This window comes from Pezoporus wallicus, unplaced genomic scaffold (assembly GCF_028554395.1).
Source record: "Pezoporus wallicus isolate ANWC-B61680 ecotype Strahan unplaced genomic scaffold, APGP_CSIRO_Pwel_v1 contig_13458, whole genome shotgun sequence".
In the NCBI taxonomy this organism is placed as follows: Eukaryota; Metazoa; Chordata; class Aves; order Psittaciformes; family Psittacidae; genus Pezoporus; species Pezoporus wallicus.
Window position 1 is genome coordinate 18,139 of NW_026635549.1, and position 69,287 is coordinate 87,425.

Consider the following 69,287-nt stretch of genomic DNA (forward strand, 5'->3'; position numbering starts at 1 on the left):
TTACAACCAAAGTAGGGTGTTTTATCCCCAAGAACCGTGGCTGGTGGCATGTGTATGCAGCTATGAAGCTTTGGGAATCCTCTGTAGAGGGATGCTGACAGGGCATTCCAGCTTGGAAGTCCTGAAGGGCAGCATAAAAGCTGCATAATCATGTCCTTCTGCTTGCTCTGGTTCTGTATGAGATGAAGCTATTTGTGATATACCTGACATGAAATGGAGTAAACCGGTCACTTGGTCTCTCTTTAATCTTCTTACAAGATACAAAATAAGCTTAAGTCAAAAACTGTTCCTTACTACAAAGGGTTGAGGGGGGTGGTTGCTCACTTGGCTGAGCAGGTTTGTGCCTCCTTAATATCCATAAGGATCTCTGGGAGACAATTACAATCATAGCAGGAGGAAGAGTGAGGCTGCAGTTAAACCATCCAGCCCACCCAGAGCAACAGGAAAATCCTGTTTGAGGAATCAGGGAAGAGGCTGTTCTGGATGGCAAGAGGTGATGTGCTGATAGTGCTGCAGTGCCCCCACTCTCTGTACAGTTACTCAGTGTGTGTGGCCTCAGAGTCCAGCCAAATGTGGTTTGATATTTACATTATCTTATACAGGAGGGCTGTGCAGGGTGGAATGGGGAGAGATGTGTTGGGAGGGAGATGCTGAGCAGTGCAACCATCTCCCTCATGGCAGTGGGAAAAGAGAGGGGCTCTGCTTTGCCTCTACTCAGAGTCCCATGAGTGTTAACGTTGCTGGAACACAGTGGTGTTAAGCATTAAAACACCATCCTCAGACCAGATTTGCCCTTCTCCAGGGAAATGCTGGAAACCTTTAGCAATCCAGTACATGCACAAAGACTTTTCACCACAATATGAGGCTCTCAAGCTTGTAAGCTGAACCCCCACAATTAACAGTTCCAGGAAAGTGAAAAAGACTTTTAGCCAATAATCACAACATTTCATCCCAGAAAATGCCTTGAGGGAAAGCATCACATTCAATTAATGGAGCTTCCCTCTAACCTAACTGAAGAGCCAGAAAGAAAGAACACCACCCACCTTATCTGCTGGCTTCAGGGAAAACCACCTTGCATCTCATCCATACAATCACAGAGTGGATGGGGTTGGAAGGGACCTTAAAGCTCATCCAGTTCCAACCCCTGCCATGGGCAGGGACACCTTCCACTAGAGCAGGTTGCTCCAAGCCCCGGTGTCCAACCTGGCCTTGAACACTGCCAGGGATGGGGCAGCCACAGCTTCTCTGGGCACCCTGTGCCAGCGCCTCAGCACACCCACAGGGAAGAGCTTCTGCCTAAGAGCTCATCTCAGTCTCCCCTCTGGCAGGTTAAAGCCATTCACTTTGGCCTGTCCCTACATGCCCTTGTTAAACCGTTTTTTGGTGGATCGCGTTCTTGTGCGGGTAAGAAGATACTTGGAAAGAAAAAAAGCACTCACAATGTCCCCTTTGGCAGGGCTTTTGCCTCCCATAACAGTCCCATAAGCAAAGCAGCTGAAACTTCTACAGGGCTGATGCAAAACTGGTTGTGTAACTGTACTCAGAGAATACTTATCAGTGATTCAGTGGCAGAACAGAACAATGCACCTGCAGGGAGAGCTTCCTCTCAAGCTGCTTCCATAAAGATGTGAAGGAACAGCTTCTCCTTTCCAGAGCAATGTGTTCCCCTTGCCAGTTTGTTTTCCAGTGTTAGAGCAAGGATCAGATGCCTCTCTGCCAATCAGATCCTGGATCACTGTCAGAAATTGTGCAGGGTGAAAACCCCTTATGTACATCACTTCCAGCATCTCTAGTGGGTTAATGTAAGGTGGTTGACTTTAATACCATCAGTAAGAAGTAGCATCTGATGGGTTTGGTCTTTAGAACTAACAAATTAAAGGCCAGCCACTGTCAGATCCTTCAATCTGCAGCAGATAAAAAGTTATTTGTAAGCATTAGGAAAATAACAAGGATAGGAGCAGATCCATCAGGTAGAAACAGCAATCAGAGTTTTTCCTGTGATAGGCTAACAACTCATCAATAAGCAAAAGCTGTAGGTATCAGATCCCTGCACTCACAAAAATCAGTGTAATTTGTGTCTCATGGTGCAGTCTCATTGACAAAGGAGCTGAAATTCCCACAGGATCAGCACAAATCTTGTTTCATAGATTTTCAACCCAGAAGGGTGGCTACATGGGTCTGTCCTCGTTTGTTCAATGCTTTCACTAACAACGCGGATGATGGGATAGAAAATACATGGATGAAATGTGCTGAGCCAGCAAAACTGTGAAGGTCACAGTTACAATAGAATCACAGAATGGTTTGGATTGGAAACGACCTTAAGATCACTCAGTTCCAACCCACCTGCTATGGGCAGGGATGCCCCAAACCAGACCTGCAGGCTGAGATGAGGCAGGGGAGGCAGGAGGGACTGTAATGCATGTGGCAGCTCCCAGCACAGAAATCTGGCACCTCCAGCAGGTGCAGCTGAAGACCAAAGAAGATAAATGACATGAAGGTGCTGAAGGACTTCTTTATTTTTACATGGGTTACATACCTACAGTGTGCTTCTTACCAATCTGCCCTGTAACATAGCAGAAAGGTCAGTCCATGACTTGAGCAGAGGCCAGGATAGCTGCAGTCACATTAAACACAACCTAAATACCATTTAACTACATGGAATTTACTCACAAAGTTCTTGGGTAATGAACTTGCTAAAGGTGGATGAGATCTTGGCTCACCCAAACGCTCCTGTGGACTCTCTTCCATTCCATATTCATTGATGTCTATCCCATATTTATCGACATCCATCCCATATTCATTGAAAATACTTGCAAAAGGGGATGTTGTTCTTGCAGAAGGAAGAGTTGAACTCCCAGATCTGAACAGCAAAAGGGCAGCTGAGAGTGGGATAGACTAAATACTGGACTGATAGTTTAAACAGACAGGAAAAGTCAAGAGTGAGAAGGGGTTACAACATGTACAGAGGGAATCCTCTTGAATTTGTATGTAGAATCACAGAATCCCAGACTGGTTTGGGTTGGAAGGGACCTTAAAGCTCATCCAGTTCCAACCCCCTGCCACAGGCAGGACACCTTCCACTAGAGCAGGTTGCTCCAAGCCCCTGTGTCCAACCTGGCCTTGAACACTGCCAGGGATGTAGCATTTGCCACTTCTTTGGGCAGCCTGTGCCAGGGCTTCACCACCCTCACAGTAAAGAAGTATTTTAGTAGTCACACAGTTTAACATGAAGTTAACAACAGTTTAAGCACCATGCATAAACAGAGCCTAAATGTTGTGAGTCCTTCACTTACAGTTACTCAGTGACCTGTGCCAACATCTGCTGCTGCCCAGAGGTAGGGACAGCCAGGCAAATCCAAAGCACCAGGGGATGTTTTCCAGGTTAACTCCATGGTGCTACGTGACGGCGTGCTTTATCAGTCAGAAAGCCAGCTGCCTCCTTGGTGGTGCACTGCAGCGAGGGACAAGTGGTGGAGTGTGATGTGATGTGATGTGATGTGATAGGAGTGGATTTAGCTCAGTGAAGACTCTGTTATCTTTGTTAAAAGCAGTTGTCAGAGAAGCTGCTGGTGTTGTCCCTCTCAAAAAGAACAGGGTTCTGAAACAAAACATGTTGAAAACACAATCTACCTCAGTAAACCCACCTTTAACTCTCTAGGTAAGAGTTGCAGCTCATCACGGCTGCTTTCCTTTGAGCTGCCAGCCTGCTAGTAGGAAAGGCACAGAGAGCAGGCCAGCAGGACTGTGAATTATTTATGCTCCTGCTGAGAGCATGAGTCTTGTCACTATACCCTGGCTGGACATGGAGCTGCTGGAGCAAGTCCAGAGGAGGCCATGAGGATGATCAGGGGACTGGAGCACCTCCCGTATGAAGACAGGTTGAGAAAGTTGGGGCTGTTGAGCCTGGAGAAGAGAAGGCTGCGTGGAGACCTCAGAGCAGCCTTCCAGTATCTGAAGGGGGCCTATAAAGAAGCTGGGGAGGGACTCTTCATTAGAGACTGTAGGGATAGGACAATGGGCAAAGGGTTAAAACTGAAACAGCGGAAGTTTAGATTGGATATAAGGAGGAAGTTCTTCCCTGTGAGGGTGCTGAGGCGCTGGCACAGGGTGCCCAGAGAAGCTGTGGCTGCCCCATCCCTGGCAGTGTTCAAGGCCAGGCTGGACACAGGGGCTTGGAGCAATCTGCTCTAGTGGAAGGTGTCCCTGCGTGTGGCAGGGGGTTGGAACTGGATGAGCTTTAAGGTCCCTTCCAACCCAAGCTATTCAATGAATGCATGATTCTATGATTGAATGGCTCTGCACAGTTTCTGTAGCAACCCAGAACCTTGCCCAGCAAAACATCACCCAGGCACAGGTAACACAGAACAGGAACAGGTACCTGCTGGGGAGCTGAAGATGACACACAAGTGCCAGAGTAAAACATATCTGTGTTTTGAGTCCTCCAGCCTCCAAGGCCCACCAAGATGTTACTTCAGAAGGTGAGCTGGTGGCACATCAGCTCAGGTACCTGTAACAACCTCGCTGTGACAACACAGGGGTTTGAAGGATTACAGAAGCCTTTGTGGGAACTCAGCAAGTCTTTAGCACGAGGAACACCAGCTGCTGCAGTCAGCCCAGCTAGTCACAGTCAGTATAAACAAAGATGTGGTTCCCTACTGTCACATCTTTAGGTGTTGTATCTACAGACCAAATGACTTGATCATGTTGTCCAAAATACTGAAGAGATCTGGTTTTATGCCACAGTATTTGGTGTAGATTGACAAAGACAGGAATATGTGGATTTAACACTTTCTTCCCTATCTATCCTTAGCCTTTGATCCTGGCTCGGCGCTGTCTGTAGTCTGTCTGCCTTCTTGTAAGGATGAAGCCATCACAATTAAAATGCTACACAAATTACAAGCTGTCAGACTGTCTTGAAGGACAATATAGGTTAGTACATTTGTCTAGACACACTCAACATACTTTTCAGTATGTCAGTGTTTGAATTGTTCCCAATTATTAAATGATCTTTTACTAAATATATTCAGCTTAAGAATGTCTGAGGCTGTGAAACCCAAACCATATTGGAGAAGATACAACATGCAGAATTTAGTATGTACAGAAATGTTAGTAGATGGCTTTTTCCTCATGCTTTATTCACCACCAGGCACGGGAAGAGGAAATTGAACTTTTTGTACTTTCCCAAGTCTGTAATTCCAATGTTTCCTACATTGTGACCTGAGGAACAAGACCGGGCTCTCCACATTCAGAGAAACCTGGGTGCTTAGCTCAAAACAGGAGATAATCCAGTTAGGCTTATGCTTATTTGTGCAGAGGTCAGCAAGGTACAGATCTAAATGTGAATAAGAGTGAGGGAAGCTGCATGAGACCTGTGTAACCTGCAAAAGGAGTAAGCTGACCGGTGTCTCGGTTTATACCTAAAAGTTGGCCTGATTTAGCAATACCAGCACTACAACATTCACCATCAATACAACTTTGCTGATGAAACCTGCAGGTGTAGTTTCAACAGCAAAACATCTTTCTCCGTTCTGATATAAGCAATACTTAGTTATTAAAGTGATTTAAATGGGATCCCATCTCTAGGCAGGGGTTACAGCTCTTCTGTAGCTACCTTGGCAAACTTTCTCGTCAGGGCTGTTCTAAATATCAGCTACTGAGGAGTGCGAGGCTGATGACAGCAGAGCTGCTCTGGAGGCTTGACGAGTGTATAAAGCTTTTCATCTTTGGGCAGCCCACAGTGAAACACTGTCTGCTTCCTGAAGTGAATCTCTGCAGGAGAACAAAGGACTTCAGCTCACATACAGAGGGGTAATTTACATCTCATTAAACCAATAGTTAAATATCTACACTGTGATTGTTTCTTTAGTGTCTGTTTTTCTTCTCCAAATGTGTCAAAGAGGATGCATTTTCAATTCATTTTTGATCTTTCCAGAATGAAAAGCAACAAGAACATTTCTGGGTGTGGAGAGATCCTGGTATTTTTTCTATCCTGGCCCAGCTATAAAACAGTTTAAAGGAATATTACTGAACTCCCCAGGAAAATTCAGCTCAAGCATAAACATGAGTATTCTCAAGTACAACTACAAATGCTTTGGAATGTAATTAATTCCTGAAAGACTTCTTATCTCGATGTATCTTCTCATGTAGTACTATAATTTCATAGCCCTTCAGGAAAACTAATGATCAGTTGCTGGTGTTTCTCAAATAGAGTGTGCTCCACATATGTCTGGTCTAGCAGCTTTTTAGTGGGTTTTATCCAGCAAAACCCCTGGCTGCATCTGGAAAGAAAAAAAACCAAGCAACTGAGAGCTATGTTAACTGGGATAAGAAGCAGTGGGACACAGCTGTACCAGATCATCTCTAAGTAATGATTTCAGCCAAGGTATGCTTTTGATAAGAGGTGGTTTCAAGAACACATGTAAGAAGTGGGCTTCTGCAGGCAGAGGTCATAGAATTATAGAATCCTAGACCGGTTTGGGTTGGAAAGGGAACTTAAAGCTTATCCAGTTCCAACCCCCTGCCATGGGCAGGGACACCTTCCACTAGAGCAGCTTGCTCCAAGCCCCTGTGTCCAACCTGGCCTTGAACACTGCCAGGGATGGGGCAGCCACAGCTTCTCTGGGCACCCTGTGCCAGCGCCTCAGCACCCTCACAGGGAAGAGCTTCTGCCTAAGAGCTCATCTCAGTCTCCCCTCTGTCAGGTTAAAGCCGTTCCCCTTGTCCTGTCCCTACAGGCCCTTGTCCAAAGCCCCTCTCCAGGTTTCCTGTAGCCCCTTTAGGCACTGGAGCTGCTCTCAGGTCTCCCCTTCAGGAGCCTTCTCTTCTCCAGGCTGACCCAGCCCAGCTCTCTCAGCCTGGCTCCAGAGCAGAGCTGCTCCAGCCCTTGCAGCATCTCCATGGCCTCCTCTGGACTCATTCCAACGGCTCCATGTCCCTCTTGTGCTGTTGCCCCAGAGCTGGATGCAGAACTGCAGGGAGGGTTGCACGAGATCAGGGGGGAGAATCTTCTCCCTTGACCTGCTGGCCATGCTGCTTATGTTAGGTCCGCAGAGCTGGTAACTCCATCCTCTGCACATATTGCTGTTACAAGTCCTGTAATAATAAAGCAACTTCTCATTAGAGAGCCCAGGGACAGGCCCAACAGTAATTTCTGTGCCACTCCTCACAGAATCATAGAATCATAGAACAGTTAGGGTTGGAAAGGACCTTAAGATCACCTAGCTGAGCTGTTTCAAGCATTGATTAGAGCATGGAGTGCTCCTAAAACTCACCAGCATGGGGGCTACGCAGGCAATGTCTAACAGCCTTTGGACCTTGTCTACATATGAAGGCTAGTGAAGATGAACTAATAACATGCTAAAACACTGGATCTGCTCAGGCATGTAGGATGTGCTCAGTGTCAGGGAGCCGGGTATGTTCTGGAGGGTAGCAAACTGCTTCACCTCGCATCAGGCTCGGTCCTTTGCTGATTAGTAAACAGCATATCTGGTTTTGAGGGTGGCCTTGGACCACATGACATCCTCTCCAGGCAGTTTTGCTCGTATTATTGGTTTTGCTCCTGTAATTAGTATGAACAAGCATTCCAACTTACAAATATAGTCACTGGAGGAGGAGCTACGTTCCCCCACCCTCACATTCTTCCCCTTGGAGCAGAACCATATGTGCTGGTTTTGCCAATTGAACTGCATTTACACGATGGCACATAATATTCCTCCTGGACAGCGTGTCTGCAAATAGCAGGTAGATATTTATACTGAGGAAAAGTCAGTCCCAGCTTCGGCCAGTCCCAGACACAAACCTGGGTTTCATTTGCTTATCTTGTGGTGACACACTGGAAAGGCAACGTGGTGTGTACAAAGTTGAGGCTTGCAGGAACAAACATGAACACAGATTTCAATGGGCAAACAAAAGATGCTGTTGAGTTTCCTGTCCCCTCTCTGCTGGTCTGAACATCACCTGTTTTCAGAAAAAGAATATAAATAGAGACATGGAAACCAACGTTTTTATCCAGATGAAATAGCAAAGAGCAGTTTTCACCAGAAATTTGCTAGGTCTCCATTTTTGCTACATTTCTCCTATATTTGCAGAACGTATATATACAGACATATATCTATATCTATGTATCTGTATCTGTATCTATGTTTACATTTACATTTACACACATAAATACATATTTATATTCATACTTATTATGCATATATACTATACGTATGTATTTTTCATTTTAAATATGTTTTCATAGAATGTGTTTTCCAAAGTGTATCTCAAAGAAGCATTTGCCAATGACCTACTTTCAAATGCCAACACTTCTGCACAGTAAGCAAGTAATACGCAGTGCGGGGAGGGAATGACTATACCGTAAGATGGTTTGCAAGCAAGTTAACTTCATTTGAGCAAATCTGGTGATCAAGGGGAGGTTTTGTTACTTTTGACTGCAGTAGCTCTCTCCTATTATTATTTCCTGGGCTGCATCAAAAGAAGCGTGACCAGCAGGTCGAAGGAGGTGATCCTGCCCCTCTACTCTGCTTCTGTGAGACCTCACCTGGAGTATTGTGTGCAGTCCTCAACATAAAAAGGACATGGAACTGTTGGAACAAGTCCAGAGGAGGCCATGAGGATGATCAGGGGCTGGAGCACCTCCTGTATGAAGACAGGCTGAGGAAGTTGGGGCTGTTCAGCCTGGAGAAGGCTGCGTGGAGACCTCATAGCAGCCTTCCAGTATCTGAAGGGGGCCTATAGGGATGCTGGGGAGGCACTCTTCATTAGGGACTGTAGTGATAGGACAAGGGGTAACGGGTTAAAACTTAAACAGGGGAAGTTTAGATTGGATATAAGGAGGAAGTTCTTTCCTGTGAGGATGGTGAGGCACTGGAATAGGTTGCCCAGGGAAGTTGTGAATGCTCCACCCCTGGCAGTGTTCAAGACCAGGCTGGACAGAGCCTTCGGTAATACGGTTTAGTGTGAGGTGTCCCTGCCCATGGCAGGGGACTTGGAACTTGATGATCTTAAGGTCCTTTCCAACCTTAACTATTCTATGATTCTATGATTCTGTTAGTGAAGTGAAAAGGCTATGCTGAGACCTATGAACAGTGGTGTGATTAATTAAAAGGTTCAAGTGCTGACAGGGTAAGGGGAATGGCTTTCACCTGCCAGAGGGGAGACTGAGCTGAGCTCTTAGGCAGAAGTTCTTCCCTGGGAGGGTGCTGAGACGCTGGCACAGGGTGCCCAGAGAAGCTGTGGCTGCCCCATCCCTGGCAGTGTTCAAGACCAGGTTGGACACCGGGGCTTGGAGCAACCTGCTCTAGTGGAAGGTGTCCCTGCCCGTGGCAGGGGTTGGAACTGGATGAGCTTTAAGGTCCCTTCCAACCCAAACCAGTCTGGGATTCTGTGAAGCCGGGAGCCCACAGACACTTGCTGGGGCAGATAATACCCATCAAGTAGGAACACACCCGCATTAACCGGGCACCCCAGATCACCGCGGGCCCCAGCCCCTGGGGCACCGCCATTCTTCAGGACAAGGCCGCGTCCCGCTGACAGGCCTACGCGAGTGCTGCGGCCTGGCACAGCCCGCTTCGCTGCAGCGAGCGATCCCTCCGGTACGGTACGGAGTTGCCGGCAGCCCCCGCTCTCCGCTTGGGGAAGCGCGGGGAGGGCGGCTTGTCGCTCGGTTGGGTATCGGGTCCTGGTGCGGGCCCCCGGTCGGAGTAAAGCAATGTCGGCCCCGGAGAGCAACGCTGGTAGCAGCGAGGCCCGGGAGGACGCGTGCCGCGATTACCAGTCGTCGCTGGAAGACCTGACGTTCAACAGCAAGCCGCACATCAACATGCTGACCATCCTGGCCGAGGAGAACGTGCCCTTCGCCAAGGACATCGTCTCCCTGATCGAGGCGCAAATCGCCAAGGTTTTTATATTCCACCGACTACTACTCCTACCTATACTGCTGGGGGGATCGGCCGGGGCAGCGGGCTAGGGCGGCCTCGGGGGCTAGGAGGAAAGGGCGTGTGGGGGAGATGAGAGTGAGGAGGGGTGCGGGAGGAGCCGGCAGTGGCGGGCGGATGGGAGAGGCAGGAGGAGAGAGGAGGGAACAGGGTGAGGCAGCGAGGCGAGAGGGCCTGAGGGGCGGGAAGCGGGGCGAGGCAGAGGGGAGGCCGAGGGCCGGATGGGGCGAGGAGGCCAGCGGCGGGGCGGGTATAGACGGGGAGAAGGCGAGGCAGGGGGATCAGGGGGACGTGAGGCAGTGGAGGGGGCGAGCAGAGAGGGCAGGGTTTGGGCTGAGGTGGAGGGATGGGGAGAGGAGCAAGAGGCCGGAGTGGCTGTGGGGAACCAGGCAGCGTGCCTCAGCTGGGGCCAGGGAGCACGGGGTGGAGGGGGGGGCTTCTCCTTTAATCGCTAAGTTTAAGGCTGCTGCTTCTTCTACCCTTCACCCCGTAGGGAGCAGGGAACTCGGGGGAGGGGACCAGCCCCACGCCACCCTGTTGGCAGTAGAAGGGAGGGTTTGGGACTCGCCCCACCGTCAACTGCAAGCTCGCGTTTGAAGCCCCGTGTAAATAGCAGGCACAACATGGCGGCCTGGCAGTGACTGGGCAGCGGCACCTCGCCCTTGGAGCTGGGTTTGCCCCCTACATGGAGCCAGCGTGCAGTTAGGCTGGTGTCTAAACCCTTGAATTTAGTGGTTTCGATACATCGCGATCGGTAGAGAGGGGCCGATGGGGACAGCTTGTGGAAGATCTTCTAATTTTTTACTTTTATTGGGGGGGGGGGGGTAGTTTAAAGAGGTTTAAGTTCATAGCACGCAAATTGTCCACTTCTAAAGGGCTAAATATAATGACTTATAAGCATCAGTTAAGGCGATTTTCCCAGTGAGATACTAATTTTGGTGGGGTGGGCACCCTTATAGAAAAGTTTGAGAGGTGATGATCCGCTCCGGATAGAGAAGTGTGTGGTGGTAAGGGGGGGGGGGGGGGGGAGGTTGTTTTGCTCTGCCTGATTATAGAGAAAACTCTGTGGGTTTGGGGGTAATCTGTTTGGATTTCAGGTGCTCTGTGCCCCAGTTAACGGCAGTGTTTGTGTGCGTGTTTATCTTGGTTAGAGAAGTGTATCGGTTCAGGATGGGGAAGAAGAAATTCTCCCCGACAGTAGAAACTGCAGCAGCCTGTAGGATCCTAACATGGCGTCTGAAAGGCACATGATATAAAAAGAAGGGAAAGAGGAGGCTCCCTCTGCGCCCAACCCAGGCAGTTGCTGACATCAGTCAGCCACAGCACATGGAGGGGGGTTTACAGCACCTTTTTAACAGCAGCTTTTTTGTAAGAAAAGGGTTCTTCTTTCAATTCCTCCTCCCCTACTCGTGCCAGTCACCCCTCCCCTGTGGTTTCCCTTGCACCCTCTGATCTCACGTGTTCAAAGGCTTTTTTCCCTTTGGCTTGAAATCGTGGTTTATAATGGTGAGAATTGTACTATCTAATGATGGGGAGGGAAGGATCTCTTTAAGAAGTTGCTCTTTTTATCAACGCAGGGTGGCTTTTTAGTGTTGCACAGACCTCTTCCAGTCTACTTTTAAATGCTGCCAGTGGCTGAGTTTTGCCATTCCTTGGGGAGGTGACCTAATAATCGAATAGATCTCACCATTATATCTCCTAAAGGGCAGTGGATGTGTATAAAATGATTTGTGATAAATAATCAATGCTGTCAATATTTTTTCCTTCTTCATTTCTGGGTGATTCAGAGCCTGCCCTGAAGTGTGATTTCTATTTTTTTTCCTCTTTTTTTTTCCAAGATGTCTGAACTCCTGTATCAATGGTTAGTTTTGCCTAGTTACTGTTTGTGACTGTGGTTTTATCGAAGGCGAGTTTTTAGTTGTTTCTGGGAAAGTGATCTCCTTTGCTAAGCCACTTTTAAAAAGTGTTGCCTTGGAGACAGTTTGTTTAGTGTAAAACTCCAGTGGTCTGCTTTGCAATGGAATAAATGGTTCTGAAATGTGTGACTGGTATGATACTATTTGTAAATAAAAAGTGTGAAATATGTATTTGTCTTTTTATTTACCACTGTATAGTGCAGAATTTGTTTTCCAAGACCCATTTTGTATACATGGTTCTTTTTTAAAAGCCAGTTTTTGCACAAGTTTGTGACTTGGGGTCCGATTTGGAGCTTGAAATCTTTTAGGAAACTAATAAAAAAGAGCCACACATTTCCAACAATAGCTTTCCGACATTATTTGAAGGAAGAGTGGGAATTCTGTAATGAAGTCTTTAAAGCGGATGAGCTCAGTTAGTGGTGTTCTGTGTTCTGGTGGTGGTGTGGCGCCTTTCGGTTAGCGGGCATCTTTCTTGCTAGGGGGTGTTGTATAGACCACTTGAAAACAAAATCCTTTCCAGTCTGGGGTTCCCTTGAGTGGTTACTGGAGTATGGGCTAGATACCTAATAAACATTTCCAGGAGGGAAGACTTAAATAGTCTGACCATATTTAAGTCGTGGGTCTTAAAATGTGACACCTGAATAGCTTATCTTTGAAGCAGGGTGCGCTGCTAAGATTCTAATCCGTGCCATAGTTTGAAGTAGGCTTCCTTGCGAGGCGACAGTGCTTCCGTGTATGATTACTTCTAACAGTCTGATGCGTAATGAAAGTGACAGTTAAATGTTACATTGCTTTTGCTACTAAATGATTCCCCAGTGTCTCAAACCTTGGCTGCATATAGTGAGTTACTTCCATTCATTGGTGAGGTGGAATGAGTCTAACATACTGTGTTAGTAGCTCTTGGGCATAGGCACTTCTGGGACAGCTCTTTCTTTCTCTAACAGCTGACTTTAAAAGTCAGAAATAGTGCACTCTCATTTTTTTTCTAAAGGCAGACATTCAGAACTTAGTGTTTTTAATGTGTCACTGTGCAGACTGCTTGAAAGAAGAAACCCGTGTTCCACAAGCATTTTAATACTAAGTAGCTGTAGAGCCAGGGAGCTTTGATTTCTGGCACTAGAGAGATGCCTTTATTCTAACGCTTGCATATTAGCTTGTTTACAAATTGAATACATTGTAGTGTAAGATAGGCTTTTAGTGTGCTGCATTTAACTTAATTTGGTTAACTTTACTGCATTTTCCTGTCTTTTTATGGACAAAATACAGCACCTGCCTGTTTTTACTTTTTTCAGTATGCTCAAAGGCACTCCCCCCCCTGTCCCCAACTAACAAGGAATTCTGCCCTCTTCAATGTTAAGTTTCAGGTCATGGTAAATAAATACACATTTAAGGGTGAGGAAACATTTGTGGTTTACCCATCTAAAAGTATTGTTGACCTGGTGCCCTTCTGTGAACCACCTAAAAGGGGAATTAAATCTAAAATTGTAAAGCAAGAACACTTCCACACACCTGTCTGGACAAGGGGCTGCGATGTACGGTGTCCTTAATGAACCCAGTAGCCTGTCCTGTTTAAAATGAGCAGTGAGTGGAGTTACTCTGGTTTTATCCTGATCTCACCGCGTGGTGAATGGGACTTAAAAGTATTGCAAGTGGATGCTCTTCTAAGGGGGTCAAGGTCAACACAGCTTGTGGTGTTGTCTTTCGTGTCCTTTTCCACAAGTCTGTGTATTTGCTGACGTGTTCTGGAACTTTGTTGTGCCTTCTGCTTTGTGAAAGCCAGTGGTGGGCATTAAAATCGCCTCGATGGGGCTGGTAGTGCTTTGTGTACATTGGAAGTCGCTGTAGTGGTCCAGCATCACCACACCTTTGCACAAACTTACTACAAGTTTTGAAACTGGATATAAACCAGACAACCAAACCCAAATAACAAAACCCAAGCCTCCTGTTGTAGCAGCTGTGTCCTTGAAGACTCCCTTCTGTGCAACTCCCTGGTTGCGGTTCCTGAGCTTGTCTGTGCCTTTGCCCGGTTGACCAGATACTTGAGTTCTCTCTGGATTTTGAACCTTGTGACTGTGCGTTTTTGCATGCAGTCTGGAAATTGAACTGTCACTGCCTGCAAGTGCCTGCAGAGAATGGGACTCCCTCCATCTGTGTGGATTATGCTGAGATAACTGTGACCTGTTCTACGTGTGGTTTATTAAATGACTGATACTCAACAGCTACAGAAGTTCCCTGACTGGGGCTATTTGCCAGAAGTCTGATTTGAGTTCTGTGAAACCCAGAAAAAACTGAGCATTCGGGAGGTTTGAATTAGAAACTTTTTTTAGACGTTCCTTGAAGTGCTACTGACTGACTCCTAACTTAAAAACCTGCTTTCTCAAGTGGCTTTTCAGAGGTTCCATCAGTACATAGCAGCAATACTGTCTTGTGGGCTTCTTTTTTTCTTCTTTTTTTTTTTTTTTTTTCTTTTTGCCTTTTCCCAAGCTTTGGTACACAGACAGAATAACCTGAGGTGTTCCTTTTTTTGTGTGATAGACCCACCGTGCTATACTTTGAACTGAGTTACCGATTTTCCAGATTAAGTTTTTGTATAAACAGAAAAATTCCCAAGGCAATTCCCTTGGTGTTTATAGTGGCAACCAAAAAGAGAGGTCTGTATTTCTGGGATTGGTAATCCCTCTATTTAAAAAGCTTAGCATATGTTTTTATTGTACTAAACTTCTCAGTTTCTTCTTATTACTCCAGGCTCCTGCATCAGAGAAGCTTCCTGTTATGTACCTTATGGATTCCATTGTCAAGAATGTCGGAAGAGAGTATCTTACTGCATTTACTAAAAACCTAGTTGCAACATTTATTTGTGTATTTGAAAAGGTATATACACTTTCAGAAAAGTTCTGTATTCTAAGAAAATACATGTTCCTGGTAAAATAAATACTTGCTTTCAGTTTTGGGTTTTCTTGGGTGCTGAACTATACAGATTGGTTGGTTTATGTCAATCTCAGTACTGTGTCTGTACTGTGAAATACCAAGCATGTGAGTTACATGTTAGTAGAGTCTTTCTTAATTTGGTTTATAACCATCTGTAATTTTCCTATATCCAGGCAAGATTTTACTAATAGGATTTTGTTTACCTGGATGGACTTTCTCTCATGTATAGACCAATTAATTATGAACTGTTGGTTTAGTTTTAAGATGGTAAATAGTCTTTATGCAAAGAATAGACTGAGAATCAGTTTCTGGTGGATTTCCTCAGAGCCTCTCTCTGCTGTAGTTAGGTTTGTCTGATTTACTTGATTTGTGATACGCAGAATGAGTGCTTAAAGTGCAAAGAATGAATAGCACTGATAACCAGTTCTTTCCTGGTGGTCTGTGATTTGAAGGAAAAAAAAGTGCTAGGGGAGAAGGATGTTAGAATGTATTGCTCTTTTACATGACAAATATGGTTTAATTTCATTTAACCTTGAGAGCTGTTGCCATATCTTTTATTTTTTGCTCTTGATCTTTAAACCCAGGAAGTAATTCTGTGTATTTCCCAGTAAGAAAGGCAAATCAAAGTCCAGATTTTGGAAGGCTGGACTTGAATGTGTTTAAGTTGGATCAGAAATGAAGAGTTAGCTTCTATGGTTTCCTGTGATTTAAGAGAGTTGCATCTCGTATGAATGAGATGTTTGTGTATTTACCTGTCATTACATATCAGGATCTGAAATCCCGCTATGCTTTGTATATGGTTTTCAGATGTAATACACATAAAGAAATAAGGAATAGATGGTAATAATGATCATAGAACACTTAAGCTCTCATATGAAGATAGGTAGATACTCTATTTTTTCAGTATTGTGAATGTATTTTTTTTACTGAGTTGCATTTAATGTTGCAGCTGAAGCTCTGGATAATAACTGATTTTCAGAGTTTTATAGGTTAACTGTTTGCTAAACTAACTAAAACTGTTTACTTTATGTGTATTAATGAATTGTGTAAAGTAATCACTTCTAATAGCTTAACTACTCGTGTTGAAAGATGCAAGTAGAATTCCAGCACTGACATTATTACAAGTTCTGTTTTATCAGTCAGTGGACACTCGATGAAGGCAGAAACTTCTGCTCAGTCATTTTTTCACCTTCTGCAGTGAACTCCAAGCCCTCTCATTGAAAATTTTACAGGGAACCCCCCCAGTAACTAAGTAGGAATTTCTTTTGTTGAAGTTCCTGCTCCTCCCTGAAAGAACCTCTGACCTTCCCAGACTGTTCTGTGTCTTGCTGTAACATATTAAAGACTAAACTGCAGCAAAACCCACCCACAAAGTCAGTACTTAATGGCTGAATTGGGACATTAACATTAGGACAGCTGCATATATTTGTTCTTAAATATTTTTCATTTATTGTTCATTGAACTTCTCAAGTTACGTGATGAATGGTATTTTGCTTTACTACAAATTTCCAACTTTTACCTGTCATGATGATCCAAACAAATTGTGAAGAGATAAAATGGACAGTGGTCCTACAGGTCCTCTTGATCTGTGGCTCACAGATGGGTCTAAGTTTGCAGCTGAACTGAAATACAGTTAACTTAAAATAGTCCTTTTGTGGCATTTGTTGGGAAAAAAGTCCTTCAGTGGCTGAACAGCTGAGCAAAACACCTTTCCTGTGCACAGTTTGTGGTTTCCTGATCTGTTTGTCATTGTTGTACTCCAGTTAGCACAAAGACTAGACCAATGTGTTGTCTCAGAGGCTGTTGCCTTTCAATATTTTTGTTACTGTATTTTTTCCACAGAAATTGGGCAAGTAAAATGAGAATTTTGGTAATGGAAAAGTTGAAAGAAAATTCTCAGAGAATGGTAATACACAATAAAACCTTCCAGTGGCCTTGAAACAACAATCCCACATTTGAGCTGCTGTTACTGATTCTGTTGGTATAGATATATGATCTGCACTGCTTTAATTCTGTGTTTAAACCAGCAAACTGTTGCTAGTACTAGGAAATGAATGAACTAAGTTCTACAGAAAAGTTTAAGAAATTGTTTTATATTAACTTAACAAGCCATAGAATTGTTTTATTGTTTTAGGTGGATGAGAATACTAGGAAAAGTTTATTTAAGTTACGCTCCACATGGGATGATATTTTTCCCTTGAAGAAACTGTATGCACTTGATGTCAGAGTCAACTCATTAGATCCAGCCTGGCCAATTAAGCCTCTGCCCCCAAATGTGAATACTTCTAGCATCCATGTGAATCCTAAGTTTTTAAATAAATCGGTAAGTGTTTCTGCCTCCTCTATGAACAGATGGTAAAACGTGTCATTTTCGTTGTTTGTATGCTGCTTTTTGACAGTTGATTGTGAATGAAGTAACCTTTGTTGCAAGGTAAGATGCATTTCTGAATTGAGAGTATTTGATGGGTTTGGTTTGTGTATTTCAAAACTATTCTTGATTTTGGAACATGGTGAATTTATAATGATAGGTTTGTCGCAGGAGGAAGTTACAGTGGAACAATAAGTTTTATATAGTTCTAATTACATTTTGCATTAAAAATGCAATTTCTAACTGCTGTACAAACCTAAGTGCCAGTACTAGATCATGGTAGCACTTAAAGGAGATGGAGTTGTTTGATTCCACCAGGATTTTAAATGTAACTTTCATTTATTGTGTTTCTAGCCAGAGGAATCTGCTACGCCTACCTCTGCTATAACTTCTGGTGCCTCTACTCCTCCTGCTGTTCCCGAAATACAAAAGAATTTGACACAGGAGCAACTAATAAGGCAGCAATTGCTTGCAAAGCAAAAGCAGTTGTTAGAACTTCAACAAAAAAAATTAGAGCTGGAGCTGGAACAGACGAAAGCACAGTTGGTGAGTAGGAGAGTTGGTGAAACTTGTGTAGTTGGGTCTCACTTTATCCTGGACAGCGCTTAGGTGTGCCGGTAACTACAGTCTTGTTTTTTCCTTGGGTGAGTAGCTGTTTTAGGACTAGAGCAGTGCAAGTTGATCTGGGGTTCCTGAACAGTTACTTATTTCCTAAAATCCTTAAGAGTTCCACTCAGAGGTTAAAAAAAGGTGAAGTTCTCGGTGTTTTGTGTTTTAACTTCTCTCCAAAATGATGCCTGCCTCTTCTTCCACCTCTTCTTGTGGCTCATACCAAGCAAGGCTTTTTCAAATATATTTCCTCTTGCAGAATGGGGAAGCCTGACTGTTGGAAACAAAGTCACCTTCCTCATTAGGTTAAGATGGTTTGATGCCACCATCTGAAGATGGTGGTTAAGCTCTATTGGTTTACATTCGTAACTAAAAGTCTTGCTGTGGTGGCAGTTGATGATACCAAAATAAAGCATCTTTGAGGCACAGAAACCTGAACATTATTATATCAGCTGCTTGGCAGCTTAGTTGCCTTGAGTGTGTGGAATATATAGAAAGCTAACACTGTAATGAGAACATGTGCCTAAAGTACAGATTTTACAGTATTGACTTTGTAGTACTGGTTTATATTATATTTGAATTTCATCTTTTGTAATGGCACTGTGTTAGTTTAACACTTGCAATTAACAGTGGGTCATTTTCAGTTAAATGGGTGACTCATAACTTCCAAGACATTTCCATTTATAGTTTTGGTTTTGAGGTAAGAACATGAACATCTCGAGGTAGTTTTGTCATGCAGATTAATGCAGGATATTTTCCTGTTTCAGGCTGTATCTCTTAGTGTTCAGCAAGGATCATCATCTGTAGCTTCAGTTCCAGCACCTTCTAAGCAACACATGTCTTCCACACCTCCCATGACAGTTAAAGCACCTCATCAGACTGCTGTGCAATCTGAAAAAAGCAAGCCATCCCCAAGTCCTCCACTTCATGATGTCAAAATAGCAAACAGGGATCCTCGGCTTAATAGGATGAGTCAACATTCTTCTCATGGTAAAGACCAGTCTCATAGGAAAGAGTTTCCACCAAACACAACCAATCAGTCTGATACCAAGACAAGTAAAACACAGTCTGAAAAACAGAGCTCAACAAAGCAGGAGAAATCGAAAACAAGTGAAAAAACACAGAAGAAGGAACTTGAGCAGTCAGAAGCAAAATCTAAATCACCATCCCCTTTGAAAAATAAGCAACCCAGTACTAAAGATACTAAAAGCCAGGAATGTGAAAGCACGAAAGTATCTGATATTAGTAAGCGGGATCCAAGACTGAAAAGACATCTTCAAGATAAAGATGGCAAAGAGGAGGAGGTGAAGGAAAAGAGGAGAAATATAGAGAAGAAAGAAAAAGAGGAACATAAGACAAGTGAACACAGAGCAGCAGGCAGCAGAAATAAAGTCATCAATGGTGCTGTTCAGAAACAAGACACAAGTACAGAGGAGACAGAGAAACAGGGTGGGAAACAAGGGCGATCGAGTAATAGGAAACGGTCACGATCGCGCTCTCCTAAGGCACGGTCACCATCTACACATTCTCCAAAAAGACGGGAGAGGAGGTCACCAAAAAGAAGACTTAGGAGCTTGTCTCCTACTTCATCAACTCCAAAAATTGGAAAGATCCGTCAGATAGGTGTAAAGCAGTCTCATGTTGAAGAAAGCACACAAGCAGCAAGAGATGAAAGAAATTCGACTAAGAGGAATGCTAAACAAGAGGTGCGAGATCCGAGGAGAGTGAAAAAGGCCCAAGAAGACAGGCCCCAAGAAACAGCAGGCCAGCATTCTACTAAAGCTTCTCCTGATCCAAAGGAGAACGCAGAGAACTGGCAAGGGTCCAAATCAGGCAAGAGGTGGAAATCTGGTTGGGAAGAAAATAAAAAGTAAGTTACTATCTTTAAAACAACTTCTGCTGGAAGTCAGTGGAGATTCCACTGCTGACTTCAGTGTAGGCACCTTTAGGAGGCAATGTTCAGATGGTTAAAATTGATCATTGTAATGTATTTCTACTAGTGAAATATGGAAATGGTGTATACTTGGATTCTAAGGTGATAGTGTTGTTTTGCCATCATCAGTTCTAATAGGAATGTAGCAGTCATGTCCTGAATAAAGAAGTAATCTATATTTTAAATCTATTCTTGCTTTCAGCACACAGCAGAATGAAGAGCACCAAGCACTTGGTAAATCTCCTCACCAAAGACACCGGGAAAATTGGCCTGCTGGCAAAGGAATTCTATCACCCCGAGCACCAAAGCAGCAGCACCGGTTAAGTGTGGATGCCAATTTACAGATTCCCAAGGAACTGACATCTGCAAGCAAGAGAGAATTACTTAAGAAGGTAATAACCATAAGTCTGTCTTCATAGAAGTGTCCTGGAGATATAGTTTGCTTTGCTTTTTGGAAGTCTAAACCTTTAACTTTATATTCTAGGCCAATGAACGGTTGACATCGGGTGAAATAACACAGGATGAGTTCCTCATGGTGGCTCATCAGATTCGACAGCTGTTCCAGTATCAGGAAGGAAAGCACAGATGTAATGTCTGGGATAGCCCTACAGAGGAAAAATGTGGTTTGAAAAAGAAACCTCTTCTGTCAGATGCAGAGTTAACGTACTATGAACATAAGGCTAAGCTAAAAAGAACTCAAGTTCAGCATTCCTTGTCAAGGCTTGATCTGTTGGATCCTGATGATATTCTGGATTATCATTTACCTGATGCATTGCTTTCTGGAATAGAGTGTGAGCAAGCAAAAGCCAAGCGTGGAGTACAGTTTGATAGGAAAGAGCCATTTGGGGAGAGAGCAAGGAGACACTCACCTGTAAGTGGCACTAACAGACCTTTTGCTGATAACCTCTCACCACTTGAGGGTCGACGAAGACTTGAGGAACAAAATGCTGCTAAGGGAGCAAGAGGTTCTAAGAACTTTGATCCTTACGATAGTTGGGGAGAATCAGAGGAATTCAGAGATGCTCTGAGACAGCAGGGGAAAAGCACATCCACAGAGTTCCAGAAAATAGATGGTGATGCAGTCTGCAGATTCGATAATCGTGAGGAAAGACAACTTCTTGGGCAAGCTGGTGCGTGCTTTGCCTTTATTTTCCATCACTTAAATGCTCGCATATTGCTACTTACTTACCTGGTTTGCTCTGGGTTTTTTAGGTGTTCGAGAGGAGCCAAGATCACCATTCAGTGAACGTTTCAAAAGAGCTAGGTATGAAGATCCAGAGAAATCACCATTTCCAGAAAGTCCAGGATCGAGATTTGGAGGCATTGAAGCAAAGCAGAGGATAAGCGCACTGATGGAAGAGAGACCTCTGTTTGATGGCTCACCTAGACAGGCTGCTGCAAGGGTTGGAGTAGATGGACAAGGAAGCCCTTTTGGTGATGCTCCTGCTGCTGGGGCAAGTTCCAGAATTGATGGGCCACCTGGACAGGCTGCTCTGAGATTTGAGGGGCCTTTGGTGGGAGCGGGTGCATCTCAGTTTGATGGACCGCTAGCAGGAGCAGGGGGAGCTGGAGCCCTAAGATTTGATGGGCCACCAGGGCAGCTGGCAGGGGCCCTGAGGTTTGAAGGACCTCCAGGACAGGGTGCTGGAGGAGGTCCATTGAGATTTGAGGGCCCTCTTGGGCAGATAGGTGGGCCATTGCGTTTTGAGGGGCCTGCAGGTGGTCCTAGATTTGAAGGACCAGGAGTTGGCCTCAGGTTTGAGGGTCCCCGTGGTCAGCCTTCAGGTGGTCTCAGGTTTGAGGGACCTCATGGTCAACCTATGGGGCCTCGAGGTCAACCAGGGGGTGGTCTCAGGTTTGAGGGACCCCATGGTCAGCCCTTGGGGCCTCATGGTCAACCAGGGGGTGGCCTCAGGTTTGAGGGGCCACATTTACAGCCATTGGGGCCCCATGGTCAAGCTGGAGGTGGCCTCAGATTTGAGGGGCCCATGGGGCCCCATGGACCGTCAGGTGGTGGGCTCAGATTTGATGGGCCACATGGACCATCAGGTGGTGGGCTCAGATTGGAAGGACCAGGTGTAGGTCCTAGGTTGATTGATGGACCAATACACCAGGGAGCTGGACTTAGATTTGATGGTCCTTTGGGTCGGGCTGGCCCGAGGTTTGATGGTTGTCACGCAGCTGGATTTGATGGTCAGCCTGGACAGTTGTCCCTGTTACAAAGATTTGATGGAATCCATGGAACACCTGGTCCAAGATTTGAAAGGGCTCCTGGGCAACAGGCACAACCACGTTTTGATACAGCCATACCTCAAAGATTTGATGGACCTCACCAGCCAGCCTCTAGGTTTGATTTGCCACTTGGCCTTCAAGGTGCACGCTTTGAAAATGTAGCTAACCATCCTGCCTCAAGACTAGAACTGTCACCATATGGACAAGGTGGTCCATTTGTTGACCATCCTGGCCATGGCTACAATGGACCATCTCATGGGATGCAGTTCCAGAGACCTGATCTGTTTGATGGTTCACCTGGACCAAATTTTAATGGGCCAGCTGGGCCTGGAGCACAAAACTTCCCACTGCGAGCAGCTGGGCATTACTTCGAAGAAAAAGGGCTTCAAGGTCCTCAGTATGGAAACTTCAATAACATGCCAATGGGAAGTAGTCAGGTAAGAGCTGATGGTTTGCTTGTGGACTATTCCTGTGTAGAGAATTAGCAGGTTTTTCTTCCTCTAAAAATTGGAAGGTTCTCCTAAAGACCTGGCAGAATGAGAGCTAGTTTAAAGCTAAAAGAGTCATCCTGCTTCAGTAGGTTCTAGATAATTTAAGGAGGACATACAGTGCTATTTTTGAATAATCTATTTTTAAGAATTAAAGCAAATACTGGATCTTTACAATCACTTCATAGCTCAGAATATGACAGTGAAATTAGTATTTTTAAATGGAAAAATGAGGTAATTAGAAGCCTGTGATATATTATTATACTTGCACAAAAGTGAATTCTGTATAAAGCATTAAAAAAATAACACTGGGATTATAGAATGGGTTGGGTTGGAAAGGACCTTAAATCTCATGCAGTTCCAAGCCCCTGCCACAGGCAGGGACACCTCCCACTAGAGCGGCTTGCACCAACCCCTGTACAACCTGGCTTTGAACACTGCCAGGGATGGGGCAGCCACAGCTTCTCTGGGCACCCTGTGCCAGCGTCTCAGCACCCTCACAGGGAAGAACTTCTGCCTAATGTCTCATTTCAGTCTCCCTTCTGTCAGTTTAAAGCCATTCTCCCTCATCCAGTCCCTGTCCAGCTTTCTTCTTCCAACACCCTTTAGGCATTGGAAGCTGTTATAATGTAAGTGAATATACAACATTTTCTAAGAGGTATAGGACTGGAATGCACAAAATTCTGTGGTCTCTTTGCAGTTGTTGGTACTGATGACAAGCAGGTTTAAAGAGATACCTATAACTGGGGTGAATTAAGAAAGAACAGACATTGTTCTGTTCAGCCTGGAGAAGAGAAGCTGCTTGGAGACCTCAGAGCAGCTTGCAGTATCTGAAGGGGGCCTACAAGGATGCTGGAGAGGGCCTGTTCATCAGGGACTGTAGACATAGGACAAGGGGTGATGGGTTTAAACCGAAACAGAAGTTCGGGTTATATATAAGGAAGAAGTTCTTTACTATGAGGGTGGTGAGGCGCTGACACAGGGCGCCCAGAGAAGCTGTGGCTGCCCCATCCCTGGCAGTGTTCAAGGCCAGGTTGGACAGGGCTTGGAGCAACCTGCTCTAGTGGAAGGTGTCCCTGCCCGTGGCAGGGGGTTGGAACTGGGATGAGCTTTAAGGTCCTTTCCAACCCAGATAATTCTATGATCCTGTGATTGTTGAACTATAGTCTTCTAAAATTCACTTGGCACCAGCATGCTTTAAAAGCTCAGTTGTCTTTGCTGAGGCTCCTGTTTGAAATGCTCTCTCCAAAAGGGGAAAATAACAAGTGAAAACAGTGTTGTTTCAGGAGAGGAGAGATTTTAAAGTATTTTTCTTTTGGGGATAATAATGGTTAAGTTACTGTGTGAAAGTAGGTGACCTGTCCTGCTAACCTCTAATGCGACTAGATTTTAAAGAACTTGTAAATCCAGAAAGCACCCAGTTGAGGGGAAAACACCTCATTTTTATTACAAGCATGTTATAAAACCTGTTTTTCTATCTGATCCCCACTGTAGCTGGTTTGCTGGAAGAATCCTGCTTTTGTATGTGTGTCATGTAGTGGATGCTGTTTCGGTTCTTAGAACTGATCCTGGCATTTGTTAATAGATCCTTACTGGTTTCTTTAATTTCTTTGTGATGAGTTCTCTTTTGGTGAACAGGAGCAATTTTAAAGGAAGAACTGTTTGGAAAATGGGATTGAAGGCTCATGGCTCTACAGGAAATGGTGTTTGGGGGATTTTGGTTTGGTTTGGGCTTTGTCTGGAGTTTCTTGTTTGGTTTGGGTGGGGTTTTCGGTTTGTTCTAATGTAAATGTTAGGCAAAGTGAGTAAGTGTTCCTGATACTTCTCTAGTGGGAAGTGAAAATGAGGCAAAGTTTATGTTGTTGTTTGTGGACCTTTTCATAGCAAACTGACTTCTGGGAGGAATTTAATGTGTATGAAAATACTGAGAAATATTGAGATGTTAATGATAAAATTATAAAAAGGAAACTTAAATTTGTACACAAACTACTTCAGTGTTGCCTTTCACAGGTTTCTCTCATGTCTGCTCAAGGAGGGCCTTATGGCCAAGGTCAACAGTATTTGCCAAATCCTGGAGGTTTTGTTCAGAACCCTGCAGGTGGGTAACAAAACCACTGATCTTCCTTTTCTTTCTCTTGGATTATTGTGTTGATGGCCACAAAAGTGACCCTTTGGTAATGTCCCACTGTACAAGATCTGTGTGGATGGAGGGAAGCCTCCTCAGTGAGGTGTCTGTGGTTGTTGTTTCTGTAGCACCTTCATCTTTTCAGGGGTTTCCCCTCAAACAGTGAAGGCTTTCACTTGTTCTCATTCAGTGTGTGGGTTTGGTATGTAGCTGTGCTTAAAGAAAAAGAGAAAATGAATACATTTTGGTCTGCTTTTTTGGAAAGCCCCAATCTGTATGGGTGTATGAGTGGTTAGTAATGAAAAGCTTTTAAAAAGTCAGAAATAGTTCAAGTAGGGGATGAAGTAGATTGGTGTTGGTGAAATATTTAAGCATTAAATAAAGAAAATGCTGCATTTCAGTAACCACTGTCCAGTAGGAATCTGTGTATGGGCAGCCAGCTTAGGTAGCACTTCTGCTGTGGAGGAAGAAATTAGCCAAGTATTAGGCATAAAGCAAAGAGAGTTGCTAAATAATTTGAAATTAAAAAGAAAGAAACAAGGGGCTGAAGGAAAAGTGTGTTTTGAAACATGCAGCTGAAAGTGAATTTCTGATGGAACTTCTTGTCTCCTTGAACGTTGATGTTTTTCCCCAGGAGCCGTTCCACATTCGTACCCTGATAACCACCTTGGGCAGGTTGATGTCAATGAGCTGTTTGCTAAACTGCTGAAAACAGGGATCCTCAAACTGTCAAAGACTGACTCCACTTCAGCACGTATGTAGATCCATTATGTTCTAACTAGTCAGCTTATCCACAACTGAAGTGTAAAGTGAAATACTAGAGCTGTTGTGAGCTCCTGCATGTTTTTTTAAACTGAACTTTGGTTTTGGGAAGGAATTTGGAGTGTGTGATAAGAGTAAATTCCTAGTATCTATTTTTCTGAATTGAAATTCTGAGTAGCTTATAGTTTCTCGTATGCTTTATTTATGTTAATGATGTTAGAAGATGATTGACTTGGCTGTTGCACATGTGTATTTTAGCATAGTCACATTATATTTTTTAATAGTGGAGTAAAAATAGCTGTCAGGAGCACGTCACTTCTTTCTGATGATGTACTGAAATTTTGGTAAACTATCTTTATGCTTTCTAGAAGTGAATGAAGGATCAGCCCAGCCTGCTGCTGAAGAGGAGGATGATGACCAGAATGAAGATCAAAATGTCCCAGACCTCACAAACTTCACTGTTGAAGAACTAAGACAGTGAGTATAGTAGAATGAGTTTACAGTGCAGTAACAATGAATGACATAGGCGTATCTAAGATAGTTAATCCAAGACAGCTGGGAGCTTTTGAAAGATTCTGTGTCACCTTGTGACTGAGAGGACCTGCAGGTTTTAATGTTGGCCTGAGAGAATTTGAGAGAGGAAAAAGAGGGAGAAGTTATCTATATGTATGCTTTGGTTATGCAGTAGATTCATGTTTTTCCTCTTGTGGACATCTGAGCAACTAATGTTAACAATTCTTTTCCACCTCTTTCTGTAGGCGCTACGATAGCGTTATAAATCGTCTGTACACTGGAATTCAGTGTTACTCGTGTGGAATGAGATTCACCACTTCACAGACAGATGTTTATGCGGATCATTTGGATTGGCATTATCGTCAGAACCGGACAGAAAAAGATGTTAGCAGAAAAATCACACACAGAAGATGGTACTACAGTTTAACAGTAAGTAGTGCAATGTGTGGCTTAATAAATTAGAAGCTGGATTCTGTGTTTTACTTATGTATGGGCTGTAGTATTGCAGTTGAAATCTGCATCATCACGCAAGTTGGCCTGTGGTAAACAACATCTCAGATATTTCAAGTAGTTCTCAAATGCCTGTTGAAATACAACAGGGAATTGTGTGATGAACAGTAACCAGTGTGAGACCAGTGGTGCTGTTTTCATTGCACTGAGAACGTAGCATTGAAGTGTTGAAGTGTGGCATTGTGAGAAAGCACCCACTGTGCTCGTGCTGCATGTGGGGAGCACTGCAGCTCTGATGAGAATTCATTGAATTATGGTAGTTGGGGATGTCTTTTGGTTGTTGCTCTTTTTTTATTCCCTTATTGTTTAGCCATTTCTCGCTATTTGTCAGAGTCTGACTGCGAATGAAACCTTCTTCCTTAGGACTGGATTGAATTTGAGGAAATAGCTGACCTCGAGGAGCGTGCAAAGAGCCAGTTCTTTGAAAAAGCTCATGAAGAGGTTGTGCTGAAGACACAAGAAGCTGCGAAAGAGAAGGAATTTCAGAGTGTTCCTGCAGGACCTGCTGGAGCAGTTGAGGTAAGTTTCAGCTTGCGTTTTATTAGCTCAGATAACAACATTCTTTCATACAGTGTATGTAGACTGAAGTCTTGTTCTTGGATCTCTGTGCAGCCACCCCACAGGTGGTGTATTTGTGTGTGTAATGGTTGTTTCCCAGGTGCAGATAGCAGTGTAAATCACCTGTAGTTCAATAAAATCTATGCCCCTCAGCATTCCATTGAAATGGGCAGACTGTGTTAATTTGCTGAATGTTTCCGTAGAGAAACTAGAGCAAGTGAATTGGAAATGGTCCTTTGCCATTCAAATTGGGCTTACTGGGTTTTGATACTTTTACACAGAATTTCTGTTTTGGTGGAAAATAAGCATTAGGACAAAGAAACATCTCAACGTCACATGTAGAGCTGTATTTTGGTAGGTGAATTGGTGTAGTAATCAAGTACAAATGTTGATACAACTAGCTATCAGGCAATGAAGGCCTTTGTTCTGATTTTAAAAAGCACCTTTTGTGCTTTGTTCTCCAGTTTGATTATTTTGCCCAGAAGTATGACAAATGTTAATACTTCATCTAAATAGTCTGCTTTTTTTTAGCCTGAGGCTCCAGGTTAAGGAGAAGAGTGAAGATAATGCCATAAATAGTATTAAATCCTTGTGCTAGGTTGTCTTTATATGTCAGTAAACCAGCATTATATTGTTATGAAATGTTGTGCTTAGACTTCCTGGCTTCAAAGGGCAAAACTCCCCTTTCTCAAGTGAGATAGTAGTTGTCAGGTCCAGATGCTGATGTGCAAACTATACTCAAATAACTTCTAATTCATGTTTTCTAAAGTGTGGAAGACAGATCATGTTGTAGTCTGAATGTATTTAAAAGACCCTTATTTGCCTGTCACTAGGTTTCTGAAGTTCATGTGTTCAGTAAGGTGTTGGAATAATCTCATTTATTTCTGTTACTGCGTAATAACTTTTCAGAGCTGTGAAATTTGCCAAGAGCAGTTTGAACAGTACTGGGATGAGGAAGAGGAAGAGTGGCACCTGAAGAATGCTATTAGAGTAGATGAGAAGGTAATCTGATTGTACTTACATGTGATATTTATAGTAAAAACCCACAGAATTACAGCAAAGAAAGAGAAAGCCATGGGTTTTAGTACTTAATGTTCCATCCCTGTTAGTGCTCAAGGCCAGGTTGGACGGAGCCTTGGGTGACATGGTCTAGTGTGAGGCGTCCTTGCCCATGGCAAGGCCTTGGAACTAGATGATCTTAAGGTCCTTTCCAACCCAAACCATTCTCTGGTCTTGTGATTCTAAGGGCTGTGTTTCTCCTGGCGGTTCGTATGGTAGTTTTCCAGGCTTCCAAGTACATAAATATCTCAGCCCTTGGAAGTGCATGAAGTCCTGGTGGCATTAGTGTATCCTCATTGGCCTTCCCTTACACTGCTGTGCTGAAAGGGAAAATGAACGTCTTTCTATATAGGTGTAGATAACTGGTTCATTTATTTCTGTATGCAGCTGTATAAGATAATTCCCAGCACTTAACCAGGCTCCTGTATTATAATTTGCCCTAAATAAATACAGAATCATTTCCCAGTCATATTTGATGCCATACTTTGCCTGCTCATACCGTTGTGTGATGATGTGTAATTGTCATTGTTCTGTGTGTAACCAACCATCCTGCTGTCATTTAATGTAATTAAATAGATAACCATTTTCTTTCAGATTTACCATCCATCTTGCTACGAAGATTACCAAAACGTAAGTGAATCCTTCTTCATGGTTTCTGAAGCATTTGGCTTTCACTGTGTTTGCTGGAGCTCTGCCTTTGCAGGGAGCAGATGCGTTCAGAGCTACCCATTTCTCTTGTCCAAGGCTCACACGGCAAGTTTGTAATACAGAATTAGCCAGGATGCATTTCGTGTTGCAGTGTGCCATGACAGCTTGTGTTATACACGACTGAAGTGAAACGATGGTTTGAAACCACATCCTGGATTTGTTGAGTAACACATGTAGTCTGAGGAATTTGCAAAAATGGAATAGATGGGTGTTCCGGTGTGTCGTGTTTTGGGAGGTAGAGTTCCCTTGGGGAGGCAAGTAGTTTGTGGTAGTGTGTTAAGCATTTCACCACTGCTTGGATGACACTGTTTCAAAGGAATTGTGAAAAGTAATGCCATTCAAAAGGTAAATTTGTTTTCTTAGGATCTTGATAAAATAGAAGTTTGTGTTTTGAGTGCCTGACCATCAACGTGTTTGCGTTTTGAAAGAGTGAAAGGGATAAGGAGCTAAAAATTCTTCCTGTAATGTGTGTTAATGCTGCTTTGACTTTGGCTTTGCAGACATCATCCTTTGATTGCACACCATCTCCCAGCAAGACTCCTGTAGAAAACCCATTAAATATAATGTTGGACATTGTTAAGCAAGAAACAGAAGAGTCCTGTGAGTCACCTAAAGTGAAAGAAGAACCTGATGACACCCCTCCTGCCTGTGCAGAAGAGAGCAGCACACCTGTATCTACAGACATAAAGACAGAACCTGATGAGTCTGTTTAAACTAACTTGAGTTATGAACATTCTTTTTTTTTTACAGAAGAGCTGCTGTGTTCTCTCTGGAAGGCAAATACTTTTTATATGAAATAAAAATGTTCAACTGAGGCAGGGCCTCAAACTACTGCTTGGTTAATAAATACATTTTTGTATTTGAATTTAACTTGCCTGCACAGTTTCAGGTGTCATTGTGTGAAAGTTCTATAGATGCGTGAAAAATTAAATGGAATGAAATGGTCTATGTAAAAAATGTACAATTTTCACTTGTGGAAATGTAAATTATAAATAAAAGCTATTTTTGCTATATATGGGAGTGTAACGTTTATGCACACCATCAAACGGAGACAGTGTTTCTGTACTTTTTTCAGTTGAACTTACACAAGAACTTTTGGCTCAGTAAGATTCAGAAAGCAAATCATCTTCCTTCAGTTATGCCACAGGCGATAGGAATTTCTCACAGAGGTGGGGACACAGTGCAGGAACGTCTCACAGGCAACCCGAGGTTTCTTTTCTTTCTAAACTTATTTGAACAAACTTACATATTCAGATAGAAATTAAAAAAAAAATTTAAAAAACCCTAAAAAAAAATAACCAAAAACACAGTTTTGGGTAGAAGGGGAGAATATAACAAAGCAACCAGAGTGCTTGATCGTGAACACAAGTGCCAACAACCACTTAAACCAGGATGCCTGGTAATAAAGACACTTTTAATGATTCTTTTTTCTTCCATTAGTCAACCACCTAAGAATTTAATACTGCTGAACACTTTTCTTTACGTTACGGGGTGGGGGTGGGGGGGGGAATGAATGTAAGAATGCTCATTTGAAACATGGTTAACACTTTTCTTTTTGTTGCTTATGACTGGACTTAGATGGTAAACCAGATATCCTGAGATGTTAATATTTCTTAAATGTAATAAATATAATTAAGCATAGATTTGAGTGTAAGTCTCTTCCTTTCAAAACTGGGTTCGTGTGGGAGTGGAAATAATCATACAGCTGTGTGCATTTAGTGTTGTATTCCCTCTACCACGTGTGTATTTGTGGAGTGCTGGGAGCAAGACACAAGCAGTAAGTCACAGCAGTACCACAGTTTGAGGGTATTACTCTTGCAAGCGAGGGTGTTTGGGAGATCAGAACTCGCTCGTGGTTCTTGGCTGCGAAGGTGGGTTTGCTGTTGGCTGCGACTTCTTCCCATCTTCACAACTTCTTCCCATCTTCGAGCACTTTAAGATGTGAGTAATTCCTTGACTCATATTAAGGCTGTAGCTGTATTTGTGAGTGCCCTGTTAGATGCCAACCTTAAAATAGCTTTGGAGAAAAGCTAGAGGAGCAAGAATACTTCCATGAGATGGATCAGGTAAGTCAGTCCTGGTGGGCTGTGGGCTGTGCTATGGTGAGTTACTCCTCTTGTTACTTGCTCCAACACTTCATGTCCTGGAAGACTGAACTTGTAAGTCCCCCAGACTCAGAAGAGACTGAGCAGAGATGTGATGTCTTCCAATGTTTGAAGGCTGTTAGAAAAAGGGAACAAATTACTCGGTCTGCTAGGGATAGAAGAGGGACATCTAAGTTGGAGCAAGAGGATTTATGGCAACTTCACAATAAGGGTAATTAAGCTCTAAATGGATTTTACTTGGTCCATGTAATTAACACCGTGTACTGTAAATCCGATTGGGAAGGGTTCATCCTGCCTGGAAGCAGGCCTCTGGAAACACAGGGAAAAAAACCATCCCCTTGTACCCTGTTAATGTGTCAGTGCAGAGAGAGAAGGTTAAACACGTACAGGTCGTGACAGAGCATGATTATCCTGCATGGAGAGGTTAAATACCTCTCGGTGGTTCGGAGGTAAGAACAGATCCGTACCTTGCACTTCTCCCTGGGGAGTGCCATGACAACACTGGGGCTGCCAAAAAGATGTCGGCACCACCCGGCAGTGCAAGTCCTTCCCCTCATGCGCTGCCGCCGCCCGCACAGACGGACCCCCGCTGCCTCCCTCCCTCCCTGAATACGAGCGGGCTCTCGTCTCCCCTCAGGCACCATGGCCGCGCCGCCCGCCATTTTCCTCCCGCGGGGAGCGCCCCCTGTGCCCATAGTCGTGCCCATAGCAACCCCTCAGCGGCGTCGGGAGCTGCGAGGAGGAGGGTACGGAGAGTGCGGCCGCTTCTGCTGTGAGGGGCAGCCATGTCCCGCGCCCGGTGAGACTCTTCCCCGCTTCCCTTCCATGAGGGCTGCGGGCAGCCATGAGGGGACCGCCTGCCCTGCTCTCCCTCGGCCGAAACCCACCCCATTGACCCGGGGCTCCGCCGGGCCCCCCCCAGAACACCGGGATTGCTCCATATTCGCCGGGCAGCCGAGGAAGGGCAGCGTAACGGCGGTGTGGCGGCAGCGTGGCAGCGGTCTTTGCCTGCAGCCAGCCCGCCTTGTCCCCTGGGGCTGCACAGGGTGGGTTTGTGTGCTCAGAAACACTGGAAAACATGAAGTTGCCTCCTTCCCCTGTTCTGCGCCATATTCTCCTTCACTTAATTTCTTTCGTTGAGTTTTGGGTAGCTGGGCATCTCAGAATGCTTCCTTAATTCTACAGAGTTTTCTCCTTTGAGTATCTGGTAACAGTTTTGACGGGAAGTTGCACTAAAATTACGGAACCGGTAATTTCGCTTTCAAAATGACCATGTTTCTCACAGAATTAATGTTAGCAGCTGTTTGCTGAACCTCAGTCCCAGGGGAGCTCCCCTTGGGCTGTGCCAAGAGCCACGCAGCAGCGCTTGGCATCCATCTCCACACGCTGTAGGTCTCCAGAGGGAGAAGGGAGACAAGCTTCACTCTGCTGGCAGGGCTCCTCCTTGGCTTTTGTTGTGGGTTTGGAAACACAGAGGATAACCTTGAACTTGTGCTGGAACATTGTGTTAAACATCAGGACTTTGGCAAGCGGTGGAACTGGCCATATCCTCCCCTGATGTGAGTCTGTGTCTGCACTGAAGCCTGTAGCCCTCCCTTGACATGAAGAGAAATTGCTCCCTTGTGGGGAACCTATGGTGGCGTTGCCTCTTTTAAAAACAACTCAAACCACAAAATATACTTTCATGTTATTCATAAACGTGAACTAGGTGACCTCCCGAGGTCGCTTCCAACCTGAATTATCCGGTGTTTCTATGCTGGTGCTGTTTGTCCAGACAGTGTTTTGCACGATGGAGTCCTGGCTCCTAACGGAAGCAGAGCCTGCCGAGCAGGCGGAGGTGGAAGTGCAGCGATACCCAGCCACCAGGTCGAGCAATGTGTTACTGTCAGCCTGGGGTGATGAAACAGGTTCAGCCGCCGCTTTCTCTCTGTGGCAACCCCAAATCTGCCTGAGCACTGCTGTCACTGAGCACTGCTGTCACTGAGCACTGCTGTCACACTACTGATTAAATGAAAATAGGCACTGGTAAATGGCAAATGCTGGGTTTAATTGTATTCTGTTCTACATATATCACGAACAGGCCAGGTTGGATGTGGCTTGGAGCAGCCTGCTCTAGTGGAAGGTGTCCCTGCCGGTGGCAGGGGACTGGAACTGGATGAGCTTTAAGGTCTCTTCCAACCCACACCATTCTATGACTCCATGTCCATGCAGTATCTCATTTATATTCTTTAATATTTTTATGTCAAATTGCATAAAAATTTTTACTGCCACCACTTCTTCTCCACAGGCAGAGAAACTGAAGCACAGATACTTCTTAAGACATACATTTTCATGCTTGCTTGAGAACAGCAGCCCACCTCTTCAAGACTTCTTCTAACAGCGAGAAATCCAATCAGTGCATTTTCATCCTGTAACGATGGCTACTGTAGAAGGTGAACACTAACTTTTAGGTTCTTCTCTCTCATGCTTGGCTATCTGAAGTTAGCCTCCTCAGCCGTCAGATCTACTTACATCCCATATTCCTCTTTACAAGTTTTGGCAAGATATCAAGTTATTGCAAGGGGTCTTGGATATGTAACTCCCATTGTTTCCAGTCACATAGTTAATTAGTGGAAAAGCCTGAAGGAGAGCACAGGTTGTTTAATCTCATGGCTTGGTGATGGATTGTTTGGAGTTCCTTTGACCCTGTTGCTTCTACATTTAGAATTTGAATCTGTGCCACTGAGGTCAGTGAAAATGTTACTGACTTTGGTAGGAGCTGCTGACAAGCAGTGATAGAGCAGTGCTGTAGTTTAGCAAGGGAGCAGCACAGGGTGACTAACACATTGTATAAAAGAGCTGCTTTTATACAGCAGCTTCAGTTTTGACCTCAGATTGTCCTGAACCTGACCCATGTAGCAGTTATGTGGTCTGAAGCCTCCCTTGTGGCATTCCATGCTGTGCCAAGTCCTTAGGCAGGCAGCAGCAGGAACGTGGCCATGCGGAACACATGGGAAATAAAAGCTGAAAGCTTATTTGCCCAAGTGAGAAGCCTGCCTGGTGTTGTACTTGAAAATGTGATTAATGGCAGAGTCTGTGATGCCCGCAGTTTGGGAAGAGAGCAAGTGTTGGGGTGGACCTGCTCCAGCGTTTGTGTCCATAGATGGAGTAGCTCCGCTTCCTGCTCTTGCTGTGCTTCTTGTCATGTTTTCTCTGGTTCTTACTCTTTTGGGCCCTTTTTGGGGCTGAAGGAGGCATGTCTGTCTCAGGGGTTTGAACATTGCTCTGTTTCTGACAAAAAGGAATGACTTTGTATTCCTGCTGACATGAATCTCAATCTCATGTTACTCTGAACACTGAAGCTGACACCCTGATGTTTCTTTGAGTCATCACTTATTTGCTACCTCTTAAATGCTGCTGAACTGACAAATGCCCTTTTATTATTCCTCAGTAGATGCCAAGAAGACAAACTACAGTAGTGTGCATGAGGCAGTGAAAGCTGGGGATGTGGAACAGCTTGCGTCAATGATAAGAAGTGGAGCTGGTATTAATGAGGTGGATTTAGTCCACGAATTCACACCGCTGCACTGTGCTGCGCACTCTGGAAGCCTGGAGGTAAAACATGACCTTAGTGTCCAGACACTGGAAGTTACTGTTTTCCTTCTTTGGGGGAGGCTGGACACAGAGCTGCTAGCTTTGATCAAGCTGAATCAATAACCTCTGCCTGTTTTTCTCATGAAAGAAGAGAAATACAACATTTTAGGTTTTCATTTACCCTTTCTGAAGCCCCAGGCAGTTTATGTAGTCAGCATTGCCAGATTTTACAAAGTCAGTGATTTTCTTACTGTGAGCAAAATGTGCCTAATGGCTTCAGTTCCAGGCTCATGACCTTCTTCTGCCCCTGTTGTGTTTTCCCCTTCTCTTGGGACACTGAGGAGGTCTTGTAGTGTGTGTAAAATGTTCGGAAGGTGATTGAAACAGCTGAGAACTGACATGAAAACATGTTCATTCTGTCTACCAACGTGCCTCATTCTCTATAAAAATACTCTTTAATACATTTTACTTTCATAAATGGAATGTTTGAATATTGATGGGGAAATCAGCAGGTGCTTGAATGAGTGATTTGAACATTCAGAAGGACTGAACTGCTATATTGAGCAGAACATTCACCCTCTTGTTGCAGCCTCCTTGTATATTCTTTATAGGAATCTAACCTTGATGCAACAGGAAGAACCATATAAACATTCATGTCCCAGAGTAATGAATGTAAAGTTCTTGCTAAACTCAAGGAATAAGTGCAGGGCTGTTTCTGGAATTTACAGAAACTGACAAGAAAATGCTGATCATCATGTTGTCATCCCCCAAAATATATTGCTTACCCACCCTTTTCTGCCTCTGTAAACTGTCATTTTTCATCTGATTCTCCTACTTTGCAGTCGGTGTATTAGATTTTATTGAATTATCTGTCACCTATTTGTTGCTAAGCTCCTTGGTGGAAACAGTGGAGGAATCAGCTGTAGGCTGACTTCAAAGAAGATAATAAATCATCATAATATGTAATAAAAAGCTTATTGGTCCTCTAGGTGGTTTTGGATAGTCCATTTGGATAGCTTTCAGTTGCAAACAATAGTGTCTGCTGGAAAAAAGTGAACAAAACAAAACTAGGCTGTGGAAGGGTGAGAAGAAAGTGGGATTATGTACACAGAATGAGCCTAATAAGTTAAGTGAGGCTTTAAATTTGGCTCATGGTGTTTTTCTTGCCAGTAATTTTAGCTGGAATGCATGTGAGCATTGTTTATTTCCCAGCACTTTTACCATGGGAATACTCTCACAGATTATATTTTAAATCTGGAAGAATAAAATTAAGAAGTAAAATCGATGCTAGGGTCTCAACTAGTAGATTGTTTGCACATTTTGTGCTCTTGGGTGAAAGCCAAGTGTAACTTGCCTCTAACTTCCTAATGCACAAGTATCTGGCTAAAGCATACTCTGGGGTGTTATGTTTCTATAATTAAGTAGTGTGATACTGTTTTGAAATGTAACATCAACTGATAATTATAGTTGAAATGTGTTTCAGATGCATGATAAGAATAGTTAAGTAGAAACTTTTGGTTTGAATTGAGCAGTGCCTTCACTGGTTGCTCTGGCATGGAGCTGATACAACACGTGTGACTGTGGGAGGCTGGACAGCAGCTCACCTTGCGGCTATCCGGGGTCAGGATGCTTGCATGCAGGTATGTGTAAATATTCACTCTCAAGTAAGTAGGGCAGAGCTGCCACTTGGACAAATTCATTATGAAGATCAACTGAGAGAGCTCTAATAGAGCCATAAATATCCTGGGCTGCATCAAAAGGAGCATGACCAGCAGGCTGAGAGAGGTGATCCTGCCCCTCTACTCTGCTCACATGAGATCCCACTTGAAGCACTGTGTGCAGTTCTGGTGTCCTCAACATAATAAGGACATGGAGCTGTTGGAGCAAGTCCAGAGGAAGCCATAAGGATGATCAGGGGCTGGAGCACCTCCTGTATGAAGACAGGTTGAGAAAGTTGGGGCTGTTCAGCCTGGAGAAGAGAAGCTGCGTGGAGACCTCAGAGCACCTTCCAGGATCTGAGTGGGGCTACAGGGATGCTGGGGAGGGAGTCTTCATCAGGAACTGTAGCAATAGGGCAAGGAATAACAGGTTCAAACTGAAATGGGAAGTTCAGGTGGGATATAAGGAGGAAGTTCTTTACTGTAAGGGTGGTGAGGCACTGGAATGGGTTGCCCAAGGAAATTGTGAACGCTCCATCCCTGGTGGTGTTCAAGGCCAGGTTGGACAAAGCCTTGGGTGACATGGTCTAGTGTGAGGTGTCCCTGCCCACGGCAGGGTTTTGGAACTTGATGATCTTAAGGTCCTTTCCAACCTAAACAATTCTGTGATTCTATGATCTTTCTGTCTTTACACCTGGAATCAACTCACCCTTGTTAAAACCAGTGCACTCATTTGTGCTGCCATTGCAAACAGATTTATTCTGTGCAGTGTTGGGGCCTTGAGGTCAGTCCAGAGTTATCCTGCTGATCATCTCAAGTCATCCTGCAAGGCAGTGTATGCTTTGGGACCTGAACTTCTGCTCTGCATTTCTTTCAGGCTTTGTTAGTGAATGGAACAAATGCAGAAGCTCAGGATGACCGTGGGTGCACACCCTCACACTTGGCTGCAGCCCATGGGCACTCATACACCTTGCAGACCTTGCTGCGACATGGAGTGGTGAGAGATCTTTACCTGCAGTTCCCTACCACACAGCCAAAGTTTGGTATCTCCTTCCAAACAAAACTCTCCCTAGCTTAAACTGAGATTTAGGACTGTAGATTATTTATTGTCTGTAAATTTATTTTTATGGTAAATTGCCACTTTTATTGCAAAGCACATTAGGGGAATTATCATAGAATCAGAGTGGTTTGGGTTGGAAGGGACCTTAAAGCTCATCCAGTTCCAACCCCCTGCCACAAACAGGGACACATTCCATTAGAGCAGGTTGCTCGAAGCCCCCGTGTCCAACCTGGCCTTGAACACTGCCAGGGATGCGGCAGCCACAGCTTCTCTGGGCACCCTGTGCCAGTGCCTCAGCACCCTCACAGGGAAGAACTTCCTCCATCTAATCTAAATCTCCTCTCTGTCAGTTTAAAGTTGTTCCCCCTTGTCCTATCCCTCCATATCTGAAAATCTAGCAAGAATCAATAATGTGATTAAACTACATTTCACTGAGAATGTCATTAAATGAAGATCAGTGCTGTGGTGGTTATTTTGCAGTTATACAGATCTATAGTAAGGGAGACATCCAGATCTATATTTAAGGAATAAGGACCAATGCAGTGATAGAAGCATGTCTAAAAATGCACCTTTTATATGTGTCTTATTTAAATAAACCCAAGAACCTGTGAAAAGTGCTTCTCTTGGAATGGGAACTGCATTCATGGCCTTTAACTTTGCAAAACACTATGTGATTGGCTTTACATAATTTAACGCAATGAACAGCTCATTCCTATTTATAGAATGTGTCTTGTGACTAAGATTCATAAATTAACAAATGAACCTGTTGCTGCTTTTGTTTTAGAATGTGAATGTTTCAGACAGGAAGGACTGGAAGCCTGTTCATTATGCTGCCTTCCATGGCCGCTTGGGCTGTTTGCAGCTTCTCCTTAGATGGGGAGCATGTATCGATGATGTGGATAACAATGGAAACCTTCCAGGTATAGCAGGAGAATTCATATGGGGTCTAACCTTTGGTTGACAGTTGTGTTATGTGATAATTATGGCAAATCTTATGCATTGCACACCAGCAGCATTTGCTATTTGATTCCATGCCATTACTCAATTTTTGTAAGAATGGAGGGATTCATAAGATCCCAAGTATTTATCTGTCGATGACTATCCTATTCACCTCCTGCTGTGGCTGGCAAGGATCAGAGCTCTTGGTGCTGTAACAGGGAGGAGGCTGTGTGGTGGGCAGATTCCTGCACCTGTGATGGAACACGTGTGCCGGTGGAGGTCACAGGAGGAGAAGGGTAGGTGGAGCAGGAGGCAGTTTCAGCTGCTATATGCTCCTTCTTGAATGCGTGCTAGGCTTTAATGGCTGTGCAGAGTGATCACGTGCTGGTATGTTCATACGTAGGTTTTTGTTTCCCACTCTTTCTTAACTGATTTGGTAAAACCCTTGTTCTCATTTACCTGTGTTTCATCTTGATTTCTGGAATTGCTGTAATCTCTAGCCTTTTCATACTCATGAGTGTAGTTGCTTTAGCACAAGAAATGGGCACTGTTTATTCCTTGCTCTTCAGAGTTTCTTCAGTGTTCCTCTGCCTGCCATGTCACTGCCTCATTATCCTCTGTAAGTTGAATGCTATTCTTCATATCCTGGGTTCTTATTCCATCCTTTCCCTTTTAGCAATTTCCTTCTTATGGTTTATCCCATTATTTGTTCCAAATAGCATATTTTGTTTTCTCAGCAACTTGTATAGATTTATCATTTTAAATCCCTTCTTAAAAGCTTTTCTCCTCTCTTAAGCACCACGTACCTGGTAAACCTCTATGTTCTGTTTGGCAAACCTGGGGCTTGTTAAAGAATGTGAGGCTCTTGCATCCCAGTGGGACATCTGGTGTATGAGCTATGAGGGGTCATGATGTCAGGCACCCTGGTGGCAGCATGGAAGGCAGCTTTGTTTGCATTTGGGAACACTTCCCTGATAACAGACTTTCATGGAGAGACAGCAAATGCCAGCACAGTTCTACTTCAATGCTCTCTATATACCAGTTAGTAGAAAATTGGGTTTGTTGTTATTTGTACACCTATAGAGTCTTGATCCTCCAGCCTTTGTTCAGTTTCATTTGATCCTGTTACAGAATCATAGAATCATAGAATCGTTAGGGTTGGAAAGGACCTTAAGATCATCAAGTTCCAACCCCCCTGCCATGGGCAGGGACACCTTACGCTAAATCATATCACTCAAGGCCTCGTCCAGGGTGGTCTTGAACACTGCCAGGGATGGAGCATTCACAACCTCCCTGGGCAACCTATTCCAGTGCCTCACCTTATCATCCAGAGGAAAGAAGATGCTTTGGAACATTGCTACTAAAAGATCAGTTGGAGTGGTGTGCTGTATAGACCAGCTTTCCCTCAGCTTGTGAAACAGCAAAGTGGATTTAAATCATCTTTACATACCTCAGCTTCAACTAGACAGTGCTATCATCTTTCCTAAGAGAATACTAAAAGAAATGTACTGAGTTTGCAATGCCATATCCTAAAACTTAAAAACTGCCTGTACTTTCTGCACGTCTGTGTTATAGCTGAGCATTTAGTTACCTAAGCATGCTGATTTTTGGGAAGAGTGTGGCTCATTCAGCTACAGAATTAATTCAACATTTTGGTTTCCCTCTGTATTTGGTTTGGGTCACATCCATGCTGCTTTTCCTGCTCACTAGTTAAACCAGTTCTAAATACAATATTAATTTAATCATAGCACAACATCTGAGTTTTTCTCAGATGCTGTTTTTCACTCATGACTTTGAGAAGAACCAATAGCGTTAGTCTGATTGCATAAAAGGTGAGATAGAACACAGAGAAGGTGAGATCACAACACCCAAGTACCCACTGCCTATTCATGATACATGGGACAAGGTTTTTGAAAGCTCTCAGCGCTAGGATGCATATTTTGTGCTAACATCACAGTACCCTTTGGCTTTAGTCTTGACTGCGAGTGCTCAGCATGCCTGAGGGATGGTATGGCACAGTTCTGTTGGGCACATGTCTGGGGTGGAAGGGACCTTAAAGCTCATCCAGTTTCAACCCCTTGCCATGGGCAGGGACACCTTCCACTAGAGCAGGTTGCTCCAAGCCCTGTCCAGCGTGGCCTTGAGCACTGCCAGGGATGGGGCAGCCACAGCTTCCCTGAGCACCCTGTGCCAGTCCCTCAGCACCCTCACAGGGAAGAATTTCTTCCTAATGTTTAATCCAAATCTCCTCTCTGTCAGGTGAAAGCCATTCCCCCTTGTCCTATCACTACAGGCCCTTGTCAGACCATTTTTTGATGGACAGTGTTCTTTTGTTAAAAGAAAATCTAGTAATATTAAATACTGAACCCCAGCATAGCCTAAAGGGCAGGGGAGGAAACGCTTAGCCCCACCCTGGGAAGCAGTGGTGAAGTGAAGCAGTTTCTGCAATGCAGCAGCAGTTGAAGGAAACAAACGTGCAAAAGAAGTGCTGTGAATAAGAGCCTCTGTCATGGGATGTACCTTCAAATATCCAGTGACGTGTATGTTGCAGTCCTCACTGTAACGGCGGGGTAACTGAAGGGGTGATGCAGCTTGTTTGAGGTGGCACAGTAGAGGTGGGACTAAAATGGCCTTAACTCCTCATAAAGGACACCTCTTGCTGGTCCTCTGTAAGGAGTATCCCTACACAGTCAAGGCAGAGAGCTGCTGGAGAGTGGGGTGGGAAGGGGAGACCCCAGCAGTGGTCTCTTGGCAGTGTTGTGCTCTCTCCTGGATCAGCTCTGCCATGAATTTTCTTTGCAGATCCTTGACAACTTTCTTTTACCTCCTTTGCATTGGGCTGAACTCTGTCCTGGATAGGAGCTGAACACCCCCTGTTAACTGAGGCTGCTCCTACTTGTGTGGTGTTGGATGGCTCAAATGCTGGCAGATGAGCTGGATCTAACCAAGAGCTCTGCTTTCTTGCTGGTCAGCAGTGCTTTGCGCTAGCATATTTCATTTCACCTTGTTCTACAGCTCATCTAGCAGCAGTGGAAGGGCACTTGCATTGCTTCAAGTTCTTGGTCAGTAAAATGGCCACTGTGATGCACACACTAAAAGCCAGGAATGACCAAGGAGAGACTCCAAGGGACTTGGCTGAACGGTTCTATAAAGATAATATCCTGCAGTATATTGATGGTGTGGAAAAAGAGAGGCAGCATCCAGAGACACAGGCAGGTGAGTATGGATCAAGGTACTGTTAAAACAGGCATTGAAATTGTTAATCATTGTTCTTTTCAATGCTTCCTACACTTCCTGATGGCTAAAGACTGGAATATTCAGTGGGATTTTATAAATCCCTTAGGTTTACCAACGATCAGAATGAAACTTGTCACACTGTGTGGCACTATGAATACCGAGTTAGCCACGTTCTTCTTAAACTCCAGGAGAGATTTGTAAAAAATAAGTAGAAAAATAAAATTGTCTATAAATTTCAATAGTTTCTAAGCAAGGAGAAGGAAAAATGTTGATATATTTGGTTAGGGTATGGAATTCAAAATGGGCAGGTTACTTACTCAGGTCACCACCAGTAATACAACATCAACTCTAAACCAAAGGTGTCCTTGTTATTTCAGGTTTATCGTATGAATCTCTTAACTGTATAAGATGCCTGTAGCCATAACCAAGACGTGTTTAGTCAGGTCTCTGATGAACAGTGCTAGTTATGCAGCTGCATTTTAAGTGCTTAAGGGTGCATTAACCTTTCGAACTCCAGCTATGAAGTGCCCATGCATATGATATGAGAGAGACAAAGCCTGAGAGACAAATAGGAACATGTTTAGTGGGATTACTGGCATCTGTTTGGAAACATGTGCATTTCATTTTCAGTTTTAGCTTTCCCAGCTCATGGTGCTGCTTCCAAAGGGGACTTGTTAACACTTAGAGGATTAGTGGGAAGTGGAGTGATCAATATTAATGAGCGGGATGATGAGGGATCCACTCTTATGCACAAAGGTCAGTAACTATGATTTGTGTTTCAGCTTGTTACTGTTTGTTGTTGCACACGGGGAAGGTTTTCAAGCAGCTCCTCCTCAGATAAACTCCATGAAAATAGCATCTCATTTCCTGAGGGCTTGAAAGGGCAACCCCCAAAACAGATTTTGTGATGCATGTGTGTGTAGGTGTCACTTTAAAAACAACATGCCCAAGCTGAAGTCAAGAGAGAAGAGTTTATGTTAAAGAGAAAACAACATCTAAGATGAAAACGAAATAGTTTCTTTTTAATCAGGAGAGATGAGACTTCTAGAAACATTGGCCAGCTGGGTATGAGAATGGTCTGTGGTCTGGCCTGGGCCTTTATTTACTGAACATATCAGTACTGTGGAAACCACAGCAAAGTCATTTGGTAGGAGCTGGGAAGGAAGGTGAACTTCTGGTATCTCCCACCTTGATAGGTAGTGGAGTGCTAGCATTGCAGAAGGATGGTCCTCTTGTGTCTGTGGGATTCATGATAATGTCTGAAAGAAGACATAGAATCATAGAATGGTTTGGAAAGGACCTAAAGATCATCCAGTTCCAGCCCCTGCCATGGGCAGGGACACCTCACACTAAACTATGTCTCCCAAGGCTCTGTCCAACCTTCCCTTGAACACTGCCGGGGATAGAGCATTTACCACTTCCTTGGGCAACCCATTCCAATGCCTCACCATATCTATTCCTTATATCTAACCTGAACTTCCCCATTTTCAGTTTAAACCCATCACTCCTTGTCCTATCACTACAGTCCCTGATGGAAGAGTCCCTCTCCAGCATCCCTGTAGGCCACCTTTAGATACTGGAAACTGCTTTGAGGTCTCCATGCAGCTTCTTTTCTCCAGGGAGAATAGGAGAAATAGAAGAGGAAAGAAAGAGGGAGGTATTTCTGTAACATGCTTTTAACACTATTTCTTTTTGTCTAGGTCTAAATGGTAGAATTTTGGAAAACAGAATTGAAGTTCTCATTAAAATAAATGGATATGTAGTGATTTAAAAAATGTTTTCTATCTTCTTTCCCATCCTCTTTTCTTGGAGGAATGCTAACCCACTGTTTCATCCCCAGTCTTTACATACAGTGTTGGTGTTATGGGGAAGTACTGTGGTTGATACTGTAATTTCATTTCCTTTCTCAGGAAGTAAACAAACATAGCAAGGGGCTGTTATGAAGAAATGGATTTATTCTTCCTTGAAAAGAATAAGCTTGAGAAAGCAGCTTCTAGGTTCGAGCTAGACATGCCAAATGCTTTCTTCTGTATGTGAGGCACCATTCCTGGCACCATGCGGTGTGAGCAGCGGTCATACCAGGTCATATGAACAGGCCAAGCTGTTGTGTTACGCTGAAGCTGAGAAGTTTTGCCTTCAGTGTCTGGCCCAAGAAACGATGTCCCTATAGCTGCAGCACAAAGCCTTGGCCTCTCTCCTCCTAAGACAGCATCACACACTGGGGTAACCAGTCTGTCCATCCCAGATAGATGGGAGCCTGAAGCTGGAGGGAGGTGACAGTGCTTTGCTGCAGATTTATGACACACACCGGCCTTACTGCAAGAGAGTGTGAGGCAGCAGTTACTTCTGTGTCTCATTCTCAGTGCATGAGATTGGGCAAGTTTAATTTAACTTGTGTCCAGGAAGAGCTGCCAGTAAATATCTAGAACTAGAAAGAGTCACAGAACCACATTGCATGGACTTCTGCAATGGTTCTGTGTGACTTGAGCATCTTGACATAGAGGCTTCTCTTGCAATAGTATCTCCACTGTGGTGTTCTAGTGATCCCAGCCTCTGGCATGTCAGATAATGACAAGAGGAGAACATTTTAGATTTGAAATGCTTCAGTGGAATATACCTGACTTGTGTGCACCTTCCTTCCCTTAGCTGCTGGACAGGGGCAGATCCAGTGCCTACAGTGGTTGATTGAAATGGGAGCTGACTGTGACATTACAAATGATGCTGGAGAGACTCCAAAGGATGTAGCCAAGAGGTAGCAGTCCATACCCTGTAGCTCTGCCATTTATTTCCTTATTATTTATATATCAATATCATGCCAGCTTTCTTGGGATTAATCCTGATTTTCAGTGATGGAGCAAGAACAGATCAGGCCCATGTATTCCAGTTCTGAGTGATAAGCAAAGCTGTACTGTAGCTATAAAAGGATTTAATTTTCACTTCAGTTACATATTTTAGCAAGGTCAGACATGAAAGATGGAAACTAGCTGACCTGCAAAAGGTTGTGAGCCTGTATGCTCACAGTTTGCTCTACAAAGTAAATGAGAAGCAGCTCAGGCCACCTAAGTTTTGCATGAATAAAAAGAATGCATTTTCTGATGGGATTCAATTACAAAACCCTGCAAACAAAAAGATACCTCTGATGTTGGAGTTATTGTCATAAGATTCCATGGAGGCAGAGCTCATGCCATCAGAATACTATAAAAGCAGATGAGCTGCTCATAGCTTGTGCTTCCTTTAATCCTGACCCCCTCTCTGATAAATGGGAACACGAGGAGTTTCAGAGAGTTTCTCTCACATGCATTTTGCAGTCGGTGGGGATATTTCAGTGCAGGTTCGCTGTTCTCCCTGCAGATTTGCCCAACTGGCAGCTGTGGAACTTCTGGTACAGAGAACTGGAGACAGTAACTCAAGTGATGAAGAACTAGATGCAAACAACATAAAGTTCTTTGAAAGACATGGCATGGAAGGGAGCACAGATAGCAAAGCAGATGTAACACCGGGTAAAGCAGAGAAGAGGGATGCGCGCAGTAAGTACTTTTTCCATCACTCCTTGCTTGAAACAGTTGGTCTTGAGACATTATAGCCCTAGTTGCACAGTTTCTGTCAACTGCTGTGTCTTTTCTCTTCTAAGGAGAGACAGTTGACAGGATATCTGTACCACAACAAACTGGAAGATCAGAAAGCACAGCAGAAGCAATCAGAACACAATTTTCACTCTGTTTCAATCCATATTGGTGGAACCATGTTGGATTCTGCTTGGTTTTGAGACCTGTTTGCTGTGTGGGTGTCAGGTGTAGCTCAGTGTTTGCTGAGCACTGTGATTATGAGACTGTTTTCCAGAGGATAGGATTCCAGCATGACTTTTCTCCATGTATTTTACCTACCTGGAGAACTCTGTCTTACAGTGAGAGCCTATCACAAGATTCAAGAACTTCAGCAACTGCTAGAAATTGCCTACAGCAACTACAGGCAGCTGGGAGGAATAACTGAAGAGGAAAAGAAGACGAAGAAAGAAGAAAGGGAAGCTGAGAAGTAAGGCTAATCTGCCCTGCTAAGGTTTAACTCTGTGAGGTCCATTTTAAAGCTTTCTTTAAAGCTAACTTACACGCAGATTACTTTGCCCACTCTGCCTTTTCCACTTCCAAAAGGCCAAAAAGAAATGCACTTCAGCAGTTTGACCATTTCTAAGCTACTACCACCAGGATCAGTCCCACAGCACAACAGAAGTGTTTGATGGGCCCACACCTTTTGTGCAAAACCATCTGTTCTGCCTTCAGGCTCTCCTGCAGCATATGTGCAGTAGGTCTGGTAAGTCCTGGCTGTTTTGTTTGCGCTGAGGATGCCAAATACATGGATGTACTTTAACACAAGGCATTAGTCATAGCATGGCTTGGATGGAAGTGCATACCCAGCACAAATTATTCAATGACCTGCTACATTTTCGTGTCAGGGGCAGTATATTTCTGCACTCAAGAAAGCATTAGCTCATATCCAGAACACAGAAAACAGAAATCTCAGCAAACCTGCTCTTGCACATGAAGCACTTTTCATAATGTCTAATTCTCAGGGTCTCCCATTAAATGAAAGCATCCTGTCAGACTGGTGATTTGATGGGCAGACTAAGTTTCAAAGAAAAGCCCTTCTGTCTAGCAAAGATTTAGTGCTTGAACAATAACGCAGCATCCAAAAGACAGCCCTGTGTCCACCTCTGCCTGTCAAAAATGACTTGATGTGTCTGCAATGTAGATAGCTGCATCTGAGTTAGTTACCTTGAGCTCCTCTTTAGACTTCTTGGAGAGATGTAGGCACTTCCAGGCATAATTTGACATGTACTTCAGGATGAGATCTTTCATCTTCCTTGAGGCTTGTCTCTCCTGGCTTTAAGGAGGTTGATGTTGATGCTGCATTGGAAGGTCAGAACAATCTGTCTGCAGTGACAGAAAAGGTCACTGTTGACTAATGGCAGTAGTTAGAGTTCATTTTGGAAAGAGCAGCTACCCAGAAGATGTCAGTGCCTGTTAGAGGGCTCTGATAAGACTCTTTAAGGGATTTTGCTTTCTGTGGCATGTGTGGCTAAACTAGGAAAATTGTGGGGCTCTCTGAAGGGTCTCTGACCTGTGGAGGCTAAAAACATCCCTAGCTCCACACTGGCCTTTTGAAATGGGAATAGCACCTTTCAGTGTACCCACCTCCCCTTCTCAGGGCACCCACATGTGGATAAATCCCAAGAGGCGTGTGTCATGTGGCAGAAAACCTCATTACTTCAAAATAACTAGTGACAACACCATTTTGCTGGATGGAAAGCAGGAGTTGCCACTTGGGAAGGCCACTGTAGTATATTTAAATGCTCCATTCCTGGCAGTGGTCAAGGCCAGGTTGGACAGACCCTTGGGCAAAATGTGAGGTGTCCCTGCCCATAGCAGGGGGTTGGAACTGCATAATCTTAAGGTCCTTTCCAACCCAAACCAGTCTGTGTTTCTATGAATGCACAGGGCAGATGTCTCCCTTTCCTTTTACCAAGCTCCTATGGTCGTAGCTGTGCTAGTTCATCCCAATACAGAGGAGAGCAGCTCAACTCCAGATGACTCAGTTGCTGAGGTCAGTATCTTATGTAGTAAAAATATGCATGAATTATGTCTCAGCAAACCAGTTCCAGGAATCACAGTTAATTTAGGAGCTGTGGTGGGTGTGACTGATGAGATCTTGTGCAACTGTTTAGCAGGCAGTGCTTTAGTTTCCCTTTAGTCAGTGTCACAGAATCACAGATTGGTTGAGTTGGAAGAGAACTTTCATCCAGTTCCAACCTCCTGCCATGGGCAGGGACAGGTTGCTCCAAGCCCTGTCCAACCTGGCCTTGAACACTGCCAGGGATGGGGCAGCCGCAGCTTCTCTGGGCACCCTGTGCCAGTGTCTCAGCACCCTCACAGGGAAGAATTTATTCTCAATACCTAATCTCAGTCTCCCCTCTGTCAGGTTAAAGCCATTTCCCTTATCCTGTCCCTACAGGCCCTTGTCCAAAGCCCCTCTCCAGTTTTCTTGTAGCCCTTTTAGGCATGGGAACTGCTCTAAGGTCTCCCTGGAGCCTTCTCTTCTCCAGGCTGAACCAGCCCAGCTCTCCTAGACTGTCCAGAGCAGAGCTGCTCCAGCTCTCGCAGCATCTTTGTGGCCACTTCTGGACTCACTCCAGCAGCTCCACGTCCCTCTTGTGATGTTGCCCCAGAGCAGAACACAGGACTCCGTGCAGGCTGTCATTTGAGTATTCCTCATCTGTGGCTAAGCCAACCACTAGGAAGGCTGTAGAGGCACCAGGACAAAAAAGCTGCCCCTGCCCCTTCCAGAATCCCAGTTCAGTTCCTTTTTGCTGTTTCACACTAATCTTTGTGCTCCTTGTGCACTTCTCCGTCGCCCACAGCTGGAGAGGGACCAGGGTTACAGCCTGCCCACGGTCCTGCTGACAGGCTCGGTTTGCGGGAAGACATCTCCATCTCGTGGTCACACTGCGCTGAGCACGGCTGACAGCGAGGGAGGAACCAGCTCTTCAGAGCTGTTACTAAGGGTGTGAGCCAGGAGCGTACCCCAGCACAGCTGCTGTGAGGAGTTCTGCTCTCTGCTGTGACTAACCTCTTCCTCAGCAAAGGCACAGGACCCTGTGGAGTGGCCAGGGCAGGTCGGGATGCGCTTCGCACCCTACTCCTTGCGTTTGCTTTCGGCAGGGCTCTGAGGGAGCTGGAGGCTCAGCTGGAATATGAACGAGTGAGGCGGGAGAAGCTGGAGAGTCAGCTGGATGAGTGCCGTGCCAAGATAAACCAACTGAGAGCGAGCCTGGAGAAACAGGAGAAACAATACAGCTCTCCTGCTGCCCCCATGGTGAGTGTGACATGAACACCCCCAGTGTGTGGGACAGAGGGTACTGCTGCTCGTTGCTAGGCACTGTGATGGGAAATCACGGAATGGTTTGTGTTGGAAGTGACCTTGAAGCTCATCCAGTTTCAACCCCTGCCATGGGCAGGGACACCTTCCACTAGAGCAGGTTGCTCCAAGCCCCTGTGTCCAACCTGGCCTTGAACACTGCCAGGGATGGGGCAGCCACAGCTTCTCTGGGCACCCTGTGCCAGCCCCTCAGCACCCTCACAGGGAAGAGCTTCTGCCTAAGAGCTCATTTCAATCTCCCCTTTGTCAGGTTAAAGCCATTCCCCTTGTCCTGTCCCTACAGGCCCTTGTTTAAAGCCCCTCTCCAGGTTTCCTGGAGCCCCTTTAGGCACTGGAGCTGCTCTAAGGTCTCCCCTTCAGGAGCCTTCTCTTCTCCAGGCTGACCCAGCCCAGCTCTCCTAGACTGTCCAGAGCTGAGATCCTTCAGCCCTCACAGCATCTTCGCAGCTTCCTCTGGACTTGCTCCAGAGTGAGTATTCCAAATACTGGAATAAATGTGCCAGCAGCTTTTAGCTTGGGGGACAGGAATGGACAGTATCCTTTTTCGTGTCCTGACAGTGCTATTAAGGGTACCAGTTTCTTTTTGTACCCTGGCAAAGAAACAACAATATTCTTTATCATCTTCCTGTTAAGTAGAGGAGGTGGACTGATCCCCGAGTACTTCCACGATGCGTATGCAGTGACTGATAGTCCATCCTGGCTGGTATCTGAGGCTGGATCATGCTTCAGGAGGGGGGTGTCGCCATCTAAAGGGTTACCCAGGTACTTCCAGCCCAAACCATTCTATGACTCTATGATTGCTGTTTAATGGCTGCAGTGATGGCCTTTGTTTTAGGAACCTGAGACCACCTCCAAGCCTTGCAAAGAAAAAACGAAAGTAAAGAAGAAACCAGCCTGCAGCCCTGGGGGAGTGTTTGTGAGACTACGCTGAGGGGTGAAGCTCCAAGGAGGGGCAGCCTGAGGAGGGAGAATGGCAATGTTCCAGACAACACAAAGTGTTTGCATAGCCCAGCTCCACAGAGGTGTCGTGGTTCTCTGCATTTAATCATGGAATCACAGAATGGTTCGGGTTGGAAGGGACCTTGAAGCTCATCCAGTTCCTACCGCTGCCACTAGAGCAGGTTGCTCCAAGCCCCTGTGTCCAGCCTGGCCTTGAACACTGCCAGGGATGGGCAGCCACAGCTTCTCTGGGCACCCTGTGCCAGCGCCTCAGCACCCTCATTAGTAAAGAATTTCATCCTATAGCTCAATCTCCCCTCTGTCAGTTTAAAGCAAAGCTTTGTCCTGCCCCTACAGGCCCTTGTAAAAAGTCCCTCTCCAGATTTCTGCCCTAAGATCTCCCTGGAGCCTTCTCTGAACTGCTTTTTTAGTTCTCTGAGATAGAAAATATTCTTTAATCACAGCAGCATCATTTTTTTTTATTAAAGGAAGCATCAAGACTCCTCTTCCTGCCCAGGTAACAGTTCAGGAACAACACTGCAAATTGTGAGGGGACATTTCAAGAGTTACCTGCAGCAATGTCACAGCCCTCCCAGGTCTGAGATGGGTATCCCTATTGCCTCGTCTATCCTGTACTGCCGCATTAGGAGCGGAATAACCCAGCACCTTAACTCCTGAAATAATCAGAGAGGACCTTCAGTGTGGAACCACAATGGTCTCTGTGAGAAGTACTTGGCTGCAGACACAGACCAGGCCCCTTGGTTTCCATCTTCAAGTCATTCCTAAATAAGCCAGGCAGTGGCCCCTTTGTGAGGTGCCAGCTGAGCTGCAGCAGTGACTCGAGTCTAGCTCAGGGTTGAAGAGTTCACATCACAGTAGCAGCAATCCTGACCTCTCCTCCACGCCTAAAACCAGCTCATGACTTCACGTACAAAGATTTTCCTCTGCGCTATTGTGAAATTCTTGTCCCTTTGGAACCTTGCATATTTTGAGGGTTTTGATTTCCGTAAGAAATCCACACGCTTGAAAATTGTTTTAGTGCTTGAATCCTGCGCTGTTCCCTCCTCAGTTACCAAAGGAAGCTTAATCTCTGAGAATTTCAAAGGTGCTGAAATCAGTGCTTTTGTGCACACAGGCTGAGGGACAGGTACACTGACAGCACGGGCCTTGCTTCTGAGCTAGGGGAGAAACGCTCTAGAGCCCACTTCAGTGTAGTGATGAGGGCGGTGAGAAGCTGCAGTACATGAGCCATTTCCTATGTGTCTGTTGGGGCTAAACTCTCTTGTAGGAACAGTGCAACAGATCAACCCGAGTCATTGTGCGTCCAAAGGGAAACAGAGCTGGTGCATGGCCTGGAGCAAAGCGTGATGAGGAACAGCTGAGGGAGGTTTAGTCTGGAGAAGGCTCGGGGAGGGGACAGGACGGACACCTTATCACTCTCTACAACTGCCTGACAGGAGGATGGAGCCAGGAGTGGGCTGGGCTCTTCTCTCGAGTAACAAGTAACAGGACAAGAGGAAACAGCCTCAAGCTGCACCAGGGGAGGTTTAGACTGGAGATTAGGAGCAACTTCTTCCCAGAAGGGGTTGTCAGGCATTGGAACAGGCTGCCCAGGGCAGTGCTGGAGTCACCATCTCTTGAGGTATTTCAGAGACATGTAGATGTGGTGCTTGGGGACATAATTTAGTGCTGGACTTATGATCTTAAAGCCCTTTTCCAACCTAAACAATTCTGTGATCCAGAGAACCTCAGAAATGGTCATAGCTTATGAGAAGATGGATTTGTACATTTGCCTACTTGTCAAACACAAAGACGACAAAAGCAGCTTCAACTCCCGCTGTATGAGCACTGTGCCTGTTGTAAAAGCCCCATTTTCACAGCCTGCTTACCTGTATTCAGGTGTCTCAGCCAGCAAATATAAGAAACTCATTTTATTTTCTTAACTGAAGATGATAAATAATTTAATGCACAGCAGAGAATCCTTGGTAGGGTACCAGCGAGTTAAACTGCAGACCAATACTGCAATAAAAATGAATTGCCACTAATCACTACACACTGAGTAACCCATAAAGGACTTACTCTTAAAAATGCAATCCAGGAATGCTGGTTTTTAAATCCTATTTTATTAGCAGACCCAAACCAAGCCCATGCATTTGCACTCCAGATGCAAAATCTCTGGGATTTCTATCCCATAGAATTCCTTTCCAACCCAACTTGCACGCTTCAGTTTTGGAAGGCAGCCACCAGCTATGCCCCAGCTCTGCAGTGAGAGGTGTGAAGTCCTTGTAGGAGGCAGAGGAATCATCACCAGGAGGCAGGAGAGGCAGTACGTCCCACGGAATCACAGGACAGTCCGGAGGAGATGGGAGGAGGAGGACACCACTGGGATGCTGAGTATTTCCGTGTTACAAGCCAGATCCTATGCCCAGAACATACACCAGGGTTTACTGGAAATACTCTGTACTACCTGAAGGGAGGAGTTAAGAGCACTTAATCTGCCCCGGGGCTGCTGTGAGCAGAGGGGTTTCCCCCTGGAAAGACACAGAGAAGTTCTCCCATTCTGTTGACCTCTGGGGCTACGGAAATTGCAAGAGACGCTAAAGAAACCCCGAATCTAAGTAGGCATTTTAGTTCTACATGAGATTTGAAATATATGTAAACCAGCTCTCAAGAAAAAAACAGGGATTCTCTAGTAAAGGCCGCTGCAGTGTGGGTTTGTATATACATATATATACATATATTAAAAACCCCAAAAGGCCAGGCTTCAATCTGTCAGAAGAGAGGAACAGATTGAAGGCAAAAATCCAATTTATATTTGGATCAGAGATGATCTGTGGAATCTGGCATTAGTGTTCCCACATTGGGAATACCAACACGGGAAAGGTATTCTCAGTTCAAGGGCAGATCAAATGTTTAATATTTCCATTCTAAAAGGAGGTGAGAATGAGAATGTTCCACTGAGAATGTTCCAAAAAGAAAACAAAATTAATCCTAAAACGCATCAGGAAACACTTTCTGCTTTAGCATAAATCATCCTTGGAAATAAATACAGTATTCCATGAAGGACAATGTAGTATTCCTGTTTGGCTACTTCCCTCCCAATTACTTCGATCTTTAGCATTACATATTCAGCAAATAGTGCACAGTAAGGGTATCAAAACAAAAAGGTACCAAGGTTATCTACAGCGCAAACACCACTGTCCAACTGATGCTGCCTGTGTAGCCTTTTCTCCATCTCTGTGATGCAGTCATTCCACATGGATCTATTTCCAGAACCTGTAAAATCCCAGTGCTATCGCTAAGCAAGTGAATACTGAAGCTGTTAAAAAAATAAAGGAAGAAAATAATTAGCTGGATACTTGATTCAGTCACTTGGTTTAAACTTAAACAGGCGAAGTTCAGGTTAGATGTAAGGAAGAAGCTCTTTCCTGTGAGGGTGCTGAGGCACTGGCACAGGGTGCCTAGAGAAGCTGTGGCTGCCCTATTCCTGGCACTGTTCAAGACCAGGCTGGATAGGGCTTGAAGGAACCTGCTCTAGTGGAAGCTGTCTCTGCCTGTGGCAGGGGTCTATAATCAAATGAGCTTAAGATCCTTTCCAACCCAAACCATTCTATGATACCCAGGCTGCACGTCTGAAGCCTGAGGAGTTGTTTCACATTTGTTAAGCTGCTGTTTCAGTTAGCATTAGAAGAAAGCTAATTATGTTTCCATTTGAACTTGTTCTCACTTCTAAATATAAAGCCTTATCCCCTTTTAATCCAGCTCCAACACAATACAAATGTCACTGGTTATGTGTATGTTGACAGAAGTTTGTTCTGCTGGCAGGGGAAAGCACTCTGGGTCTGGAGGCAGAGCTGTCACTCCCAGTTCAGCCCTGAATGACAGCTCACTTCCAGCATAACTTGCATCACCTCAGAAGTTTTGTAGCCTTGCAGCAAGCTGAGGTACTGTCAGACTACACAAGGTATTCAGGCTGTTATTTGTTAATCATGTTCATATTCCTCCTAATCCCAGTTCTGGGCACAATCCCAGTCCAAAGCAGCAGCAGCCTGCATGCCCCAACCCCTTCTGTGCTCTGTGTCCCATCTCTTCCAGTTGGAAAGATCTCCCCAGCTCAATCCCAGCTGTCTACTGCTATACAACTGACTCCTTCAGTTCAAGCAAATACTCTTGAGCAAGATTTTATACATCCAAACTACTGGTACCCCCCCCACCCATCACATACCTGCCAAATAACGTATTGTGTCAAGTTTATTCGACTCCATGAGTGTTTTTAAGGAAGCTATTTCAGTGTCAATCTTATTACTGATTTCTGAGATAACACTGTTGGTACTGGCATCCTGAAACACGAAAAGAGAGCATGTGTTTAACAACAACCTCTAGCCCGTTCAGCTTCGTAAAGCCAAACAAGAGCACCATGCTACAGGCAACAAGACAGACATAAACTTCCAGCCTATAACTGGAATAAAATATGTAACTGATAAGAGACCTTAGAAAACACAGAACAATGTTTAGTACAATCCAGGAAGAATATTGAAGGGAGAGAGAGCAAAAACACCCCAACGTGGGTCGTACACTTTTATCTCTGCTATGCCAGTGCTTCCTGAAGGAGGCATTCCACAGCACATACAGAACATTCTTGCACAAAAAGGTTTAAGCACTCACAAGCCATATCCAGAAATTAAAGCAAATGCTGAAGAAGGGACATGTCCACCCTCAGGCTCTCAGACTTCAGCCTGAGAGGCCTGGAAGTGTTCAAGGGCAGGATGGATGGGTCTTGGAGCAACCTGCTCTAGTGGAAGGTGTTCCGGCCCATGGCAGGAGGCTGGAGTTGGATGAGCTTTAAGGTCCCTTCCAACACAAACCAGTCTGGGATTCTGTGATGAAACAAACCTAGCTCAACACTTACTTTTTTGTGAAACTCTGTCGTCACTTCCATCAGCTTCCTTTCCTGATCTGTGAACTGTGGGATAACAGAGAAATTACAATTGTACTAACAGAAAACAGGACACAGCAGTGGTCAGGGTATGCTCACAGACCAGCTTACCATATCTGTCACTCTGCTCCTCTCCAGGTTGATGTCCAGCTTGCTGTCAGTTCGGATCTTGCCCGTTTCATTCTTGAAAGCAAATAAAGATTATGAAGCTCCCTATTTATTCTCTCTAAAAGAAGTGTGGAGGTACTTGCAGTTTACTTACCAACAGCTGCTGTTTGACTTGGTCTAATTCGATTTTCATTTTCTAAGTGCAGAGGAGAAAAAAGAACACAAATGATTTGACAGGCCCAGAACCCTGCTGACCAAGCCCATCACTCGTGGGAGCGCTGCCACCACGTGCATGCTATTACTCTGCCACGATTTGTCTCCCAATGGGACAATTTGTTCTTGACTAAACATCCTAACTGCTGTATTCAGTTCCTACAGCCATATATAATCTGCTGGGAATTGTGATCAAAATAAAGGGATTCTTTTGTAATGATGACGATCTTGTTATTCTGTGATTAAAGATGGCAGGAAAATACCAAAATGCCATCAAGCAGAATCAAAATATATTTCAATCACCAGTTTAATTAAACCCTGCAGAGAAATGACCAACTGCTCGCCTTGCATTGCGTGGTTACTGGGGACAAGACTGTATCAGAACCACTCTGAAATAAAATTACAGGAGATGACTCTAAGAAAACTAAGCAAGTCTGATCACATGAAATATGTTTTATGTGATCACAGAAGCTGTAATCTACAACAGTTCAACACAGAGGTGCTGCATCAGCTCTGCTCTGGAGCCAGGCTGAGAGAGCTGGGCTGGGTCAGCCTGGACAAGAGAAGGCTCCTTAAGGGGAGACCTTAGAGCAGCTCCAGTGCCTAAAGGGGCTACAGGAAACCTGGAGAGGGGCTTTGGACAAGGGCCTGTAGGGACAGGACAAGGGGAATGGCTTTAAACTGACAGAGGGGAGACTGAGATGAGCTCTTAGGCAGAAGCTCTTCCCTGTGAGGGTGTTGAGGCGCTGGCACAGGGTGCCCAAAGCTGTGGCTGCCCCATCCCTGGCAGTGTTCAAGGCCAGGTTGGACACAGGGGCTTGGAGCAAGCTGCTCTAGTGGAAGGTGTCCCTGCCCGTGGCAGGGGGTTGGAACTGGATGAGCTTTAAGGTCCCTTCCAACCCAAACCATTCTGTGATTCTATGACAGAAGTATCCAAAATTACTTTTACATTCATATTTTTTTCCACAAACATGTTCAACAGGTACAACCCAACATTACAATTTAACTGCTAAAAGTATTCTTTAGTACCTCATTCTCAGCTCTCAAGTTTGCAAATTCACTTTTCTCCAGGATTACCATGTCTTTTCGAATGGAGTCCAGATGTGCCATTATCTGCTTCAAAGTTATTTCCTTAGAAACAATAAAACATGTCATTAAGTTCCACACTTTCTACCAAGTAAAGACTTTGAGGTTTGAAATGATGAAACTAGCTGCTCTAAAGCACAAAACTGGGGAGACCACCAAGAAAGTGACAGAAACACAGAACTTCATTGTTGCAATTTGTTAAAAAGACCTTAGAGGATTTGTGCTTTTTTCTGTTGCTTTATTACACTGACTCTGAACTTAAGCAAAAACATCAGAGGGGGTAATGGGTTCAAACTTAAACAGGGGAAGTTTAGACTGGATATAAGGAAGAAGTTCTTTACTGTTAGGGTGCTGAGGCACTGGAAGGGGTGGCCCAGGGAAGCTGTGAATGCCCCATCCTGGTGGTGTTCAAGGCCAGGTTGGACAGGGCTTGGAGCAACCTGCTCTAGTGGAAGGTGTCCCTGCCCATGGCAGGAGGTTGGAACTGGATGATCTTAAGGTCCTTTCCAATCCAAACCAGTCTGCGATCCTATGATTAGTCCAAGTACCATGCTGTCCACCCAGCCTTAAAGCCTGACAGCCAACAGTTAAACATTGCTGAAAGGCACTGAAAAAACTCTTACTAATGTTTGGACCAACAAGTTCAGACTCAACTGCTCTTTATCAACTACAGTAAAAACCCCATGAAAATAAAGAAACTTTGTAATTGAGACTCCTGAAAGCAACATTCCTTTAGCTACTGTAAGGAAGTTACCTGCTATTTAGCATGGAAAATAACACATTACTGTGGGATTCTGCTGTTAAAGCTGAGCACCAGAATAATGAACAGTTCTCACTCAGACCTGAAGCAAACAGCGTTTCTCAGATCCTACACTTAACTAAATTCATTACCATGTTTTTGCCCAGAGAATCTGTGGCTGCCCCATCCCTGACATCCCTGTTTAAGGCCAGGTTGGACGGGGCTTGGAGTAGCCTGGTCTAGTGGAAGATGTCCCTGCATGTGGCAGGGGTTGGAACTGATGAGCTTTAAAGCCCCTTCCAACCCAAACCATTCTGTGGATTGTATGAAAGTATGCCCTGATCCAGCTTCCACTGATGTCTGACTTAACACAAGGAAGTTTTTACATTTCCTGGGAAATCTTCAGCTGCATGTACACAGAGGAGCTCATTTGTTTCATCCCATCTTAAGACATTCAGTCTCAACACTGACTGCACTACAAAAATCAAGTGTTTCTGCGTAACACAATTCCATGCAAGTTATATTGAGGATCCTGACTTCCTCTACACATAACAGGGTGTCCTAAAAGTTTCCATTTTGATGAGGAAAACCAAAAAAGACACACAAGTTCTTGTTGTCTTCTCAGGCTTACAGAAAAATGAGGACAGATAACTTGTATTAAAAATGAATTATCAAGATAAAACTCTTGGATGTATGGCTCAGCAGTTTAAATTAAACAGCAATGCTTAACTGCATTAAGCCCCCGAAGAAGAATGGCACAGCCTTCCTCAGTCATTATTAAAACCATCACCATGCATCAGAGCTTGACTCAGATGTGCAGCCCTCAAGAAAAACTGAAGTTCATTTCATTTTGGCAATTTGTTCAACTGAAACTTGTCACCACCTCTGTTATCAGCAGAAAAACCAGCTGTGCTACAGAACTGACTCACTGCCTCCAGGTATGTCCACGAACCCCAGTATCTAAGGGAAGGAGACACTTCAATGCCATGCCGTTCAGTAAAGCCACTGCCAATTTTCTGCTATTTTAGGTAATCCTGTTCTCTCTCCTGTTCTCTTCGGGAACCCCTTCTTGAGCCCTTCTTCTGCCCTAACCCGTTGGAAAGCCTAATGAAGAGTCTGGCTTCACCTCTGAGCTTTGCAGCAGCAAAAGAAGCAAACTCTGCATTACACTGCTGATTCGTGGCTGCATTTGGAAAACACTCCTGTGAGATGAAAGGGTTTAAAGACTTTTGGACCAGATGATCCTTGTGGTCCCTTCCAACCTGGTATTCTATGAGGTATTACTATTCTTACCACCACCCTGAAACTTGGGAAAACCTACCTCAGTGAAGTCTTTATAGTACTACAGAGATGCTCACTTGCCTTTCAAATATCCACCCATGAGACCTTACACAACACTGTGCCTGTATAATGGTGCATGTACACCATCGAGTATCTTTTACCTGCTGAGTCTGGGTAACCATATCCTTATAGACTGTGTCCAAGCTGACATTCGACAGGTTTACTAACGCCCTCAAGATGGTCTCTGCTTGTTCCTTCCCAAAGCCTGGAAGACAGTTGGAAGGCGACAAGTTAAGGTAGTATTAGAAAGCTGGATGGAAACAAGAGCAAGCCATACATAATGAATGGGGACACTCAAGTGCTATACCCAACTGCAGTGGTAAAGGAGAAGTCACACAATCACTGAGAAATGACAGTGAGGAGCCAGTCACTGTGACTTTTAACTACAAAAACCACAGACTTAATGCTGCCAACATCTAAAAGCACGTTAACATTTTACATACTGAAGTTCCCTCTGCATGCAGCTGTATAATGCTGAACTGTTCATGTACTATAAAAGTAATTCAGCAAAAATTAACTTTATAATGAACTTCCATTGTCTTCCTACAGGAGCTGCTCCCACCCCGATCATCCTCGTGGCCTCCTCTGGACTTATTCCAACAGTTCCATGTCCTTCTTATGCTGAGGACACCAGAACTGCACACAGTGCTCCAAGTGGGGTCTCACGAGAGCAGAGTAAAGGGGCAGGCTAACCTCTTTCCACCTGCAAAAAAAGCTTCATTTTTGCTAGAAAACAGTTAAGTGTTATTGTTACTTTACATTTGATAAGGGTATCGTGTTCCAGCTGGAAAACACTATCTAAACTTGCCTATAGATACAGATAAGGTAAATCTAATGTAATAGTTATTTGTATGGTTACAGAAGCATCAGGGTCAGATGGCTCCTTCACTATCCTCCTCAATGGGCTGCCAAACCACCTTGTAACAGCAAGTTTGTTACTTTGGGAAAACACAGAGCACTCAAAAGTTACAGTACTGAACCTAAAAGTCTTCCTTCGAATGATCTGTCTGGTAACACTTACCATGGGCTTCCAGATCCTGCACTAAAGCGTGAGTATCAAAAGTCACCTTCCTCTGCTCCGGGGGAGTGATTTCAACATTTCTGACATCGTATGAGTTCCTAACCGGCGTGGCAGCAAAAACTGGGAGAGACAACATGTACTTTAAATTTAGCCAGATTGTGTTATCATGCCGTATCTCATTTTAATGCCGTGCATCATGGCAAAGATGCACAGATGTTGCAACAAAAAGCTGGGTTTTGATTGCTGGGTTATGTAAAAAACCACCAATCCCTTTTTCCATAGGATATCTACACCAGCTAGGACTCATGTATCTATCTTCACAGAATCACAGACTGGTTTGGGTTAGAAAGGACCTTAAAGCTCATCCGGTCCCAACCCCCTGCCATGGGCAGGGATACCTTCCACTAGAGCAGGTTGCTCCAAGCCCCTGTGTCCAACCTGGCCTTGAACACTGCCAGGGATGGGGCAGCCACAGCTTCTCTGGGCACCCTGTGCCAGCGCCTCAGCACCCTCATAGGGAAGATCCTCTTCTTAATCTCTCATCTAAATCTACTCTCTGCCAGTTTAAATAGTACAAAGTAGCTCAGTCCCCATGAGCTACTCAACCCGCTGCTCTTGCCCATGTAACTCACCCCTGCCTGGGCCTTACTACAGTGCCCTTCCTCACACATCACCTCAGGGACCGGCCCCAAGATCGCTCTCCCGCAGCGAGCACAGCCCGACACCCACCCTGCGCGGCCTCCACTACAACCCCCCAGAGACCGAGCGGCTCTGCCCGCTCCTGCAGCTCTCACTCCGTGCCCCGGGGCTGTCTCTCACCTCTCCGCGCACTCGGAGGCCGCAGGGCCCGGCCGAGGAGCGCGGCCCCAGACCAAGCTCCCCTCATGGCGGCGCCAACACCCACCGTCCTCCACTGCGCAAGCGCCGTGGAGATGCCTTTCCGGTCAGGCCTCCCGCGGGGCATGATGGGTACTGTAGTCCTTCAGCCGCAAGGGGAAGGCGCCGCGCCGCCATGCGGAGCGGAGGTGCTGCTTCTCAGGGAGGGGTTTATGAGGCCCTGTTGCGGGTGTCCGCGAGCCCCGGGACATAAACTCTTAAACCAGAATGGCGGGTTAAAGAAAGAACGGGGGGTTAAAGCCGGCATGGCTTTGTTGCAGTTTTGGGTGCATGGGGGATCGCTCCGCCTGTCATGGACCCCGAGAAGGGACAGCACCTCCATTGGTAATATATATATATATATATATATATATATATATACACACACCACGTGTGTATTATAGCTCACATACCTCTGTTATATACATATGCATTGTAAGTCTCCAAAAGTTCTTGTTACTCGTTGCATGTGGTAGTTTGGGCAGATAAAGCTATGGTGCAGGTGCTGTGAATTCTGGTCTTGGGGGGGGGGGGGGGGATGTGGGGTGTGTGGTGCTTGTCTGGGGAGAAATAACCCCCCTCATTTTATCCTTCCATGGAAATCTGTTGGTTAAGGACATTGCAATGTGTGTTTAGTCTTTCCCATTAACTACCTGTTCTTGTTTGGTCTGATTCACGACCGGAGAGGTTCATCCAGCTGTTTTCTTTCAAAGGCATTTACCTCTTTCTCTGGCCGCAGCAGCAGCAGGAAGACCCCCGTTGACTTAATCATAGAATCAACTTGGTTGACAAAGACCTTTAAACTCATCCAGTCCAACCGTTCCCCAGCACTGCCAAGGCCACCACTAACCCATGGCACTGAAAGCCTCATCTCCACAGTGTGTGAACACTTGCAGGAACAGTGACTCCAGCCCTGCCCTGGGCAGCCTGTTCCAATGCCTGAGCACCCTCTAGGGCAGGAATTGTTCCTCAGCTCCATCTAAACCTGCCCTGGTGCAGCTTGAGGCCATTTCTTCTTGTCCATCTCCTGAAAGATCAAACTATTACTCTGGACTCTCGTGCTCTTGAATTCTGAAGCTTTCAAATTGCAGCCTGTTCATAGTTTGCTCCTTATCAGATCAACACACAGATTTCACAGCCAAGGAATACTTCTGCAAAATGGAATTCTTACTTTTCTGCTCCTACAACTTACAACTGAGACAAGGAGGCAGGAAAGCACAAAATATAATCAGTTCTAAGTAATGATGGCTTGGTAATGGAAAATAACTGTGGTGCTTGAAGGTAGTTGACATAGTTTTAGGTCCTTAGGACCTTAGTACAGAAAGTGTAAGAAAAGTAGAATAGAAAAACAGGACCTGGGGATGGGGAGTATCTGGGACTAGCAGATGTCCAGGGTGGGAGCAGTTTAACTCACTGATAAATAGAAGGCCAAGATGGTTGCTATGTCTGTAATGTTGTTTAAGCTGGTGCTTCAAAGACTGCCAGAAGTGATGAAGATTGTTGGGAGAAGTAAACGACCCTCAGAGACCACGACCACATTTGTGTATGCATGTGGGGAACTTTCTGGAAAATGATGTCATTCATATGTAGCCTCATGAATATGTATGTCTGCCCAGTGTCCATATAAGGATGGCCTGTGTAGCAATATGGGGATACACCTTAGGAGGAGCTATCCCTAGTGTCTCCTGCCCTGCAATGAAGAATACCTGCTTGTCAGCTTGAAACTCTTGCTGGTGAGTTTGTTACTGGAGTTTTCTGCGAATCACAATAAAACACTTCAGTCTCTCTCAGGCACTGTACAAGCCCAGGGACGCTGGAGTTGCATCTCAGAGTGCAGCCCAGAAGAAGGATTGCTGGTGGTACTCTTTGTGAAACGTATTAACTGAAACAGTAAACTCTGAGAGCCGTGATGCAGGTTATCTGTGAGTAAGTAAGGTGCATGTTTCAGCAGTTGCCAGCAGCTGTGGGTTGTCTGAACTCAACCCTCTGTGTTCTTCCCAGAGGTCTGGGTTTCTCACAGCTGGTGTGAGGGAGTGTTTAAGCTGAGCACATAAAAATTCAGGCTTTCAGAGCAGAAAAATCTCCTTGGTAATAAAAACCGTTTGATTTTCAGTTACTTGGTCAGCTTCAGCCATCACTGAGCCACTCTGCTCCAAGCCCCTGTGTCCAACCTGACCTTGAACACTGCCAGGGATGGGGCAGCCACAGCTTCTCTGGGCACCCTGTGCCAGTGCCTCAGCACCCTCACAGGGAAGAGCTTCTGACTAAGAGCTCATCTCAGTCTCCCCTCTGTCAGCTTAAAGCCATTCCCCTTGTCCTGTCCCTACCGGCCCTTGTCCAAAGCCCCTCTCCAGGTTTCCTGTAGCCCCTTTAGGCACTGGAGCTGTTCTGAGGTCTCCCCTTAAGGAGTCTTCTCTTGTCCAGGCTGAACCAGCCCAGCTCTCTCAGCCTGGTTCCAGAGCAGAGCTGCTCCAGCCCTTGCAGCGTCTCCATGGCCTCCTCTGGACTCTCTCTAACAGCTCCATGTCCCTCTTGTGCTGTTGCCCCAGAGCTGGATCAGGACTGCAGGGGGCAATCTCAACAGGGCAGGGTGGAGGGGGAGAATCCCCTCCCTTGACCTGCTGCTCACACTCTTTTTGATGCAGCCCAGATACAGTTTGGTTTCTGTATGTTCACATACACTTACGTATGGTGTGCTCAGGCACATACTGTTGAGCTTCTTGTCAACCAATACCACCAAGTCCATCTCCTCAGGGCTGCTCTCCATCCAGTCTTTGCCAGCTGTAGTTGCACTGGAATTGCCCTGATCCAGGTACAGGCCCTTGCACTTGTCCTTGTTGAACGTCCTGGGTTTTCCCTGGCCCACCTATCATTTCCTCTGTCAGGACATGACTTATTCAGAGGACTTTCTAGGATGAGAAGGAAGATGTGTACGGAATATGTGGGGAAGAAGCAGCGCTACCAGTGGCAGCTGTGTGACCCAGGGTAATAAGGAAGGCAAGCAGCTGAGGAGCTCCCTGAAAGGATGCTCACAGGGGAACATACCCCTGGTACCTGTGCTGAGGGTTAACTTCACATGGTAACAGATGCAGGATTCAGCAGAAACACTCAAACTTATTTAAAGCGCTGAGTTTCCAAGTCAACAACTGCGTTGCCAAGAGAAAGACATGAGGAAAAAAACACAATGGCAACAAACCCCTGTCACTAAGGGGAAGACCCCTGGATCTGCACCCTCTCACAGGACATTAACTGTTCAGCACTAGCAGTGTCACACGCAGGCTCAGGATGGAATTTGCTCCTTGAGGGGCACAAAGTCTTTTCCAACCAAGGCTTCCCTCACAAGACTGAAGGGTTGAGTGCCCCAGGGTGCTGATTTTCCGCTTCAGACAGACACTGGGCTGCCGAACCGGGTGTCTGGTACCAGCAACTGAACGTGGCTCATTTCTAATACAGAAAGCAGCTCTGGAGGTGCTGCCGCTGTCCCATTTTGCCGTAGGAGGGCAGCAGCCTACAGCCAGACAGGCACCGTCGATGGGGCTGTGTGTGCTGATCGACTCAGCCTTCTGCTGTTGTGTTTATTGTCATTAATACAAGTATGGTATAGAGATGGCAGCAGTTCCTGTGCTCTCAGACAGCCATCCTGCAGCTTCTGCATGCACACAAAGAGTGCATAGAATCATAGAATAGTTAGGGTTGGAAAGGACCTTAAGATCATCCAGTTCCAATCCCCTGCCATGGGCAGGGACACCTCACGCTTAAACCATGCCACCTAAGGCTCTGTCCAACCTCACCTTGAACATTGCCAGGGATGGAGCATTCACAACTTCCCTGGGCAACCCATTACCTGGGCATCCCATCTCACTTTTCAGTTCGTGAGGGCCTGCGGCAGGGCTGCCCTGCTGCCATGCTCTGCAACGATGCTGCTGGGTAGAAGCACCCCTCTCAAACAGATGCAACTTGAACACGGGAGGTTCAGGTTCGATATAATGAGGAAGTTCTTTACTATAAGGGTGGTGAGGCACTGGAATGGGTTGCCCAGGGAGGTTGTGAATACTCCATCCGTGGCAGTGTTCAAGGCCAGGTTGGAGAGAGCCTTGGGTGACATGGTTTAGTGTGAGCTGTCCCTGCCCATGGCAGGGGGTTGGAACTGGACAATCTTAAGGTCATTTCTAACCCAGACCATTCTGTGACCCTGTGGAAATAAGGAGGGTGAGCAGATGGGGACCCCAGCAGAAAAATGTTTAAACCAATGATGTGGTTGGAAAGAGGGAAACGAATGAGGCTGGATAACTCATTTTTTAAGCTTCCCCCTGTTTTCCACACATTATGTATTTTTCACTATCTGGCATCCTTCATGGGGGCTCTCTGTTGTCTCCCTTTGAGGGATGTGGATCAACTTCAGGATACAGACCAAAGTTTTGGTATTGTCTAAGGCTGTGCCATGTAGTCATTGGCATGTGGGACTGAAAAGGGCCACGTGTCTCAGGTTCATTCTTTCTGCAGACAATGAGCACACAGACCTCCTTTCCATACCCCCAGTTTTCTCTGAGGTCTTTGAGCCTAAGGATGTCTTTCCCACTGAGCCCCTGGCAAGTTCCTTTCTGAAATCTGGGTGAATCAAAGACTTCCAAAGCTTGCTGTCCCTGCACTGCATTTAGAAACCTGAACTGCTGCAGGATGTTCAAGGATGTTGAGTACTGAATGCCCTTTCTCTCTGCTCTCTCATTTCTCAGTCTCTCACCCTTAGAAGAGGCCTGGGTTTGGCAACCTTTATACTGGTTGTGTTAGAGGGCACAGGTTCTTGAACCATGGTACATGATTCCCCTGCAGACCTCTTCTGGGGTCTGTGACCAGTGTCAAACAGAGTGCAAACAGCTTCAGCGAAGCAAAGTACTATTTAATCTCAACAAACAGAACAGAGTGTAAGAGAATGAGGAGTTTAAAATGATAAAACCAGTCAGGTGTTCATGTGCTGTAAGTTGTGCCTCCTTGTCAAAGCCAGGGCGGATGGGCAGGGGCCTCATGTAGACTTTGTTTCTATGGGTGCTCAAGCAGAATCCATCCCTCGTGAGTCCCTTCTCTGCTGTGAGCCTCTTGTCAAGTCTCTGGTGGTCAGACACTGGTCACACAGCGTTTGCTGGAGTCTGGAAATATCCATTTCTCTGCTAAAAGATAGTTCCAGTACCTTTTCATGGTGCCCACTCTGCTTCTTTTTGGTCATTTAGGTAGTTTTGTAGCAGTGCTAAAGTGAAGCAGCATGGAAAGGGATAGTCAGGGTGCCAGGGAACTTTGGTAGCAGTGGCAGGTGATGCCTGTATCCTTGAGTCCTTCAGGAACTCCTCAGTCCTGAAACTGGGAGAAGGGAGCATCATGCCACCACTACGTGTTGCAGCACGACTGAGCCTTGGAGGAAAGAGGCCAGATGGGGACCTCTGGAGAAGGTTTTTTCATACATGCTAAAATCTCTGCTGGGACTTAAGCTGTGAAACTTGCCATGCCTCAAAGAGGCCAGATATCTTCAGTGCGGCACAAATCATCTTCTCCCCGCTCATCTTCTCCCTGGTGTTGGGACCATCCATCGTCCCTGTCACAGTGTACACCTGCATACCCCCTCCCAGCCCTGTTTTCCTACACCTCATGGAGTAAGAGGGGAGTATTGCTGTGTATTGTGCCATGGGAAGCAGGGCTGGCTCTGAACGCCTCCTTCACCATGCTACTAAGACAAAGCCCAAGTGCAAGATAGAGCTTGGGAAGCAAAGGTGAGTGAGTTCCAACAGCCTGGAGTGGGACAGAATACGCTAGTGTGTGTTAAACACTTGCTATTTACCATAGTATTGTCCCCTAATCATTTCAGTGCTGGTTGGGATTGTGTGTATGTAGGAACATGCGACCTGGGTCTCTCTTCCCATCACTACCCAGCTCAAAGTGTCGTCCTCTGGCTCTCTTGTGTTTCAGAGGCTGCACCACTCAATAGCCTGTTGTGCATCAGCATTTTCCTAGCAAACATCTGTCAGAACTGCACCCTCATTTGCTAAATGTACCTCGCAGGCAGTGTGGTGTCCTGCAGCTCTCCAGGGTTGCTTAAGCTCTTTATGGGAAACCCACAGGAAAGGGCTGGTGCATTCCACTCCATTTTGAACTGATTGGAGCTTAGGAGCTTAACTGTGCTTCAGAAATATATTGAGGCAAAGAGCAGGGAGCGAGTGAATAATTCCAGTGCAGATCATCAACAACAGCAAAATAGATTCTGTATTCCGCATTGAAAGGAGTTCACTGAGCCGTGCTTTCTGGAAAGCTGTATTCCTTGTGGAGCACCTCTCACAGGCTGCTTCCCAGCTAGATAAGCACATTTACAGCAAATTATATTACTTTGAAATAAACATGCAGGGTGCAGGCACAGGAGCCTGTGGTAGGACAGGTTGGTGCTCTGCATGATTCATTTAGCTACATCAGGCTCAGATAAATCTTACTAAATCTAATTGAGATGGAGCATGGGCAGTGGGCAGGCAGACTTTGGAGCTGTGGTTGGTATTAATGATGCTCTGTTGACTTTTGCCCTTGTCAGGGGCTCAGATAACATTGAGACCCCAGTGGGGAGGGAAGAAATAGGATAGTGGAATAAAATGTGTGATCACAGATGTGTTCGATTAAGTCTCACCTAAGTCAGCGAGGTTGCTGTTGTCAATGGAGCCATGCTGGCTTGTAGCAGCAGACACTATTGCTTGCTCTTTGTAATCCTGTAGTACTGAGAAGCCCAAATCCTGTGTCAGCATCTTCGCATTGGGAAATCTCAATATATAGATTCTGCTTGTGGCTGAAGGCAATAAAATCCTGGTATTGACATTAGTTAGGGAAAGAAGACTTCAGTGAGGGGTTGTCTGATGCTCCTCTTGTCTATCTTTCTGAGTTATCTCCTCTCTGCCTTTCATAGTGCTGCTGTCTACCACCTCTGCAGTTGGGTCCACCCCTCAGTCATGAGCCCATCTGTATGTTCCATCTCTTCCTAGATGTCCTGATGTTTCTTGGGCTCACCAAGCTACAGATAACTCATTAGTCTAGATCACGTCAGAAATCCAGATGGGTTCTGCTCTTTTGTACTCCGATGGTATCAGGGCACAATGTACACCAATGCTCACAAAAGCCTTCTATTCCTGTGGATCCCATATGCCAGGCCATTGAATCCACACTGTCCAGTAAATCTGGTTATCCCTTTCCTCTGCCTGGCCAGAGGCAGGGACCATCTGCTCTTGGTTGGAGAATTCACAGAGCCCTGTGGTCTCAGACCATGGCCATGGTGGGGGAAGGAGGGGAGGATCTCTTTGAACCTCTGGAGCCATTGGAACAGTCACTCCACAGTTAGTGGCCCAGAGTCCAGACAATGCATCAGCACCAGAGTGTTGGCATAAAACACTGGTGATTACGTTCCACCTTCTGCCACAGGGACTGGGTGGATTCCCACCATCTTTAGCTCTTTCAGATATTGGATGCCTTCCTCAGTGGTGGTTCACTTGTCCAGGCAACATTCCAGATCATCCTGAGGGAGTAACTGGCTTTCATAGTCAACAGGAACCATTTCTGAAGGCTGTGGGTTCCAGTTCCCTTTCCAATCACTTTGTCAATCCCAGTGCCCTACTCAGGGATACCAGCTGCCTGGCTTGCCTGCACAAGTTACTCCTGTGGAGGTTCCAGCTGGACACAAGAGGAGAATTTCTCCCAGTGAGAACAACCAGACGTTGGAATAATCTCCCCAGCAAAGTGGTGGATTCCCCAATGCTGGATGCTTTTAAGTTTCATCTGGACAGGGTGCTGGAACATTTAGTCTGCATCATGCTTTGCTTAGAAAGGTTACAGCAGGTGATCCTTGAGGTCCCTTCCAAGCTGGGATTCTGCAGTTTCTCCTCTTTTCCCTGAGCTTTTGTCTCTGAACAGATGTCATATTGTCTGGAATATCCCTTTGGTCAGCTGGCATCAGCTGTCCCGGCTGTGTGCCTTCCTGTGCTCTTGCCCACCTCAAGTCTACTTGCTGGTGGGGTGGGCCAAGTAGGAACACCTTGATGCTGTACAGGGTCTGTTCAGCAATAGCCAAGACACTGGTGCGTTATCTGCACTGTTTCAGCCACAACTCTGAAGCATAGCTCCATCCAGGCTGTGAGAAAGAAAGCTCACTCCATCTCAGCCAGACACAATATACCTGTCTAGCAAAGATCCTGAAGGACCCAGATGTACTGGAGAAGCCAGCACAAACTCATAAACAGGTTCATAAAAGTCACTAAGATCTGATTTATGAGTTATTATGGAACTGCCCTACAGCTCCCAAGGAGACAGTTTTTCATGGCTGCTGAAGTGGCTCTGGAATTCTGATGGAGGCCAAAATACTTTGCCTGGTTTACACAGCACACTTTCAGTGTTTGGAGACCACATAGACATTGATGCATTTTCACCTAGTCACAAACAGCACCCAGTTAACTGCAGCACTCTGTATCCTGGGAACAGCTTGCAGACCATTGTTTTCACAGATCTTCTTGCTTGAATAGATTATGCCAGGACTAAGAGCTTCTCTCAGAACAGTTGAGTGTTTATGAGCCTGGAAATAGAGCAAATGTATTTCTTTGCAGGCTAATGTAAACCCAGCTGGGATCTTAAAACATTTAGCAGATGAGCTTCAGAAAGGTACACTGCTTGCTTCAAGACATGGAGATGTCTCCATTTCGAGCTCCCTCAACACGCAGAAGGTAAAGACATCCTGGATTGGCGAGGCTGTGTCAAGGGACACGTGTCACTGTAGCAGATGCTCATTTCCAGAGGCTCATTTCATCCATCTGCCCTGCAACCCAGCGTGCTGTTAACTGCATTTGCCTGTAAGGACATTTGTCTTCTCAGTAATGGTTGGATATGCTACAGCCAAGTGCAAAATTCCACAGACCTTCAGAAGCAACTGCAGCGATTTGTTTGTGCTGTTGGATAATGAAGTGAAATGAGGTCGTTTTTCTCCCCTGTTCCAGGTACAGCAGTTTACACTGGGGTGCTGTCATCTTACACAAACGTTAATTGAACATGAAGTGTTTAAACCACCAAAATAAGAGAGCCCACGCCTCACCTTCAGGCCCCAGGAGCCAGTCTTAGGCAGTAGATAACTGAATTATGGAGTTGCTGAATTTATGATGTGAACACACACATTTAGGTAAATTCAGTTCCCTTTAGTGTGGCTATAAATTAGGAGAGGATTTACTGCAAAACAATTAGACTCATCTGGTGGCAACCGCTGAAGTGCTTTATGCCGGTTGAATTCATTTGAAACCAAATCTCTGCTGATGTAATTCAAGGTTCGATCACTTTCCCCAACAGGAAATTTGCCCCCCTCCTTTTCACAGTGAGTGAATAAAAAGTCTTTTATTCCTGGCTAAGAGAACAAAAACTGTGAGCAAAAGCTTTCTGCATTGGTGACCTTCAGGCTGGTTTGCTGCAGTGATTGTTAGTGGGGATGGATAAGCAAATACTAGAGTTGGGGTTTATTCTACTAAGGGTGCAGATGTTCATCACTCTGATGTTATCCTGATTCATAGAATCATAAAATCATGGAATGATTTGGGTTGGAAGGGACCTTAAAGCTCATCCAGTCCCAACCCCCTGCCATGGGCAGGGACACCTTCCACTAGAGCAGGTTGCTCCAAGCCCCTGTGTCCAACCTGGCCTTGAACACTGCCAGGGATGGGGCAGCCACAGCTTCTCTGGGCACCCTGTGCCAGCGCCTCAGCACCCTCACAGGGAAGAGCTTCTGCCTAAGAGCTCATCTCAGTCTCCCCTCTGTCAGGTTAAAGCCATTCCCCTTCTCCTGTCCCTACAGGCCCTTGTCCAAAGCCCCTCTCCAGGTTTCCTGTA

The 69,287-nt window shown here is 45.3% G+C and overlaps 3 protein-coding genes across 15 annotated transcripts; 2 read left to right on the forward strand and 1 right to left on the reverse strand.

Moving 5' to 3' along the window:
* Positions 1-9,663: 9,663 nt before the first annotated feature.
* Positions 9,664-29,660, forward strand: PCF11 (PCF11 cleavage and polyadenylation factor subunit). Of its 6 annotated transcripts, none has more exons than XM_057396702.1 (17): positions 9,664-9,901; positions 14,600-14,725; positions 16,917-17,105; positions 17,505-17,696; positions 18,527-19,629; positions 19,895-20,084; positions 20,177-20,822; positions 20,905-21,510; positions 21,592-22,361; positions 24,423-24,510; positions 25,172-25,291; positions 25,668-25,776; positions 26,058-26,241; positions 26,686-26,841; positions 27,790-27,882; positions 28,534-28,569; positions 29,148-29,660. In XM_057396702.1, exons 1-17 carry the CDS (start codon positions 9,713-9,715, stop codon positions 29,358-29,360), a joined length of 5,010 nt encoding a protein of 1,669 aa, XP_057252685.1. In that variant the 5' UTR covers positions 9,664-9,712; the 3' UTR covers positions 29,361-29,660. The 6 variants fall into 6 exon arrangements, with proteins under 6 accessions (XP_057252685.1, XP_057252683.1, XP_057252684.1 ...); XM_057396704.1 differs by adding an exon at positions 13,809-14,281 and having other exon boundaries at positions 9,788-9,901; positions 20,905-22,361; XM_057396705.1 differs by adding an exon at positions 13,809-14,157 and having other exon boundaries at positions 9,788-9,901; positions 20,905-22,361.
* Positions 29,661-33,677: 4,017 nt separating this feature from the next.
* Positions 33,678-49,126, forward strand: ANKRD42 (ankyrin repeat domain 42). 3 transcript variants are annotated; one of them, XM_057396706.1, is made up of 11 exons: positions 33,678-34,346; positions 35,858-35,965; positions 36,861-36,980; positions 37,828-37,963; positions 40,998-41,198; positions 41,850-41,975; positions 43,866-43,971; positions 44,571-44,746; positions 45,125-45,251; positions 47,933-48,086; positions 48,985-49,126. In XM_057396706.1, exons 1-11 carry the CDS (start codon positions 34,161-34,163, stop codon positions 49,078-49,080), a joined length of 1,536 nt encoding a protein of 511 aa, XP_057252689.1. In that variant the 5' UTR covers positions 33,678-34,160; the 3' UTR covers positions 49,081-49,126. The 3 variants fall into 3 exon arrangements, with proteins under 3 accessions (XP_057252689.1, XP_057252690.1, XP_057252691.1); XM_057396708.1 differs by having other exon boundaries at positions 34,219-34,346; positions 35,809-35,965; XM_057396707.1 differs by lacking the exon at positions 41,850-41,975.
* On the reverse strand, positions 45,266-59,424 carry CCDC90B (coiled-coil domain containing 90B). Of its 6 annotated transcripts, none has more exons than XR_008970543.1 (10): positions 59,352-59,424; positions 58,533-58,652; positions 57,613-57,716; positions 55,375-55,476; positions 54,287-54,328; positions 54,136-54,207; positions 53,998-54,051; positions 53,314-53,428; positions 52,260-52,407; positions 51,005-51,507 (listed from the first exon to the last, which is right to left on the reverse strand). XR_008970543.1 is itself a non-coding variant. In XM_057396711.1 (10 exons), the coding sequence occupies exons 1-10, from the start codon at positions 59,416-59,418 to the stop codon at positions 51,494-51,496; spliced, it is 795 nt and encodes a 264-aa protein (XP_057252694.1). In that variant the 5' UTR covers positions 59,419-59,424; the 3' UTR covers positions 51,005-51,493. The 6 variants fall into 6 exon arrangements, 5 of the variants coding, with proteins under 5 accessions (XP_057252697.1, XP_057252695.1, XP_057252694.1 ...); XM_057396711.1 differs by having other exon boundaries at positions 52,260-52,364; XM_057396714.1 differs by lacking the exons at positions 51,005-51,507; positions 52,260-52,407 and adding an exon at positions 45,266-46,143.
* Positions 59,425-69,287: the final 9,863 nt, after the last annotated feature.

Excerpts from the sequence above, each read along its gene's own strand:
- PCF11 (XM_057396700.1), top strand. The coding sequence starts at position 9,713 with ATGTCGGCCCCGGAGAGCAACGCTGGTAGCAGCGAGGCCCGGGAGGAC. Across the intron at positions 19,630-19,894 it reads GGTTGGGAAGAAAATAAAAA|CACACAGCAGAATGAAGAGC; the intron begins GTAAGTTACTAT and ends TCTTGCTTTCAG. Across the intron at positions 24,511-25,171 it reads TTTTGTTCAGAACCCTGCAG|GAGCCGTTCCACATTCGTAC; the intron begins GTGGGTAACAAA and ends GTTTTTCCCCAG.
- ANKRD42 (XM_057396706.1), top strand. The coding sequence starts at position 34,161 with ATGCCCTTTTATTATTCCTCAGTAGATGCCAAGAAGACAAACTACAGT. Across the intron at positions 35,966-36,860 it reads GTCAGGATGCTTGCATGCAG|GCTTTGTTAGTGAATGGAAC; the intron begins GTATGTGTAAAT and ends CATTTCTTTCAG. Across the intron at positions 36,981-37,827 it reads CCTTGCTGCGACATGGAGTG|AATGTGAATGTTTCAGACAG; the intron begins GTGAGAGATCTT and ends CTTTTGTTTTAG.
- CCDC90B (XM_057396710.1), bottom strand. The coding sequence starts at position 59,418 with ATGAGGGGAGCTTGGTCTGGGGCCGCGCTCCTCGGCCGGGCCCTGCGG. Across the intron at positions 57,717-58,532 it reads GCAGGATCTGGAAGCCCATG|GCTTTGGGAAGGAACAAGCA; the intron begins GTAAGTGTTACC and ends ACTGTCTTCCAG. Across the intron at positions 54,208-54,286 it reads AAGTCAAACAGCAGCTGTTG|AATGAAACGGGCAAGATCCG; the intron begins GTAAGTAAACTG and ends TTTGCTTTCAAG.